At 34.8% G+C, this 55,503-nt stretch overlaps 1 pseudogene; it reads left to right on the top strand.

Moving 5' to 3' along the window:
• The first annotated feature begins 9,168 nt into the window (after positions 1-9,168).
• LOC138328252 (synaptotagmin-10-like) lies at positions 9,169-43,969 on the top strand (annotated as a pseudogene).
• The last annotated feature ends 11,534 nt before the right edge of the window (positions 43,970-55,503 follow it).

Consider the following 55,503-nt stretch of genomic DNA (forward strand, 5'->3'; position numbering starts at 1 on the left):
AAGAAATGATGTAGCTGCTAGGCAGACATTAATATTGCCAAAACGTTTCAAAAGGAAAACACTTATTACATTGAACAGGAGACGATATATTTAATACGAGACTTGAAACCATGGACACAATTGTATGGGCGCCTTAGTTTGTATAGTAAATATTGGTAAATCTCTTAGAAAATTTAAGGTACATTGTAATTCACAATATGTAATATTCATATTAATTTATAAAGTCAATTTGACTTTGGGTTTTTTCTTCAAAATATTACTCTTGATATATGTTTTTCAGATAATAGAACAGGTAAAATAGAAGGGTTTCGAGGTTGATTTCTACAACTCTGCCATGCGACAGGAAGAATAATTTGTAAGATATACCTGCACTGCATATAAAGAATTGACATTGAACCAAAGCATGTTAAACACCAAAAGAATTAATAATATTGGCTGAAAACTCCTATATGTTGACTTAACTGTTAAATAATGACATCCGCATGGATGTTTGCCTTAAGAAGCTGAGCAGATGGTCGTACTTGCGTCAGTCATGATGGGATTTCCTTAACACCGCGAAAGAGTTTCTTGCCCTCTCATGAAAATGGAATCCGCACGTTATTGTTAACTAGGTTATTCGGTCACCACTGCTAAACAGGTGACGCATTTACATATTATAACCCAAATTTTAATGAAAAAGAAGGCTAGTCTGTCTTCGGATTCTCTCGGTTTCTTTCCTCTTGTTGCAGTGTCTAGCAAAAAAAAAAAAAAAAAAAAAAGTTAGAAGAAGTAATTCACACCGTACCTTCGATGTAATCATACTTCCATCTCAAACGGTAGTGATTATCACCGTTAAGTAAACGTGACTAACTACCTGCGTGAACCATTTGTTTACAATTATCAGGGAGTGACCAGAGTTTACAATGGAATAAAGCTTCGCGTGGTATATATCGCAGAGTTGTGAATGAAAAAATGTTTCTATTTCAACCACAGTAATATGAGGAACAGCTTACTGTAAGCCAATAAGCCGTTTTGTCGAGACCCGCCTTTGTATTAAAAAGAGGTTATTTAGGCTGACTCTGGGAACGTTCTCCACGTTCCATAAAGTCCTTGGAATCGGGTAAAAGCAGCCCATAGATTTTATTGGCTTTTAGTACGTACCGATCATGACCTTTGGCGGTCGTGATAGAAACGCAATGCGGAGGGCATTTAAATGTAAACGCGTATTGGGGGTTGACTAATTAGCGTTACGTTGACGCAAAATCTCCACCACGAATAGTAGTTTTCATTTATTCAGATTTATGTTTGCTCATAAGAATCATTAGCACTAGCACTAAATGTACACCACCACGAATATTCTTTTTATTTATTTTATTGGAATATATACACATTGATATCAATGTCGACCAAATACTGTCAAATTGTCGAAGCGATTTGCCCATGAATCAAAACATCAGAAAAACAAAACAAGTTTACACCTTAAAGATGGTCACGTCACAAAAACAGACAAAACACAAAGGACCTACATAATTTAGGGATAATATCGTTGCTTCTTGTCCGGATGATCCATCTGATTGCTACAACCATAGTATTTCCCTATCCAAACCACGAAATAAACAGATGATGCGCCTTGTATATAGGAGAAATGTGATTATGATAAGTCTTGGATAATATGATACAGATGAGGAAGCACAAGTAAAAGAGACATTCCTGTATAGAAAAAAACAATTAAAAAAACCCAAATAGTCAATCACTGATAAATATTATTATGTAATTCACTCAGAAATCGAAAGTCGTTAAAATAGGTAACGTAACACCTTTTGACGGCAGACATATGAATGCATGTAGATATGACGTTTAAATGTTTTCTGCGTGAATGAGGTTTTTCTATATATATTGGTATTACCAATTGGTATGCGTCTTTTAACATGGTTATAACTGTTTACCTATGTTTAATAACTTTACACGCATTCATCACGCCGTTATTTGAAACGATGCAAAGATTTACATATTATATTCAGTTATAACTACTGTTTTATACATGGATTGGCAGCCTTCGTATCAGTGTTTATGTATTCATTCAAAAATTTCCACAGAACAGTTATATTCAGCCATGTCAACAAACGCATCACGTGACAAATAACCACGAATGACAATTAGTGTTACATGTCCCGAGGTTCTGAGGACAGTCGTGACGAGATACTATTTGTCATATACTCATAACGCGGACAATGTGGGCGAGAGAACAACAGAAACGAAGAATTCACGATAATCGATTTTCCTGCTATTTCTATCTTCGCAATAAATTAGAACGGATTAATTTTACTTAGGAGGGGATTTAAGCATGTCAGGCCACGCGTAAAAATGAAACCTGGTCGTCATAATGGACACACAACAATAGGCAAACAATATCCATGTTTACCTTTCTGTTCTAAGCGTAAGAAGGAAATACTGTTGAAATCGACTTAGGGAGTAGAGAACGCACGCGTAGCGATGTTGTCGGAGTAAAACTTGATGCATGTATGGTGTAAGAGAAGGCTAATAATTGGTGCAGCAAACACAAAACAATGTAAGAAAACATAATGAAGTAAAACAAAGTTGTAATTACCTAGTTAACTTACATTTCATCAATTACAGGAATACGCCTAAATCATTAAAGTAAAAAGAGTTGGAATTACCTAGTTAACTTACATTTCATCAATTACAGGAATACGCCTAAATCATTAAAAGTAAAAAGAGTTGGAATTACCTAGTTAACTTACATTTCATCAATTACAGGAATACGCCTAAATCATTAAAAGTAAAAAGAGTTGGAATTACCTAGTTAACTTACATTTCATCAATTACAGGAATACGCCTAAATCATTAAAAGTAAAAAGAGTTGGAATTACCTAGTTAACTTACATTTCATCAATTACAGGAATACGCCTAAATCATTAAAAGTAAAAAGAGTTGTAATTACCTAGTTAACTTACATTTCATCAATTACAGGAATACGCCTAAATCATTAAAAGTAAAAAGAGTTGTAATTACCTAGTTAACTTACATTTCATCAATTACAGGAATACGCCTAAATCATTAAAAGTAAAAAGAGTTGTAATTACCTAGTTAACTTACATTTCATCAATTACAGGAATACGCCTAAATCATTAAAAGTAAAAAGAGTTGTAATTACCTAGTTAACTTACATTTCATCAATTACAGGAATACGCCTAAATCATTAAAAGTAAAAAGAGTTGTAATTACCTAGTTTACTTACATTTCATCAATTACAGGAATACGCCTAAATCATTAAAAACTTGATTGAAACAGGACAAGAAATACCAAATGCATTGGAAACATTTCCCATAAAATTAAAGATTTTTACAACATTTAAAAGAAGTAAGATAAAAGTGGCAGTGGTCCAGGGGTATATATTTAGATTAGCCATTGCTGGTTCGCGATGAGCTTCATGTTAGATTTTATAAGTGAAAGTTTCCCTGCTAAATTCATCATTTATGGTAAAACACTAAATAAGATATATCTGTTCTCCACAGTTTCTTCACAGTGTTTCGAACTATCTTGTATTTCAATCCTGGTTTCATATCAACGTAGATATTAATTGTTTCGTCGTTTAATCATTAGCCAATATGCAGCTATATTGAATGCCTTGTCTGCGGTTGACAAATTTGCCCTCATCATAACAATAACAAATAAGAAAACGTCATTCTTGTAGCTAGTATTCTGTGTGTAATGAAACTGGAAAGCTATGTTGTCAGTTCACGAATTCGGTGAATTTTCTGCAATTTTACCTTGACTAGGTACGCAGCTGGTACGTAGAGCCAACCTATCAAACGCCCACGACTTCAACTTTATTTAGTTCCGTGTCAAATGGCTGGTGTTGAATGAATTATTTTCATGCTTTATATAAAATAGCCATAGCACATTGAAAATCTTACGTGGGAAACAAACAGAGTTATTGCCACTAAAATAACAAAATCTTATGACAGCTATATATTCTTGTGTGTCATTTATACCTTTATTCAAGCTTATGTGTAATAAGGAGACCAATCGACATAAATCACGATATAAAAAGTTGACAAATAAAATAAAAACATATTTTCTGTATTAGTTAGGTAATAAATCCTCAGATTATGCAACTCACAAATGTCGTAAGTAATCTAATTGAATCATTCTAAAGTTGCTTCCCAAGAGACCATTACCGTCTATAAATGACGATAAAGCCATTTAGTTAAGAATAGAATATAAATAACGATATAAATGGTATTATCTTGTATAAAGAGATTTCTTTTTGTTTGCATTGATCGATATACAGGGAAGATAGAAAAAAAAAAACGTTTGCGGTCTGAATTGAATTTCTTGCTCGATTGTGCTTTCCTTAAACAGTCTATTTTCTTCCAGATGTTTTTCTACTAAATTCCCTTGATATTATAAGTCTAAAATTGAATTAATGGTGTATTCAACTTTTTTTTAAATTTATTTTTTATTCTGCCATAGAGCACTGGTATTTATATAAGGTTGGTATACCTTTCACATAAGATATATCCACCATAAAGGTTAATGACTTATCTGTTTCTTAAGTCTGCGGTGACCAGTCAGTGTGCTGGACATCGATTTTGGGTTCATAAGGAACACAATTTTCTGACGTTCCAGACAATATTCCTCAAGGCTGAAATATTTGATACAAAACCTAGTTTGATCTAATCGACTGTTGTCTCGTACGTACTAAGGGAGTTGGCCTTCTGCCTCGTAGGTACTAAGTGATTGGCCTTTCGGCTCGTAGGTACTCAGGAATTGTCCTTTTGGCTTGTAGCTAATAAGAGATACAAAGAAGTAGGATTTCAGACATTTTCTTTGGCATATTTACCTTTGCACGACTAGAGTCCAAAATCTCAGAATCAAATGATGAAAATTATATACATGGATCGATATATTTTTATATTCATTTGCATGTCATTAAAACTAGATGGGTAAAATGAACCAGCATATTTGAGAAAAGAAATCAATAAAATAACGGTGTTCAGAACATAGCAACACCTCGAACAGTTGTTTTGAATAAAAATATTATAATACGCGTATTGTTGTGTGGTGCTGACAAACTGGATGCTGTAGTATATTGTAATCATGTTTCATATCAGTATGACGACAAGCAAGCACAAACTACACAACATAGAACCACGCTCATTATATATTAACACTAAAATCCTTATACATTCTTTTTGTCACCGGTAACCATGACATTCAGGATAACGCGTCGACATCAAGTTAAAGTTACATCTATAAAATAAATAACAAGACTAACTGCTTGTTTGTTACATATGTTATGGGTTACCATAGACGCTGATGACGTCAGTACTTTGTAACATAAACGTTATCGTCCGGTTCTTATCTCATTATTAGACACTAATAATTGTGATCACGACTCTTGGTGCAACTACCGGGAAACCAGTCACACGTCAGTTCTATTTATATATCTATACAAATGTCACAAATGTCACAATGTAATGGAAATAAGATTTAATCCAGTTAGAAAGGGGAATAAGGCTAACTAGATATTCATTAACCAGTAAAGGGATACAATATGTGAACTTATGCTAATGTATTGAGCACGTTTTATTTCATAAGAATAATGACACAGCATTACTCAAAGTGCTGCTGCTTTTTTTGTACGCTTGTGTGTTTTTGAAGACTGCGATATGCTCATATATTTTTTTTATGAAGCGAGAATTCTTGCCAGTTTTCTAGCAATGAAATATATTGTTGAATACATTAAAAACACCAGACCCATACAACGATAAAATGTCGCTTCAATCCAAAGATGCTAAGCGTTTAGAAGAGCTACCATTTTATAAACTATATAATGACTTGTCTGGTAAAGCGGATAGAACCCTGAAAGTCTTTTCCCACAGGGTTTCTCAGCTAAAGGTAAAAAGAAATGGTGTCTCAAGGGAGACAATAGGAAGAGTAGTTGTAGCAACCACTTTTGGGGACGAGTTTGTTCCGGTTACGAACGGGAGATAACATTTCCTTGCATAAAAATAAACAGACCTTAGGCACCAATCGGGAAAAAATCGTAAATGTGGAAAAGATAAGAAACAAAATATCCAAATTACATACATAATTTACAACCATGCTTGGTTACTGCGGTAACGACCGTCATATACGATATATTTAGCAGACATGTTCTTTCTCTCTTGCATAACCTTTGATTTGATATTAATTTGACTGCTACAGTGCGACATTTATAGATATTGCCATTGATTTGGGGCCGACAATGCACTCGCTACCAACCATTCATTATGTTGAAGCAGAATGACTACGTGGGCGTGCTCGGTTCGTGTTAGCTCTATCACCTGGGTACCTAACTAGATTTAATTGGCACAGTTTTCTATAATTAATTTATGTGATCGTAAGCATACCGATATTAAAAGCTCGATCAAAGGCCAAAATTTGTTTGATAAACATAAAACCTGCATTCATAAATTAATGTTGAGTGTAATTTTTGTAATGAGTATAGATTTAGTTAAGGCACAGAGGAATAGTCATAATGCTATCTAGGGTTACGTATACTCCGTAAATTACATACGTGTTGGTCATTATCTGTAGGTTGTACACTTGTTCTCCTATATAGATGTATATGCAACATGTTTTCTTTATACGCAGTTAAACCGCGAATGAAAAAAAAACCTGTCAAGAGTCTTAGAGAGGGATATTTCCAGTAATCAGATATATTGAACGTTAATTTAAATTAATTTTTTTGTGTGTGTTGTGTTTATAGGTAGATATTTATTATCATGAAGTCAATGTTGTGCTGAACCGCCCTGATAGACTAAAATAATCATTAATTAGCTCAAGTTAATTCTTACAGATATTTACCAGGGGAATGTAACACCTTATTTAACAAATAAAAAAGACTTCGATTTCAATATAAGATATATTTTATTTGTAAAATGTCAACATCATTTTTATATGCATTATAATTATTAGGATAACGATGGACCCGACTAAACTCATTGTATATTTCAAAACAAATTATCTCGATTTGGCTTTGTTTGTTTACGTCCTGTTGACAGGTAATGTAACGACGGCCTCCCGTAGATGTGGTGTGTTGCGTGTATGAAGTGCGAGGTGCGTGTTCTGCGAGATTGCAGTATATTCCTGTTGTGTCTTCTTGTAAAGTGGAACTCTTGTCCATTATATAGTGCTATATCACTGAACACACCCCATTCGGTCACATTACACTGACAACGGGCGAACCAGTCGTCCCACACCCTTAATGCTGAACGCAAAACAGAGTAAGAAAATACCATTTTTATAAAAAATGGAAGATGTTAAGAAGATGAAAGTACGTTAAAAAGGTAGAAAAGATAAGATACTAAATTTAGTCGCCTTTTACGATTATGCAATAGGGGCAGTAGTTACAATTCTTACGCCCTAACAGCAGAACAGTGAATACCCTGATAACTCGAAATGTTACCATGCTTTAATACTTTATTCTTGGTTAATTGTAACTGTATTAACAAAACACCATCTGAAAACACCTGTCTTTACAAGCATTTTCATATAAAGGTGAAAGAGTCTTTCCCCATGATTTGAGAAAATTGAATAAATCAAAGCGGAACCAGTTATTGTGAAAAATAATGCTAGCACTCCAAACTTCGGTAAACAGAAACATATATCTGTTATTGACAGTGGATCAATACCGTAACAACAAAGACACACTCCTCCATCAATACAAATAGAATAGTTGACGGCATATTAAGTTACTGTTCCGGAAGGTAATGTCCATAGCAGCTAATGAATCACAGAAAATCCACAACACAGCATCTCTTTAATGACGACCCATCGGCAATAAAGGAAGAGTAGAAAGGAAACAGATAGGGTTGCCTTAAAATGGGGCACAAAATGCAAATAGTAATACAATATTACGACCTTTTTGCTATTGGCACTAGTTGAAGATCTGAAATTGTTAATTGGTTACGGTTAAACTGACACTGACAATTTATTTTCATTAAATATCTAAATGTTTTTGAAATAATGAACTGTATTGTTTTTGGAATAGCAAATAATGGAGAGTCTGTTACCGGTTGTTACTAGGACGTTAATATAAAACATTAAACCAAACCAAGTAATTTTCCTCCAACCACTTTGTATCCAGGGAGTAGGACGACTGGTTCGCCCGTTGTCAGTATATTGTGACCGGGTGGGGTGTGTTGCTTTTTATCTTAGGCTGCATACTTTAATGATTTAGCACTATAAAAGGGCAACAGTTTCACTATACAAGAAGACACAACACGAACATACCACAGTCTCCCAAAACACGCACCTCGCACTTTACACACGCTATACACTGCATGACCATGGCTGTTAATATGAAGTTCAAATAATAATAATAAAAAGTATCGCCAACCCCGCATACCACCACAACTTTTTGGAACGGATTCCCGCATTATTTAAAACCCCGTTATCAATGCCAACAAACCCCGTATACAACCATCCGCCAGCCCTTTCCAAGTACAAAAAAAAAAAAAAAAAATCAGATGTCAACAAACACACAAATCTTTACTAACAAGAAAATTCAATAGAGAAACCATTGCAAAAACAGTAATGCTCAATTTGAGATGCAAATTACCAATCACGAATGGTATCATATTCAAGGGGATGCCGCGGTATTGCATGTCAACAGGTTATTGCGAAGAGTAACCAAATGCAATTAAATGCATTGAAATGTTTAAGTAGTCCATTAAGATATGGTACTGGCCAATCATTCTAATTTGAATTCCTTTTGTTTCGCCGTCAACACAATTAATCTAAAATAGATTTATCTACCGAATATCGGGCTACTTTTATTGGCAAACCATTAAATAGATAAAACGGGTTAAGTTATTGGGATAACGGTAGACTGTCGTCACCATACTCATCATGCATTCACGGTGTGTATCCGCTCTACGATAAACCCGCTACAGGGCGTCGTTTTGTATATTCCCCTTTCTATTAAGCTATCAGCACAGATAGACTTATCTATGTATACTTTGTCATTGTTGTCCTACGTAAATGCCTTTGACGCAAAGACACTTGTTAGCGTCTCATTTCAAACATGTCAGAATGGCTTTATCCGGAGATTCTTGCCGTAGGTCATTTTAATATTTCTACAATTAGATCGATTTTTCCACATCAAATAATGGGATGTTAGACGCTGATTTTCAGATTTGAGATGTTGCTGGCATTAAAGTGCGCCTCAATATAGTGATAATTATGCAGACAGAAAGTATTTGTTGTCACTAAGCAACCGTTCCCGCCTGTAGCGCGGATATTTTGAAGATCTCTTCCTTTGGACTCTGATTTTGACGTCACGTACTGTCATTTTCCTGTGATGTTCTATCTTATGGGCGCAGTGTGGTGTTTAAGGATGTAAAATCAGTTCAGTAAATACTAAATAACGACCATTTATAGACTTTCACGTGTGCGTTACTTGACCTGTTGATACTTTTACACACAGTATACCGTTGCATCTGCTACGTTTTGCGTCTGTGATGCCAGTAAAGGCAGTTTACGTTGGAAGCGAGAGATGAGAGATACTGTGTTAATCTGAAGGCGCTAACACAGCTGTCAGCACGGTATCCGCCGTCACGGAGGGGACACGCTAGTTTACTGTTGTGTCTTATCGATTGTAGATCAAACTCCGAGCAAAATATACTAGAGTCAAAACAATGAAACTCTAAACGATAAGGCGAGCTGGTCAGTCGGACTTCGCCAAGATACTGAGTGGACATTTTGTGTTTGGTACAGAACGAATTCTAACGGGAGTTGACCTGTGGTCATTATGGAGCAGAATGGTTGCGGGATATATCATAGGTGACTGATACAAGACAATGACAGCTTGATTATTTAATCACTGCGACCGGACATCTACTGGTGAGTATAATTGTTATGTTTAACATGTAAATATTTCGCCATGTTTTTTCCGCATATTCCCTTTCCGCTCCATCGCGTTTCAAATACTAAAACTATTCTAACCGAATTAACTAATGAAAGCTGACTTTTGTATGACTATATCTGATGTTTACAAATATATCTATTTTGTTTGTTGAATTAAATTATATATCTATATATATAAATGTATGTGTATAAGGTATATGTATAATGATTGATAAGAAGACGTTGCTAGAACGTCAGCTTGTAGTGATTAGATTGTTTACGTTATACGTTGATTTGTTTACATTTGATCAATCAAACTGTTTATGGACCCCGCTCCAAATAAGTCACATAGAAATATTCATACTTTGCCACCATATAAATGATGATATTAAATTTATTTGTTTGTGGTGGAATGATTTTACAGAGAAAATATAATCAGGATGATGCTATCGAAACACCGTCATGCTAATCATTAATCACTTGTTGACTTTTGTCAGACAAAAACTACCACTGCCCTGCAGGTAGGGCGTTAGAATTGTACCTGCTGCCCCTATCGCATGATCGTAAAAGGCGGCTTAATTTAGGATCTTATCTTTTCTTTTCTTCCTAACTGACTTTATCTTTTCTAATGCCTTCCTTGGCACCGCCTCACTTTTGGCTTTGCGTTGAGCGTTCGCCTCTGTGAGGAAGGCTCTGGGTTCTGTCCCCTGGCCGAGACACACCAAAGTCTATAAAAGTGGTAGTTTCTGCTCCTGCTTAGCGCTCAGCATACGGGGAGTGGGACGAATGATTCGCCCGTTGTCAGTGTAATGTGACCGGGTGGGGTGTGTTGCTTGGTGTCTTCGGCGGCAAGCTTCAGTGATATAGCACTATAAAAAGGGCAATAGTCTCACTATACAAGAAGACAAACATGAAAATACCGCAGTCTCCCAAAATACACAATTTGCACAACATACACGCAACACACCGCATACATGGGAAGCCGTCCTTATATGACCATAGCTGTTAATAGGACGTTAATTAATCAAACAAACAAACAAACAAACAAAAACTACCAAAGATAGGATTGATTGTTGGGTAATATCAGGAATACTTATTCAAGGTAAACATGAAGTTCTACTTAAAGTTATTATAACACATCTTTCAAGGTTTTAGCCGGTAGCTACTGACACTGTCGTCTGTTCAGGCGTTGACAATATTTTATTTGCTCTACGGGAACAGTCTTGTGAACAATATTCCTTGATGAATGAATACATTTTATATAAATTGTCGGCCGACAACACCAATTTTGCGGCTCGATATGAGATTTGCCTTCTAAGGTAGTCATCGATAATATGTCTGCAATTTCTACCATTCCCACTGATTGCTCTGTCCATTCAACTTCTTTATGTCATATGTTAACTATATTACGTACTCTTTCAGTTGTTAATGACATTTTAAAATTCACACAAAAGAACAAATATAAAAACCTTTTCACATTTCCAGATGTTTTGTAACAACAATAACAATGTAATGATATCTGTTACACGCAAGCTTTGAAATCTTTACACATGAAAGGAATAGTCACTGGTTTTATAACACATATCATTACATAAACTAAACGTTTAAAACCGAAAAAAACCCCGTTTAGAATCACTTATTTATCTTACATGGTATGCTATTAAAAAAATGCTGTAAAAGCTTATTTCTCGGAAATGAAATGTTATTGAGATAAATCTACTTTAAAGTATGTTGGATATTGGCATTTGACCAATATATCAATATCGATAGTTGAGTATTAGGGATTACACGAAGCCTAGCGATGTCGACCCAACGTAAGGCTTGTTTACTCGACAGTGTAGAAGGGTTTCATTTACAATCGTACTTAACCTTCTAACCATTGCGTCGTGGGTTTTGCGAAGCCGCATAGATCTTGCATGACTATTCTACCTATCACGATATAGCGTAACACATACATTCCATCGATTAAGATAATGCCATGCGTTTTGCTAATAATGAGATGATGCAGATTATGTCATCACGGTAGACAGCTCTGAATAATGTTCAAAATTGGATTCTATAGTAAAATCTAATTATTCTGTGGAATTTGACAGACTTAATTTTTAAACCAATGTTTTATTTAAGTATTTCTTAATTTCTAAGATTTCTATATTATGATAACAGAACCGATTACAATTGCTTCGAAAGTGGCAAATTCATCTCATAATCCAACATTACAAATTGATATTTCGTTTTCATTCTCCATGCGTCATACATCGACTATAGCTAAGACCTACTTATTGGTATAATAGTTGTGTTCCATCATGTTTGTGTTTCCGCTCACTCTTCAGGAACATGTGGCCTGTGGCATAGTATGCTTCTTTGAGTGTATCTACGTGAAGTGTAAACTTGTGTGGACGTTGTTTTGTTATGATTCATTTGATATCTATTTTTGTCTCGTAAGTAATTTACGATTGTCAATGCCAATAACGATACTGAATAAGCTTGAACCAAATGGACTGCTCCGTTCTAGATTTTTTTAGCATACCCAACTAATTTCGATTAACATGATATATTACATATCATATTTCCCTTTGCAAAACGAGCTGACAAAATATCCCCAATAAGCATATTTGAATAATTTTTTTTATAAATTTCCTCGTTTATATTAAAAAAAAATGACGATTACAGAAAAATAATATATACGTCTATTTCGTGGCACTTTGAAGGATATCTATGGCCATCAAGTCTGTGTTAGGAACGCCAGTTGTGCATATGTTAAAATAGTTTTATTATGACACGCCATCTTTCATGTAATCCGATTCCTAATTTCACATTGATATGTCTTTCACAGTCAGTGTCATGAACATAATAGCTGAGACAACAGACAGTTCTAGGTAATATTACATATCAGATTATCAACTACATCCTGTAAATGGCCAGTCGCACATTTTCACTTCCGGCAATCTTTAAAAAAACATGTTAAGCCATATATGATAGAGACGATTATTCCGTTTTAGCTTCCGGTTGTCTGGTAAAATATTTGCAGTAAATATGTATATATCCGTTTCTGATAGTGACGATTCATTTGATTTCACATTCAATTATTTGATGAAAGAAATGTATCATGTTGATGTGTATTGTTTCAATTCATTTATTTTTACTTCCGGTTGGATGTCAAAAAGAGAATTTGTTAATATATCTGAAGTCATTCCTGATAGCCTCCATTATGTTTTTTTCCATTTCTGATTGGTTTGTTAAGAGTTTGTCTATAACGCATGATATTAAGCCATTCCTGATAGTGACAATCACATTGTTCTAAATGCCGATGGTAAACCAATTGGAATATGGTTTCTGTTGGTGTAATATAATTAACGATTACTTTTTTATACTTATATCATTTCTGTTGTTTTACCGTGAGAAAATAATGTGACGCACTTAGAATCTGCGTCAGTAATTAAACGTTGTATTCAGTCGTGTAAATCCAATGACACTGAAAATGTAAAGTTACGGTTGACCTATAATCGTAAAGCATAATGCATGTGTTCATAGACATAATTAAAAGGGACCCAATGTTAACCCTCTAATAGTGTTTACTTGTGCGCGTTTATTTGATTTGCTCGACCACTTTTTGCCATTATTACAATTTTCACGATATATGTATTGTACGTTGTCTTTTGTCAGCTAATACTGCCCTATTTGATTGATATAGTATGTGCAAATCAAATACAGACATTGCATCAAGGTGCAATTAGATCCCAGGCACCAGTTACAGAAGGATTGTTTTTCGTTCTTTTATCAACGTCCGGGCTTCAGTGAGCTTTAAAATTTATTCATATTGGACAAATTGTTTACATGGTAATTTTTGTCGATGAAACAGAGCGTGCAAAGACATGTGCATATTGCTTATAATGTTTCAGTTGCTGTGTTTTCTGCTTGTCGTAGTCAACCTATTAATGTACGTATTAAGAGAGCTAATGTGTTTTGGTTTGAATTATCTTAAACTCATTTTTATAACTAAAACGTAATACTTCTTATAATAATGATGTTCATTTTACGCTCGATAAAGCAACATGTGTCTAGATTATGTCGAGTATTTATGAAACAAGCGGGTTATCTTTGTTAGGTAGATTTGTAGATACTACAAAGATCGATACAATTTTTTACCATCTGTCCTTGATAGTCACAGATTTACTTAAGGTTTGTTCAATATCTTGATACGGCCATGACCGATTTTAATTTCATATCAAGAGTACGATAAATGTTATGCAACATATTGCCCCGCTCTCGTTGTTTTCTTTATTTCGTATACGTGCGATTGTAAAACTCATTTGAAACTTAGGTTAACATTATAAATAGAATAATATTGACCATCAGGTGGTTCAATTATGATCATTAGAAAGACATCTGACTATTCTTATGTAAACACAACTCTCTGTATGTTCATGTATTAAAGAAAAAAACATAGATCTTCAGCTTCATTGGAGATGTTAATTTAAATGAAAAAGCAACAAGAAAAACAAACAAACTGAACTCTAGATAAACAGCTGAACTGGCTATGTATGTGTGATCAAACAAACAGAATATTTAGATATATAGTTTCATGGAATGTTAATTAAGGCAATTCAAAAACCATTCTATAGTCCAATGGATATTTCATCATGTTTAGGACATAATTCTATTTGTCATGTAAAAGTGAAGTTTTGCAATCGCAATATCTGGATGTAAGAAATTGTACTATAAATCTGAATTCTTAATATGTGCATTTACACTGTCAATTATAAGGTAAACCCTTCAGTTAATTAACTATCGTCTAACGCAGAAATGATGTGACACGAAATCAGATGAAGCCATATGCCCTTTGAACATCACATAACAAAGTGGCCTAATTTTTCGTAAATGTGCGTGATGCTAGCTCGTTGTCGAATGGCGAAATCCTGATGGTCAGGCGCGTCCTGTAAGTAGTCCCTTACACGCGCGATAAGTAGTCCTTAACACGCGCAGTAAGTAGTTCGACAATGGTCCGAATATAACATAATCTCGCGACGATCGGCCAATATCATGATTGCATAACTGATCGATAATTGTACAGTTCACGCGATAACCACATCGATCGATTTTTCACGATAAGATTACATCCCTTATAACCCTATTGTGATATCCTATTATTTCCATAAGATGATAAAATATCGATCTAAACCCGCCGAGTATTTAAACACATTGTCTATCGATTGTGTGTTTACCCTGAAACATAATTAATTTCCACCTTCGCGAATCGATACGTGTAATCAAATCAATTGATTTCTTCGCCATGTTATCAACCATGCAACTCTTTATATTTTAGATAATCGATTTGCATGCTTCATTGAATGCGTGATTAGCGTTCAGTAGTGGCAGATCCTTGGTCTAACAACTCGTTGTTATGATGTTGTTGGTGATTTTGGTAACGTTCCTGAACTGGTCTGATAACAAACGACCAATAATAGTTCCTGGCGTATGTAATCACCATGGAGCCGGATAATGACCTAGCAAGGCGATTCTGTCCAATAACATGACCATGAACTGTTTAACATTGTCATTACTGGACATAACGCTTTTTTCTATAAACGTATTTTAGGAGATTACCCCATCTGTGATATCCAGAAAGGGTTTTCACACGTGTAGAATTATTTTTGTTTCGTCTTAACTAGGTTATTATTTTTCAAGAATATACGGTTTACAATCTTCGTATGGCAACGTTAGTGAACACATTAACATTCTGGTTCCTTTTTTATTAGTTTAACGCCCTATTAACAGACAGTGTCATTTAAGTACATGGCAAATTGTTTGTTGAGGAAAGTCGGAGTATCCAGAGAAATTCCACCGACTAATGGTCAGTACCAAGCTACTGCCCAACATAGGATTCAAACTTGAAACACAGAGATGAAGGGCTTGTGGTAATATGTCGGGAAATCACAAAACCAGATAAGGTGGTTACGAATATCGTAAGACATCTCTACAGATCGTCTAATTTTGTCGATGCTCTGTCTCGTTTTAACATCAAGAAAATATCTGTCGCTGGTTTAAAATCAATAGGATTCAATAAGATGCTTATGTAAGAGCAGCGTCGCGTTGGTCGATAGGCCTCGACAGGGGGAATACGTTATCTATGTATGAAGAATAGTTTTTAGCCCTAGTAAGTGTTATGATTTAGTATATAATAATATAATATAAAATTTTATTATACTATAATATGATAAAATATAATATAATTTCCTAGTAAGTGTTGTTACATAATATGATATATAATGTTTGACCGTTTATCGTATGTAATTAAACATTTGACCTTGGGCAAGAATTCAAAATAGTAAACATTGCACTGCATGACCAGTTTTTACAACATAACTACCTAAAGTTAATACAATATATCGTTACTTATGTACTACAAATTGTAAAATAGGTATTTACAACCACAAGTAAGTAAGTATCATTATGTACGTAAATGTATGATCATTTTTGTAACATGCAAGACCTGCAGACCGCTTCAAATAAGAATCGTAATAAATAGTTTTTATCAATTCTACATCAGGCAAGAGATCCCGGGTGTCTTGTATCTATCCAAAGTATGAGTCGACATATTTTCTTCACCAGCCGTTATGTAGCTAAAATGAGTAGTATCAGCGGGAATTTTTCATATGAATTGTGAGATTTGAAACTACTATTTTATACTATCATATGGCAGAAGTTCTCCTTTCCATTGGTTGTTTCACGCTTTTGACGTAAGCGATAAAACGCGAAAACTGTTGTGTTCGAGTAGTGTGTGATACAAGCCTCACGTGGAGAATGTGTGAAAGACATTCTGATTTTAACGTCATCCTGTGTGCTCGTTTCTGTTAATTGATCAGCGATATTAAAAAAAATATTGATTGCAATGAAACTACGATTGTGTTTTAAAACGCTCTCATATACTATGTACGCTTGTATTGGTAGATGTCTGTTGGATTCTTTGCTCCCAAACAGTAAGTTTTCTTTGTTGATTTTTTACTCAGATTTTGAAACAAACTTTATTCTCATAAGTATGCCGTAGTAGCAAAGAGCTGAAACCTTTTTTTGTTTTGTTTTTATTGATTTTCAAACATTTATACGTTATATTCATGGCATAAATTCGCTGAAGTTCCATATTTAAAGCATCGCTCGTAACTTTGAACCTTTAATCAATTGAATGAAAAGATAATTTTCAAGGTTTCCTAATGACAACAATACCCTAAGAACGATATCATAAAGTATATATATTAAAATGATTTGTATTTTGATATTGCATTTTTCTCATCTGTTTTCTGCGCCTATAGATGCTACTATTTTGACTTTTTCCATCGAAATGATTAGCTTAGTGTTGAACTAGGGTTTCCCATATGATGTATAACGACATTACATGTACTTCAATAAAAATATATCCGCTACAGTAGATCTTTTAAATATAAGAACGCCTTGTACCAGTGCAAAAATTCAAATATTTCAAACACGATGACATTTTGATAGTTTGTAGGCATGATACATGTACGTCATATAACTGTCATATTATTTGTGATACAGGACTAATTAAAATATTAAACACGGCATTCACTGACACATATGTTACATTTTGTCGCTTAGTATTTAAGTCCTCGCCGTTACCGCAGATGCAGAAATGGGCATGGCATCTATATATTGTTTACTAATTGGCCGAATGGCAGGGCAACTATACCGTCTTTGCATGTAAAAGTCACTTGCCCTTGCGATTAGGTAATGATTGTGACGTCGTGTGTTTACGTTCGGTACGTTATAATTGTCAGAGAAAACGGCGTGAGTTCCGTTCACAAAACAATTGCGTTAAAACCGAAAAATTTCTGCAAGGGAGAAAGTTGTTATTTATAAGATTTCGGAAAATCATTAACTTGTATAGAGTAGAAAAGCATTGCAGAAATTAAAAAAATGGTCTTTTATTTAGATACATTCTAAAATTTCTGTTTCGTTTCAGTTTTGATGAAAATGAAAAGAAATAATGGAGTGAATACGATAGTTCAAACTAATATTAGTATTTATAATATATGTGTTTGTCGTGAGATTGGAGACGTCTTTTAGTGTTATAATGATGTTGGTTAGATCGCTGTCTGTGGATATTCCCAACATTACTTTAATGATACTGTCATTGTTGTAGATAAGAAACAGTGTTTTTCATTGTCTTTGTTTAAATCAATTGTCTACAATGCACTAGTTGATTGTTAATCAATTTGAGAGTTTCTGCCGCCCACATATTGTCACTTTACGGATGGTGCCAGGAAGATGGACCAACGGCACCTCAGATAATGGAGAGATACAAAGGCGCTAGTTACCATGGCGACAACGGGGCTTCCTGTTACATAAAACAGATAAATGGCGAAGAAAATTCTATTAGCATCTAGCACATTACAAATTGTTATGTCCGTGTGATATGCGATCAGAAAAATCTAATTGTAACATATCTGTGATCGATAAATCTATAGTGGTCGTTACATTGTCTTCTATAGAAATATTTCCAGATTAGTATTTGTCCGTTTTTGTTTGGACTCTAATATTCACTGTCCTTTCTGTTTGTTTTGTAAATGTATCAACGCCTGGTGTCACTTCCGATTTCCTATCGCTATTTTTTCACGACAGTGTGCGATTTATTGTGCGAGGTAGGAACTGTAATGAGGCAGTAGATCAGCGAAGCATCGATCTGCTATCTAAAGATAGATATCTAAAGACGCCATACATATCAACAACAGGTGATGGTGGTGTTGATGATAATGATGATGGTGATAATGATGATGATGATGTTGATGCTGATGATGTTGTTGATGATAATTTGGTACAGGGTTCGGGTCATTAGATTAATGTTCTATTAACAGCTAGGTTCATTTAAAGATGATGATGGTAACAGTATCTAGAGGAGTATTGTAATGATGGTAATGCTTGCAGTGGTGGTAATGATGACAACCGACCGTAATTGACAAAAGAAAGCAATAATGTTAACCTACGCGGTCTAAGATCAAGCATGTCTGAAATATGGTAGAAATATTTTGATGCTGGTTTGTCTGAACTACTCCAGCGGTTTCTGAACACGTATTCCTCTTTGAATGCATTATATCTAATTTTGATTATCACTCTATCTTCTGTAAAGTTTAGGGCTCGCAACTATGTCATAGTTCCAGGAAAATAGACATGAAACATACCAAATTATTAAGGACGTGCCACTTAAGGATGTAAGTATCCACATCAAATGCAGAATAAATCTGTTATGACCATGAGTGGCAAACAAAACCAATTATTTAGCCCATTGAGAAACCTGACGAGTAGAAATAACCAATGTGGAAGTAGACTCCAAGCTCTTATGAGGATTGTCATCTCAGTGTAATAATCTCGTTTGATCCTCTCGGTCGAGTTGTTATTGGGTATACTGGGATGAGTGTGCTAAGCTTTAATTAAAATTAGCTTCTATTGCCTATTCACCCAGGGAATTTGGTCGAGATATGTTGATGTTGATACGGGAATCTTCTATTTAAAATCAGATATCAGTTTACTGATTCTTGTAATACAAAGCTGAATGTAGAATGTTTCTTAAAAATATTATGCGACAGGTAAATATTGAAATTCGACGTTCAACTTATATCTTTAGTTATACACTTGTATATTGTATTCAATAATAGATTATTCTGCAGAATTCTGACGTTAATAGATATGCAGAACAAATATTTAGATTTTAGCTGCTTTTATACATAAACGATTATTACATGTGCAGCCGCATTCTAATGAAAATGAAATAATGTATATGATTAAAAAAGTAAGAAAATCGTCATTAGTAAGGTTTGCGATGGAAACAAAGCAAATAGGGAATAAGATAAGAGAAAAGGTCAAGCTAATGAGAACATAAGAAACAGTTTCAATATCTCAGTGGATTGCCTATATTTTTATTTGCAATAATTCACGTAAAGTGACTAGTTGGACTATTTTGACGAGTTTGATTGAGAAAGTGTTCAGAGATATATGTTCCTGGCGAGGGTATTTTACTCCAAGCGCATATTTTATAATCACGAAAACGAAAATAGAAATTCGATGCTTCGGTTATTTTATAGACTTTATCTCAATTCCTCTAAGACAGGTAAATTAAAGCTTAGATAGCTACTGTTTGGAAGCAGTATACAGGCAGCTATGGGGTGGTGGACGTGTGATGACGGACCTTACCTTAAGGCTATTGTTTGCTGTTACATGAGTAGTCAAAAGAGAGTTATTCACCTGGCGTTAATCAACAGGCGTTATTCACCACTGGCGTTATTCAACTGACATTTCTCACCATGCGTTATTCACCATGCGTTATTCACCATGCGTTATTCACAGGCGTTATTCACAAAGGGTTATGCACCTGGCGTTATTCACCAAGCGTTATTCACTTGGCGTTATTCATAAAGCGTTATTCACCTGGCGTTATTCGCCTAGAGTTATTCACCTGGCGTTATTCATAAAGCGTTATTCACCTAGAGTTATTCACGCGTTATTCTTCAGGCGTTATTCACCGTCGACCATTTTTGATTGGTTTAACGTCATATTAACAACCGTATCAGGCTTAAGAGGTAGAAGTAGGTCGGAGTAGCCGGCAAAATACTACCGACCAGTTGACAGCACCAGGGTGATCGGGTGGTGTAGTGGTTAAGCCGCTCGCCTTTCACCTATGACAGCACCTGTGGTCGTGACATATTCGAAGGAATTCCAGGTGGTTGGTTTTCTTTTAATGAAAACATGTAGTAAGAGATAGTTAACATAAGTCATAGAAATATGTAAGTTTTTACTTATCCTGATCTATTTTAGGATTGGTAGCAATAAAGCATAAGCAGAGTTTGATATCAACATTATTAATCCTTTAAGATGGCGACACACTTGCATAAACATAACCAATTTGTGCCTTCAGACCTGTTATAAAATACCTTTAAACTCCAACATCGGAGAACAGAGATTTATTCGTAGCTATTCTTACAACTGTATCTAATCTTATTAGCAATTTTCCCAATATAAATTGTACTGTTGTTGCCCTGGCAACAGTGACGACTGCGTGTGTATTGTGTTTGGTATGTAAGGTAGATGCTTATGGTGGCGACAGACAAAGAGTGGTCTTTTCTTGGACAGGCTTAACATATACGTAAACTAAGGCTCGAGTGGTCGACATGCTTAACATATACGTAAACTAAAGGCTCGAGTGGTCGACATGCTTAACATATACGTAAACTAAGGAAAGGCTCGAGTGGTCGACATCTTAACATATACGTAAACTAAGGCTCGAGTGGTCGACATGCTTAACATAACGTAAACATATACGTAACAAGGCTCGAGTGGTCGACATGCTTAACATATACGTAAACTAAGGCTCGAGTGGTCGCAATAGGCTCGAGTGGTCGACATCTAACATATACGTAAAAAAGGCTCGAGTGGTCGACATGCTTAACATATACGTAAACTAAAGGCTCGAGTGGTCGACATGCTTAACATATACGTAAACTAAAGGCTCGAGTGGTCGACATGACTCTTAACATATACGTAAACTAAAGGCTCGAGTGTCGACAGTGCTTAACATATACGTAACTAAGTCGAGTGTCGACATGCTTAACATATACGTAAACTAAGGCTCGAGTGGTCGACATGCTTAACATATACGTAAACAAAAGGCTCGAGTGGTCGACATGCTTAACATATACGTAAACTAAAGGCTCGAGTGGTCGACATGCTTAACATATACGTAAACTAAGGCTCGAGTGGTCGACATGCTTAACATATACGTAAACTAAGGCTCGAGTGGTCGACATGCTTAACATATACGTAAACTAAGGCTCGAGTGGTCGACATACTGGGCTATATTGTTACACAACACCACGTTCTCTAAAACCAACGTTGTTATTACTAATCCAGGATAAGCTTTATACCTAATTATTATAATCCACATACTGTACATTGTAACCAAGGAAACAAAAACAAAAGGCACATTAATTCATTCATTAAAGTGCTTGGTTATGTTCTCTATACAAAACGTTTCTTATTTTCATTTTTGAATGAAAATAAATCCATGTGCGAACTAACGTGACGCTACCCAAAATGGAACGTTTTTAAAACATGTTATACAGAATTATCAGTTTACAGTCTAAACTAACCAAAACTGTGCCGAACACTAATTAAGATGCCAAATAATAACTGTGACAATTTCTTTTTCTGTCCAGTTGCATATTATCTGTATTTAATAATGAAAATAATGGAATCGTAAAAATATTTATAAATATATAAACTGTTGACAAGTAACTATATCATTAAATTAAAACTGAAGGCATTTATTTGTGGAATAACAAGAAAGAAATCTGGATTCAAGCACACGCTAGAATTTTTTTACAATTATCTTCAAAAAGTGTTCCAATTTGGGTAGCGTCACGTTATATATGTATTAACATATTTTTAAAACACATTGAAACGTGGTTTCCTAAAACGACTTTTGTTGTTGAAGCAACTCAATGTACATTACAAAACATCACTAAGAGACAACACGTTGCGAAGAATCGTAACTAAATAGTAAATTTCAGTGTCACTGATCACATGGATGTGTTGGCCTATGAAGTAGATAATGAAATTGTCACCAACACTTCTGGTAAAGATTGGTCAATTAAAAAGCACAACACGATGTCGATGTATGACTCCACAAATGTTAGCTCTAATTTGTGGAGAACGTTTCAAGAGAATGTTTCCGTGTGTGATACAGATCAATAAGTTCGATTCCCAGGACAACCGCCCACCTTAAGCTATAGCAAATTACAGAGTATGGGAGGAGTAGTGTGCGACACAGCATCTCAACCTCACAGCAATATGTATATACAGGAAACAGTACAGTATTGAAAACATTTGTTGATTCTTGTAAACAGTGATATTCTCATGAGGATTTTTTTTTGTCAATATTTGACATTAAATGTTTTCTCGTAGAAACCAAAATGCGTTTCTGTCACTGTGACAGTATATTAGATATGATATAAAAACCTACATGCTACGCAGTAAAAATGAACTGGGGTTAATAACAAATTCAACTGAAACATTTTTCGCTTTGACTTCACCCTCAAATTTAGTCTGAAAATTATCACATTATTTATATTTAATGAATACCTGCTTTCAGTAAAATTAGTAGTGATGATTGAGTTTAAACCGAACATATTATAGTTTTGATCATTGCGCCATTTTAATATGCACAAATCACGCAGGGTGATAAACCTGTGAATATTATTTTCTGTTTTTAGTTAATAAATAAGGATTGACAATTACCGCTTAAGCATTTAATGCATTTTATTATCTGGATTTGACGTACAAATCAAAAGTAATTTTACGGTCACACCTAACTTCAAATAGAAAGATAAAACTACCTTCTGTTTTAACAATTAAGCCCTGTTATTGACATTTACAACCACGTGGAACTCGTAAAACGGTTTGCTTTTTCTTTTATAACTTTTCCTTGAAATTTCGAGTTCATGTTATTTGTTTAGTCGACATACAATCGGTGCATATTTGATTGTTATTTCCATCTGTTCGTGTGCAAAAGCAATTTGTTTTTTAATTAAAAAAGTAATTGTCTCACCGATCCTCCAAGGCATAGCTAGTTAATGGTATGATTAACGCTTGGTGGTGATCCTTCAGCCAGACACGGAGGACAAACCCAGTCGATAGCTTCCATAGGTATCACGACTATACGTAGTCCTATATTAAAAATGATCTCTCTCGTCCTAAAGGTTGATTCAGTTAGATAGGACATACACAATATAAACAAACGAAACAGACCATTTTTGCCAATTTTCCAATCCACGAAAACAAGAGAGATTAAAAAACCCCACCGATAACAGAACTGAAAACAAAAAATCCTTTATCGATAATTAAGGTAAAATATAACCAAATAATTTTGAACCTAAATCTCAATCTGAATTTCCGAATTCATATCATGGTTATCTAGGAATAATTACCTGTCAGAAACATTTTTTTTTTCGAAATTCATAATTAGCCAGCCAATCTACGGCCAGGTTAAAATTCTAACCTGGGCTCAATCTTGTATACACAGGGTCCATTTCGAAGGTCCTTTTTCAATTTAGTTAGTTGTTCCCCTTATTCCCTTTCAATATACCGAACAAATGGTTATTTATGCTGCTCAAAATGTTCGCGTTTATATGTAAGAACAAGAGAATTTTCGAAATAAAAAATTGATCAACGAAACTATGAAACTTATTGAAACAATATTTGAACGACGGATGATATCGCCGATGCTGAAAATGGTCATTTCTTGATCTTTTTATCAATTTGTAAACCATCCAAAGTAACAGGTTTCATCATTTGGCTCGAATTATATTAATGCTAATCTCAAAACACATTGTCTTTGACTCACTGGATGGTATTACCATGGGTTTAAGGACGATGCCTCAGATATTTATGCACGTTTGGTCTTAAATCATCCTAACGGCCTTGCATCACAAGTACTTTTTTCCAAGAACATGCAATATATTTTGATCCTGATCTTCTGCACAGTAATCAAGGCAATTAACCATGTGTTCTTGGGTCATTTGCAAGTCGTGTCTGTATTATGCATACAGTTCTTGAAATAACCTTCACAAAAAGTGTGTCAATGAAAAAATACCTTAAAGTGTTTTATGTTAAGATGGTGAGTTCACTGTGAATCCTAATATTTCCCATTGAAATAGGTATGTTATTATTTTTTATTGTGCTTTTGTTGTATATGATTGACCCCTTATCTATTTAATACATATAAATGATTAGTTAGTCGGATCGATTCCTTTAGGGGCGGCGGTGGCCGAGTGGCTTAGATGTCTCGACATATTACCACAAGCCCTCCACCTCTGTGTCGCGAGTTCGAATCGCAAGTGGGAAGTTGCCAGATACTAACGGCTGTTCGGTGGTTTTTCTCCTCGTACTCCGGCTTTCCTCCACCAACAAACCTAGTACGTTCTTACGCGACCCTAGCTGTTTATAGGACGTTAAACTAATAACACCCAAACCCAGATTCCTTTAGAAAACATCGCCATGACAGACTATCAATCTCCTATAGTCAATACTGATATAACAATATGGTGCTTCATCATTGTGATGACAATCCAATAAAGTCATATATCAATTGTGTTCCGATGCCATTTTTAATTGAAAGGTTTAATCTGAATGGTGAATGGAGTAAAGGTCATCGCCTACGTGTAATCAAAAGACAAAATGGAATGCTTTTTGAAAGGGTTGTTGTCCCCTCTTCTATTTAACGTTTTGTATTTTCTTTTCTTTTACGATATATAAGGTTTCAAGTAATCAAAAACAGCTCTTATATCACCATTACAACAAGGAAACCTTCAAATGATGATATCATTGTATTTTGATTCTCTCATAGCCAATGGATACTTATTGTCACAAAAAACATCATACCATATTTTGATATATCAGAAGCTACTTAATGACATGGACAAAAACCTCTTGCAAGCCTGTGCTATGTTTCATCGCAATTCAATGTTAAATTGTACGAAATAATTTTCTCGGTGGAGGGAGATTATATGTAAATACTATGATATATCTTACGTATAGGAAACTTAGGATAGAATTGGAAATGTTTGTGAAAATTTTCAACGTGCTCAAAGTCATTAAATTAACACCATTCAGTCTTCTCGTAGGATTCGTTGACTTGAAATCCACAACATTGGAATAAACTCATGATCAAAAGAGATGAAGAGACTTATTCTTGGTCGAAGCAATTACACTCTTCTAGATATAAAAAAATCCTTTGTTGTCTTAGGTTTAATGTATTACGAAGCCTAAACATCGATCTCCAAATAGATTAGATTGTGTTTTTCTTCGACCTGCTAATTTGATATAAAGGGAGGCGAGTTCGCAACTTATTGCAGATTTATAGCTAAATGTCTGGGATACAATATTAAATGGAATAATTTAATACATCCAATAGCTTAGAACGTAATTTGGCAATTATTTGATGTGACTATCATGATAAATTCGATTTAATTTTCTCGCTGCAACACCTCAGAAAAAGGTAGGATGCAAAACGAACATTTAAGAACTGAGTTGCTAACCTCTATTATTGCCTAATAGTTATTAGTATTCAAAGGTGGAATACACTAACAGTATATGTTTTATTCCTGATTGATCCAAACGGTGAACAGCTGTAAGTTTGATCTTATTTCATTTAAAGATACTCCATCGCTGACAGAGCATAAATGATATTCATTATTTGAACAATAATTGGTGTTCAATCGTGTATATATATGTCTAATTAGCACAGAAAATAATATACAATGATTTATTTTGCCTTTAGTGCATGCGCAATCAGTACTTCATTCCATATAGGATATAGTGCCACGGAATTTTTTCGGGATGCAATAAATTATTTTTCATACTTTTAAATTTAATTAAAATTAGAAGCTCAAACTTTTCAATTGTGGTAATGGTGTAAAGTAATTAACGTTTGTAACTTTTGAAAATGCTTAATCGTCCGCTCCTGTTTTTGATAGTGAAAAAATACCATTTGTCAGCGGTGGAGCATCTTTAAATAAGGTTCAATCTTAAATTTGCTCTATTTAAATGCAACCACTTACATCCTTCATTTTGCTAAACGAAGAACAACACAAGGATGACTACAAATTCAAATAAATGTCAAATCTCTGATTCTATTCTGTTTCCAATTATTTCAACAAAATGAAATATAAAGGAAAGGAAGTTATATATCGATTAAAAGTTTCATGGAGCAGTGGAAATATTTTTCTCCACAAAATTGTGTATATTATTGTTAAGCAGGATGTCCGCGATTACAGGTCACTTTCAATGCTACGCAGAATACATCTAATTACATATTACTAATCTTTAAGCACTTTTTCCCCTTTATATTTTATACCTTAATGAACTACCTGTAAGGGTGATACTGATCTTGAAGCCATTATATCCTCTTTTTTTCTTTTTTATATTGTTAATGCTGCAAGTTTGAAAAATATAGTTCCTTGTTACACTTCCTGTGACAAGCATAATTTTACACGGTAACGATCTTTGTAGACGAAACCTTGCAATTATATTTGACATTTGTGCTTGATTGAAAGATTTATGACTTTCTTTCAGAAACAAATACTGATCTTTGTTCCAGTATTTTAAAAATAGAAGTGATTATTTTCATTTTGCCTTTATTGTAGTTATTTTTTATCTGTCTTCGCCAAAAAAAAAAGATTGTTGAAATGTAATGTAATCACTTTTTGATTTTTTCCCTTTTTTTCCTTTTGAGTTCCTGAAATTTAGTCAATATCCAGTTTGTAACAGAGATTTTGAGATAATATAAAAACGGATTGCATGATTACCAAACGGGAGACGTTATGTAACATTTACAGGGAAGTTCCTGGAACGACTCACTGTCACAGAATCTCTCCAACCCATTATCAGGACGAGATACTCTTCGTATTGTAGTCAGATCAATTTCAAACTAAAGGGCGTCATTAATGTTGAATTTCCTCTGGTGTCTGTTTCATACTCACCGGTCCGTGATATGTGCATTTGTAATTATCAGATTAAATTTACCCATAGATAGTCGTCAATGGTTTGATCAAAGGATAGCTGTCGTCGAGGTGGCATTCTTAAGAGAGAATCTACGATTATCAACCTTTTAGTGATTCGAGCAGAACATGTAAACACATGCTACATCAACATGACCACCCTTGAACCAATGTTTATGTAATGTCCAACGATCTAGAACAGATATCGTGTATATAGTTTGTATCTTACTGATACTTATAGTATAGTAGAAGTGTATTTCTGTCATATATATCTGCGATTGTTTTATCTGATACCCGAGTTGAGATAGAGTTAAGTTAATAACTCAAAATGTTTAAATAACAACTAGAAACTAAGAAATCGAATGTCATAACAGAACAAAAAAAAAAAAAAAAAAAACTGAATCAAGTAAACTATTTACATTTTATTTCATCCATGCTGTTGTTTTAAAATATTTCTTTTTTTAAAACATTAAACTTTAATAGTTAAAATAAAACGTTTTTCAAAGTATGTTGTTGTGAAATGAATTGCTATTTTAATTCACTCAATAAAGCCAATTATAGCTAATTACGTCATTGCATTACCTTGGTTATGTTTTAGCGCTTCTTAGTTACGGATTATATCAGGTATATTAGAACTTTCTAATGACGTCACAGTGATTGTGTTTTAGCCTTCTGTTTAAAAGTATGATTGTTCGCTATAAATCAGACTGTTAATGACGTCATTCTGTTCTTCAGCGGTGTGTAGATGAAAAAAATGTATTAATTGTAATAAAATCTCATCTAATGACGTCATTTAATGTTCCAGCGGTCTGTAAATGCAGATTGTAATAAAATAAATATTACCAGCTGTGATAAAATAGCTTCTAATGACGTCACTTTATGTTTCAGCGGTCTGTAGATGAGGATGGTGTCAGCTGTCGTTCTGGGTATCATATGCGGGGTCACAGGGGTCGTTGTCGCCACTGTCATCGTCGTTATATGCCGTATGTACAAACGGAAGTATCGCCACCGGACATGTGTTCCACCCTGTGGCTATGACGCAGTGGGCGACTACAAGCCCCCTTCGCTAATGTCAATATCCTCAGGATCTCAGGTGAGACTGGTATAAATACAAAACCTATAATGTTCTGATACAGCCTACAGAAAAACGTAACAAAAACCCAAACAAACAAAAAGAAAGAAACGTGATTTTTATTGTTCAGTAATGAGACACTCAACAAACTGTACGTTCGTCGTGAACCGCGCGTTTTTGTAGTCAAATAACTATCATGATCTTCAGGTGAAATATTTGTTTATCGGAGAAAAGACTCAGATTAACATATATTATCATGACCCAATACTGAAAGATATATGCAGTTATACTAGAAACATATTGATTGTGCTAATATAATGAGAGGGCGGAGAGTGCAGGAATTGGTAACTACCGAAGGATGGAAAAAAATCTGATTTCAGCTGTTTTATAATGTATAATGATGACAGAAGTCACAGGTGCGTCCTCTAGCTGTTAGGTTAGGATAGCAATATTCCTTGGTGCGTGTATATCAAATAATCATGTTGGAGTCGGGGGATGAACTAACAAAAGTATGGCAAGCATATGGGTCTCCTATATGCTAGCGCTGAAGCCGATGGCATTCTATTTCAGAAGTAATCAACCGATCGTCTAGAGTCACATGTGCAATGTAAGACAATCTTATTTGTTTTGGAATTGAAATCCCTTTTTGATTGCTGTTTTGTTGGGGTTCATTGTAAATTGTTGCCCTTCGAAAAGGAAGATTGACACTTAACGATTGACTTTCAAAGTTGGATAGTTAACACCAAAGTGCAAGACTAACGAGACGGTCTGTGATAGATGATACATTTCATAGCAAGGGTTTGTCATTATTGTCTATTGTCAGGGATAATTATCTAGACGACAAACGCAATCTCCGACACAGTAGTTCATCAGCATCTTTACACCAAATACGACCCAGTAGTCTGATCCGGCTTGTTAGCGTGAAGCCAGGCAAGTTGCCCGGATTATTACCGACAGGAAATACACAAACAAAGCTGTTCTTCCATCCCTGAAAACCGTTATCCAAGAAGCTCTTCGTATTCCTGCACACGGACACACAAAGTCATAATATATAACGAGGAATCACCATCGAAAATGAAACTTTATAACATAAAAATATTATAAGTGATGGAAAATTTTCGATCTAACTTATCTAGGTCAACATATTCATTGCATATACAAAGATTGAATAAACGATCTCTAAAAGCATTTTTAGACTGAAAACAAACAAAGAGATTCTTCCTTTCTCGGCAAGCACAACGTAGGCGTTTCTTACACGGAAAAAACTATTTTTACTTAAATCAATATGTAAGGCTTAAATACTGAAAACAAAACTGTCAAATCAAAATCACTATTGTATGTCTGACACAGAAATCATTAAACTGTACACATAGAAGCTTATCTATGGAAGGTTGCGAATTGATTAAAAGACATTGCACGAACTTCGTTAAACGTCGCTGCACTATACGACCGTCTTCCTTGTCATGTTGGCATTGTATTGTTCTTGCCTTGTACTTGATTGTGGTTTTCTGGTCCTTGCTCATACAACATAAAAAATACCGCCTTTTGAGTATGCTTCTTTCAAGTATGTTACAGTAGCGCAATAAAATATGCCAATGAATTTTAGGAAGATGTAATGTTAATATTCTCTCAATGCAAGACATATTGGTTTTGCATTCGTGTCTGGAATACTTCCGCCAGTATATTACGGAGATAAAATAGACCATGTGTCAGCATGTACAAATTAATTCGGTCAAGGTCTCTATATTTTCATCCTAATACACATTTCAAATCTTTTCCCCGCAAGTAATTCCACGCCTAAGCTCTCCAATAAACGCTATATATAAAATCAGTCTGATACAGTGTTAAATGATGAGATCCGGAAAAATCCATAAAGCCATAATCCCCCTTTTGTTTGATAATCTTGTTAATCCCTACCAAAGCCTTTAGATAAATGGTTACTGCCCTTACTTTGGATATATTCTCCGGCACATACGTACCTAATGGGATACGTGGTCATGGCAAATACATAATAATGTCCATCCATATATTCGTTTTAGTAAGAATGCTTTCATTGTACATTATCTAGAAACATGTTCTTGGAATCAATAGCATAATTGACTTGAATAACCACAACTTTATCTAAAAAAGGAAATACGCTTAATGTATCTGGTGAAAAACTATTTTTACACTGCTAAAATAAAATGAATAACGACTGCGTATTGCTACAGAAGCTGCCTTGGTACGTTGCATTATAGAAGTGTTATAATAAGCATAGATTTGTTTTCTTTTCTCGTGTCTTTATTAGTAGCCTATACATCTGTTGCCTCCATTCAACACTCCTTAGGTAAAGTGGTATATATCAGCTCGGTATATGGGGAGTAGGATTTATTTCTAGGCGACAAAACAGCTACACTAAAAACCGTAGTGCGGATAAACCGCCTATACACACCAGCGGTGTGCGCTAGGGCCAAATGACGTCACGGTATTAATCCTAGAAGATATGTCTGTGATCTGTCTGTGATGGTCATGGGGGTGTGTCTCAACAGACTCCTGTATGGTATAACTGAGGAGGATGTTCATGTCCTAACGGACCACAGGGTCCTCGTGAATTACACGCGACAGGAGGTAAGGACAACCCCCAAAAAAGGTCACCGCTGTGCGGGGTATACCTGATCTGGTTCAACATATATGATGATGTAGACGTGGCATGAATTCGTATTGGAAACAGATTAGGTATTCTAAGCTGTCTGTGTTATAAACATGTTCAGGATTTAGTCCGGGCCACAGACGGCGGTGTACAATCTAGGAAACAATAATCAGAAAAGTCTATTCGTGCTGAAACGTACGGCGGAGATAATTAGCCGAAACACCTTAGGAAGATAGTAAAGCAAATGCAAGTTCGTTATAAGTAAAGTATAATTCTCTGTTAGACAGTTGTTCGGTATCAATTATTATCATTCACATGTTTAAAGGGTAGATATGACATATTGTTATCTCGATATCGAAATAGACAATTATTGAAATAATATTTCAATATTTGAACTTGCATATCGTTATGGTTTCCAGGACGTGCAGCTGACAAAAGAACACCGTGCCATCCAGCCCAGGTCAACCTCCATCACCTCTCGGGCCAGTATCTCTACCATTCGCGCGGAAGCATACGGAGTGACACCCTGACCGAAGAAACAAGCAGTATCAGTGCGCGGAGCGATACAAGTGTAGATAGCTGCATATTTGATCCTTCATTTGGTAAGCCTAAATACTCTGTGATGATTAATGATAGTTTTGATTAGTTGATTAAGCTTAGCATCCCCTTTACAGCTAAAGTTGTTTAGGGACGACCTGGCCCCGATTTCTCGAAACAACCTCAAGTCATAAAGTGACTTAAACTTCAGTCGTAAACTGACTTAAACAACATTCATAACCTGACTTAAACTTAAGTCATACAAAGACTTAAAATTAAGTCATACATTGACTTCAGTTTAAGTCATAAACTGACTTTAACTTAAGTCATACACTGACTTAAGTCATATATTTTCAGATAAGTTACATCAGGTGAAAATCTTAAGTTTTGACTTAAGTCTGCACTTTGGTTTCGAGAAATCGAAAAAGCCGTACAAAATGTGATGTATGTATGAATATCCGTATGTTTCGGGAGGCTGTAGTATATTAGTACTGTGACGCCTTGTACTAGGGGGTATCTGGCTCTTTTTATAGTGCTATATCACTGAAGCATGCGTAGAAGACGCCGAACAGCATCGTGATTTTTGTGTATTTCTGTTGAGAATGCGTTGTCTTTTACCGCTTCAAAGTTCCAAAGTTTATTCATCAGACTTATCACCTCGATGAAGCTTTCTTGTTTTTCACAAATGTTCTATTTTCCATTGTTCAGTTTGAAGAAGCAAACGCAACGAACATCTTATCTTTCATGTGATTCTATCGAGAAGTCACCTTGCTGGTCTATTAGCACTCTGGTCAGGAATTTCGGTTAGGATAACATCTTTGCCGTGTCAGATATAGTTTTTTGAAAAAAGTATGTACGGTTATAAACAGAAGATGCCTTTGGGCTCAATTAAAATAATACTTTAAACAATGCCAGATTTAAGTACCGATTGTATCAAATTAAAAATCGTCGATTCGCTATCAACAGAACCATTGCTAAACACAAAGTACTGGAGTAAAGGGATCTTTGAAACAGACAAAACATGGTTGGACCAACAAAGCACGTGCGATTAAACGTGATGATTTACTATATTTATTGAAAACTGCTACCAGCTAATTTGCACACGCTTAGCAACATAACTTGGTACAGAATGTGATAATTGCCATGTTTTTGTTACGAAATGTGGCTGACCCCGCTAACAGCCTTTCCATATATAAACATACAGACCAGGTGCGACAGATTATTCTTGTTTGAACTTTCGTGTGTGATGCTGGTGTTGTTCAAAGTCTGTGATGCATTCTGCTCTAGGTGCGATCCGTCCCGACCTGTATCCGCGGAAGGATGCCGTTCTTCAACAGTCGTCGGTGGACCAAAATCTTGGAAGGCTTCATATCCGTCTTAAGTACGACTTCCGGACATCTGACGTCATCATTCACCTCATTGAAGGTAACTTGTAGTATTTTACATTACTTACAGTGTCTGTGACGTTAGCTTTTCCACATAGCCACAAAGTGCAATATAAGATGAAACTATAGTTCTACGTCCATTATTCGCTATTTTGTCGAAAAGAAATATATTGACTAGTTTGATTACAAAGGTATATTATAACCTCCGTATGAAAATATTAATTTATGTGAAAACCAGAGAGAGAGACATACAATGAGAATGGTACTTTTAGGAGTATAGTTCTAAAAACAATTCAGTAAGCACGCATGGTGATAGCATTTTAATCAAGGCGTGGACTTTAAAAAAAAATATAATTCAAATAAAATGTAAGTTTAAGGTTTATACCACTTTACCGACTAATAATGGTGCTCTTTGGCATTGTTTCCAGCTCAAGACTTAATATCTACCGATCAAAAGGACCTAGAAGGTGGAAGTTTTGGTGATCCTTATGTCCGATTAGCGATTTTACCGGAAGTGGACGAACGCATCCGCCAATCTTCTGTGAAACGGAAAACGTGTAATCCGTTTTATAATGAATATTTTAAGTTCCCACTAACAATAGATGACGTGAGGGATAAGACGTTAGTGTTTCACATTTATGACTACGATAAGTTTTCACGACACAAGATCATCGGGGAAGTACAAGTAGACTTGAGGAAGGTGGATGTCACTAACAGCGTGGAAATGTGGTGTGATATCAACAGGCATCATAAGGTAAATAATTCTCATTTTTGTCATTGGAATAATATGATATGTTTTAATCTAAATGGTTTATATCATGACATTGTAATGTATGGACAATTATTGAGAAAGCGTTCGCCATCAGTAAATAGGCGTGAAATAGGTGTGGGATCCTTAATATGCATGTTCTTTGGATATGACGATTTATGAAATAAATCATTAAAGTTATTTTACTAAAACTGATCAGCAAACATATTAATTCGAAATGGGTGCAATCCAATCGCTGACATAGAATATTTAATGAACATTTTAAGATGTTTCCTATTCTGTATTTGCATATTACAGAGTTATCTGCCAAACAGGTAGGTATTGATTGTGACATCATGTATTTGCTAGCGTAACGTCATACTTTTCGTAGAAAACGACGTGAATTGTGCCTACAAAATAATGACGTCACAATAGATACCTACCCACAAGGGAGCTAACTCCGTAACATGTAAAGACGGAATTACATGCATGTGTTTATAAACATAAATGGACATAATTCAATGTCAAAACAGAATACGTATAATCTCCGCCATCAGTCATGAACATCCTTACCATATCAATAATAAAATACGGCAGTTGCTGTGTAGTTTCTGTCTTTCTTAGTAAATCGAGAAAATTTATGAAAAGAATAGCCACTACCTACCTACCTATACCTTCAAAATACGTGACTCTATAAGGATATCTGTGTAAGCGTAATTATTTTCAGTTAGACTTTAAGCAGATGCTGATTTCTATAGAATATGGAAAGAAAGAAATAGTTGAAGACAAAGAGAGTCGGGACAACTTAACCTGACGAATGTATTTGTTTATTCCATGTCTCTGTTTATTACCATATAATTGACAGTAGAAAAAAAATGACGAGTGAGGCGGTAACAGGAATAAACAATATCTGTCTTATTCCTGGAAAATAAGTAATGTGACCCACATGACAGCTGCCGGCATTCTGTCGGCACATTCGTTTGTTATGTCCTGACCGATTTTAGCTTGGCCATAATTGCGACGATACGCCCTGTGTCGGACTGTCGTGCGCTTCCGGTTTGGCTTGTGTCCTCTGTCAAATGACCGTGTGATTACTGGTGTTGGCTTGAATCTAGTTGTTACCTGTCAGTCTTATAGGCTTGAAAAGGTTAGAGGATCTGTACAGAAAGCAAAGCAGAGGAAAATCAATGATGATCACATAGACCGGCTTTTTATACCGCATTGCTTTATTGTAACGAGAAAACCGTACATCGCTTAGAGCAGATGACATCCACAACGATCAATACCGTTATCATAAGCAATGCATTGACCTTTTTACAGAATATAGGCAAAGGTAGTTTCCATTACAGCTGGGTTTTCAATATCTTGAAAATTATATAATCGCTGGTATTCATATTCTAGTATCCATACGCAAAAAAGAACACATAATTTTAGTCTTTGACACATATTTAATGTGTTTAATTTTGGCGTTTTCATGACAAGCGCAAAATGAGCCAAATGTGACCACATCTAAAATATCCCAATTTACGGTAATAAGATATTTTCTTCAAAATATAACTAATCCATTTCAAAGTATAAACAGTGGCGAAAGGATAACGAGAAGTAGCACAATATTATATATATGATTAAGTATGGTAAATTTCAAATATCAAAAAAATCAAAAGGCGCAATGTCCTTATTTACCTTATTAACAAATAGAATATAAGCTTTGTATTGCTCAAAGGGACACAACACCTCATTGCAAATACATAGAAATGAAAATAGGCCCACTAAGTTTTATAATTATACATAACATTATACGTCTAATCATTATTAGTTACCTGGTTAAGATTAAAAACTAAGTTTGAAGCACCAATGCTTAAATGACGGTCTACTCGCATAAAAATGCCAAGCAGATTCATCTTTGTTATCACGGAAACCGTACTGCAAACATTTTTGATTGACATATTTCTCAATGTGTTATGACGATGCGCGAGACAGCTACGTCGACAGCAATGCAGTTTAGTCGAAAGAGAACTATTTCACGTACCGCGTAATACCTGATATATTGGTGATGGAACGACCTCAAAAGATGATATCCCATGCTAACGTCATTTCAGCGGGAATATTACAAAGAGATACGTTCCATCGCTACTTGAGATACTAGGTCCGCACAAGCGTTATCGGGTATATCACGTGGTACGTGAATTTAGTCTCATTGTCAATTACAATGCAATTGCTCGTAAAAACGAAACATAATTGTACTTACGAGCACAAACTAGTTATAAGAGTTTGATCTAACCAAACGATCAGGTTATTATTGGTACGGTTAGGTAATTGACGGTGCGGTTAGGTAATTAGCTGTTGGTAATTTACTGACAATCCATGTTTGATATGTTCTAACAGAGTGTTGTGTTATTTTTCAGTGTACAGGTGGTGACTATGGCGAGGTTCTGCTATCACTGAGTTATCTACCGACAGCAGAGCGGCTCACTGTTGTTGTTATGAAAGCCAAAGAGCTCCGCATGACGAACGTGGGAGGTTCCTCTGGTAGGTCTATCTCTCAGCTTATATCGAGATATAGATATCCTTATATACTGAAGAGATTTGTAAAAAATGCCGCATATTAGTTTGTCATTGGGGAAGTACGGCGGCGTAATAGGGCCACTACAAAATTTTATTTTATCTTGTACATTTAAGTTATTATCTTGTACGTACAAGTTAGTATATTGTACGTACAACTTAGTATATTGTACGTACAACTTAGTATCTTGTACGTACAACTTAGTATCTTGTACGTACAAGATAGTATCTTGTACGTACAACTTAGTATCTTGTGCGTACAAGATAGTATCTTGTACGTACAAGATAGTATCTTGTACGTACAACTTAGTATCTTGTACGTACAACTTAGTATCTTGTACGTACAAGTTAGTATCTTGTACGTACAACTTAGTATCTTGTACGTACAAGTTAGTATCTTGTACGTACAAGTTAGTATCTTGTACGTACAACTTAGTATCTTGTACGTACAAGATAGTATCTTGTACGTACAAGTTACTATCTTGTACGTACAAGTTACTATCTTGTACGTACAAGTTACTATCTTGTACGTACAACTTATAGTATCGTGTACGTACAAGATAGTATCTTGTACGTACAAGTTAGTATCTTGTACGTACAACTTAGTATCTTGTACGTACAAGTTATTATCTTGTACGTACAACTTAGTATCTTGTACGTACAAGTTAGTATCTTGTACGTACAAGTTATTATCTTGTACGTACACTTTAGTATCTTGCACGTACAAGATACTACAAGATAGTATCTTGTACGTACAAGTTATTATCTTGTACTACAAGTTACTATCTTGTACGTACAAGTTACTATCTTGTACGTACAAGTTACTATCTTGTACGTACAACTTATAGTATCTTGTACGTACAAGATAGTATCTTGTACGTACAACTTAGTATCTTGAACATACAAGTTTAGTTGAACTGCTGTTCATCACCGCAGAATTGAGTCACCCGCCTGATATTTTTTCGTAATTAAAGATAATCGGTCTACTTTGCATTGCTTCAAGCACGATCACAGGTTTATTAACTTATTTGACAATATTAAAAATATAAATATATATTAATGAGAACAATATCTTTTTCACAATCGTAATTTGAAATTGCCGGATTACGAGTTGAAACTGTATAGTCACTTGCATTATTTTGAAACTGACACTGTATAGTTCCTTTCGAGAAAAATGTATAGTCGTTTGTTTTTATAGATAAGATATATTTACTGATAAATTGGATATGATACATCTCCGATGAATGATAAGTTTTATCTATTAAAAAGAGGAGCAAACAAATTCGTAATTTTCTTCAGTAATAAAAGTTAAATACTTCACAATGGTGCCATTATTGGAAATGTTTGAGCATTTATTTTACTTAATTCGAATGAGTTACTGATTGCACAGACAACAAAAGCAAAACAAATTATTTCATATGTGTTTTTGTGTTTATAGACATATATACACACATCAATTAGTGTCCAAATGATGATCATAGTAAATACTTTGTTATAAACATTTACATATATGTGTTCGGAAACTTATCACAGCATTACAACTCCACAACATGTCGCAAGGTATTCTTTTCTCCCTTTGGCTTAAACAAAGTTAACATAATATACGTATAGCTTCATGCGATGCCATTGTGACAGTAAACCAGCCACAGCCTTTAATACCGAGAGTTTCAACATTATACTAATAAATCTTTATGTAAAATCGAGATGTTATCTCCTGCGAGTGAGTTTTTTTCTCGCGCCTCTAAGATATAACAAAACCCATCTATACGAGTTCAGAGTGTAAAATTACCCCGTCTTGGGCCTCCTGGTTCAAAGCCGATTAACCATTTCATCTGCGCTTCGATTTCAGTCATTCCGCGTAAAACTATAGTTCGGTTATATCAAAGAAAAACGATGATCAATCGGTACATATTGTTTTCATAATTAAAAACAACAACCAAACAATGCATGGTAAACGACTGAATGCATCATATTTCTAAATAGTATGGCGACCATTTCTCCACGACCCGGCTGCGGTATTCGTAAGATATGACTTGGTTAGCGCTGAAGTAGTTCTCTGCATAACTCATGGCCGCAGAACTCTATCTTAACCAACTTATATTTTTGTATGATCAGTTCGGTTTTACGAATACATAGTACTCTACGATTTGCTGTATCCGGAATGATTACAGAGTATTATAAAATAGACTCCAAGCCGTAAATAATAGTATAAAGAATTTTTTTATTAAACTGAGGACTAGTCATCATACATGGAGTTAAAATATGTTTGATAAGATACTGCTCCATATATTCATGTATGCTCTCAGAGGATAAGAGCGTAACTCTTGAAACTATGAGTCTTTTCCTGGAGATTCTCGAAATACCTGGACTCATCTCCTCCAGAGGCTAAGATGACGCACAATCGGTTGAAACTTATGAGAGAGAGTCTTTTCATAAGATGGTCTGTCATAAAATAAATATATACCAATGAGATAACTTTCAGATGAGATCTAGAGAGAAAAGCGCGCACATCCTGGAACTTGTTGAGTATTCGCATTTTACCTTTATAGACCATAATTATCCAGAGAAATAAATACAATTAGTCAATCACGATAGTGGTCTTATCACTTTTACCAGAACTCTCATTCCATAGTAAATATTATACTTAGTCAAAATATAGAGGGACTACGAAGAGCCGTACTCTGTATATTAGTGGTTAGTGTCTTAATCACCTGTTTAGAGAGTAATTAAAACGTATACCAACATATTAGTTCTGGGCGCTTATTATCGATTCGGACGAGAGTTGTGAAACCGCTTCAGAGCAAGGAGTAACCGCTAGGTACGGTGAAACAGAAGTGGCGAGGCCCTGTGCTCAACCCTATTTATAACCTTTGGGCCTCGGGCGAGGCTAGGCCGCCCGCTGATTGGCTGAAAAGCCTCGGTTGGCACTGTCTCACCACCCGAGACCTTACGCAAAGGAACTATAATATAATCCCTCCGATACTATCTTGTACGTACAAGATACTAAGTTGTACATACAAGATACTAAGTTGTACGTACAAGATACTATCTTGTACGTACAAGATACTAACTTGTACGTACAAGATACTAAGTTGTACGTACAAGATACTATCTTGTACGTACAAGATACTAAGTTGTACGTACAAGATACTAACTTCTACGTACAAGATAATAACTTGTACGTTTCTACGTACAAGATAATAACTTGTACGTACAAGATACTAACTTGTACTTACAAGATACTATCTTGTACGTACAATATACTAACTTGTACGTACATGATAATAACTTGTACGTACAAGATAAATACAACTTTGTAGTGGACTTAATACGCCGCCGTAGGGAAGGGTTAGGTGTCTTACATTGTATTTATTACTCTGGGGTTTCAAAGGGATTGACATTCATGCTGACAATTTACAGTTTGCATATTCATTCTATTTATGGTCAATCAACAATTATTACCACACGGCGTTGAGCGCAGCATAAGGGTATGTTTGCGTGGTATGTTTATTTATTAATGTTTACACAATATGCCTAGCTTTAGCCAACTGTAAACAACTACTAGGCATCTCCAGGAGATCACCCACATGGTCAGATGAAATAGTTACATAGAGTTGTATAATTAGTTTAATTTTTCGGAAAATCTTTGATCCATGAATGCCCAAATTCATTATTGCGCTCATCGTTTTTCAAATTTATGATTAATAATAATTCATAACTCTTTATCTATGGAAATCGTGGTCAAGATACTGTACAAACACCAAGTTCAAAAAGTCATTGTGAATGCAGGGTTTAGTGGAAGAACAATCAGATGGAAACTTTCTCTTATATTTAGTATACCACAGTAACCAGAATCATCAAAAGGCCAGAAAACGTGCGAATAAGCTTAAAAATGAAATGACCATTGCTATGTACCAGTAGTTTAGCATAATAATGTTACATAATTGTAGCAATGTCTATGAGTCGTTTCATCACGATTAAAATGTCTTTTGTGTTTGATCAAAACTAACCGAATTGTTAGTACACTGTATAAGGGGACTAATCCATGTACCCTGTGATTCCCGATAACGTGTGTGCGGGACTAGTTTCTCCAGTGGTGATGGAATGCAACTCTTTGTAATTTTTCCCGCTGAAATGGCGTTTGCGCGGGATACTAACTCTAAAAGATGCTTCACCGCTGACAAATGGTAATTTTTCACTATCAAAAACAGGAGCAAATTATTTAGTATTTTTCTTCATTTACAAAACTTACTTACTTTACACCATTTCCACCATTGAAAAGTTTGAGCTTCTAATTTTACTTTAAGTTAAATATATAAGAAATGATTGATTGCATCCCGAAAAAATTCCGTGACACTGTATCTTATATGGAATGAAGTAAAGATTGCGCATACACCAAAAGCAAAAAAAAAAAAAATCATATTATGTTATTTTTGTGTTAATTAGGCATGTATATACACGATTAAACACCAATTATTGTTCAAATGATGAATATCATTTATGCTCTGTCGGCGATGGAGCATCTTTAACGTCATTCCATCACCTATAAAAACAATTGTCCGACACAAACGCTTTCAGGTATCACGTTGTACGTGGTACATGGATTAGTCTCATTTGCTTCGAAAAATGAATAATGAAAAATAAAAGTCATACTTTAGTTCTTTATTAAATAATGGTAGGACAACTTGTTTAAAGTTGTACGAGACATAATTATGATTTTTAAAAACTTATACGCCATAATGCGCTGTCGTGTAATCATCGCTGCCACAGAATGACTTGCGGCAACACAAATTGCATAAATAGAGGATTTGGTAATTTTATATACTGTCCGAAATAAGTACATGTAACTTAGAGTAAAGTGCATGGAAGTTATGGAAACACGGTTAATGATTTTCTTTGTCGAGGTCGATTTCACTGTTGTTGTCATAGACACTTACCAAGTACTTCCGGTATCATTTATCGAACGAGATAACATGGTTGTTTTTTTTATTGATATTTCATAAAATTATTTGCAAACTACCTTGGTTACTTTAATTTAATATAAAAGGATATCGCCTTTCATTTTATGTTGCTGCACCGAAGTACATTAATATTTGTGGTAAATATAGAATTTTACACCTCAAGCAGATAATTCCAAATTTCCCTTAAATATTATATTATAAGACTCTTTCATACGTGGATATGAAGGATAGGGATATTCTACCCGAGGGTCACAAAATGTTGTTAAAGCCGAGGCTCGCCGAGGATTGTACAACAGGTTGTGATCCCGAAGGTAGAATATCCCTACCCTTCATATCCACATATGAAAGAGTATTTTTCTCTCATACCTAGACGTTTTATTGCAATGCAGTAACTTCTATCACTTTCCGCCGTTTTGAAATAAATTCCAGAAAACACGCGACTGCAAGTAAATTCTCCATACATGAAAATTGTGTGATATTTTAAACTCAAAATCAAATGCGTTGTTTGTATCTTTTACAGTAAATGTAGCCTACTTTCTGAAAAGAATTGTCAAAATTGCACCTAGAAAATAGTAATTTTGTTGACGCTGTGACGTCAAGAGGCTTTATTGCATGGGTAGCCATGCAATACAGCCGCAGGCGGCATGAATACACGTGTAGGTATGAGAGAAATATACATATATGTATAAGGTGCAAAAGTAGTTATCCTGGTAGTAAATGATAAGACAATATTTGAAACGACAGCTACATATTATATGCCATAGCAAAATATGTAAATAAGGATTTGTTTTTCACGACACTTTCAGAACAGATCCTGAAAGCAACACCTTAATTGTAGTTTCCAATGACCTACAATGATAATATCAAACATCGTCACCGGAACGGTCTTATAACGCCTGTCCTTTATACCGAGTATTATATTCCCTAACGGTCGATTACGGCCAATTTTCACGTTATTGTATACGCCTTTTTACGTCTCCAGCCGAGAATAGTTAGCCCATTATATATTTAAATATCAGAAATACCTCTGAATTGCCCGTCAACTGGCTTTAATGACAGTGGCAAATATTAACGGCTTGTTTGGGATAAATGCACGTTGTACCTGTGCACGACAGAATCACACACCGTGGTTTGATTTTATGTTCCTTAGTTTTTGTTTAACGGCATTCTAACTACTGCAATCACGTAGGGCATGTCTGTTCGTATCGGAAGTCGAGGGTTACAATGGAAAAAACCTGTTAACTATATACGTGTGTATGGCTGTTATCAAAGCTCGGACGCATAGCCTAGTAAGCTCCTGCTAACCAATCAAAGCGAAAGGAAGGATTATAAATTGAAATGATCAAATGTATATTAGAACACACAAGTAAGGTCCAGGGGCAGTTGAAGAATCTCACACACTCATTATTCAAGAATAGTGTAGCCTCTAAAATCTTTTTTTGGCTTTGATGGGGGAGGAAAATCGGAGTACTTAGAGAAAACCCTCAAAAGAATAGCTTACAAACTTTTTACAAAGTTTTCTGGAGATAATCTTTTTGGGGATCATTTACATACTGTTAACATATACTAATTGCACTGTTGTACTACTACACTATGTTATTTTCCAATACTGTACTAATGCTTCATTGTTTTGAATATTGACAGATGCGTACATCCGTGTGAGTCTGACAGTTGAAGGAAAGAAAGTAAAGAGAAAGAAGACCACCGTCAAGCGTAACACCACATGTCCTGTCTGGAATGAGGCTCTCGCCTTTAATGTTCCCGCCGAATTACTGCCGAAAGTGAGTCTAGAGGTCGCTGTTATGGACCACCATGACCTTATAGGCCATGGCGATATCGTGGGAAGGTGCATCATAGGTCCTGATAAGGATGGCCAAGAGGGCAAACATTGGAACGACATGATGCAAAATCACCGCAAGTCAATGGCGATGTGGCATCATCTCCACAAAAGATGAACGGGAGACGCCATAAGATGTTGCTCCTGCGTTTTGCAAAAACCCTTTTCGGTCAAACGATACAGATTTAGCTCATTTATTTGTGTTGTGGCTGTATAAACATGAAAATAATGCACAATGAATGTCAACGTTGTGTGTCGATATTTGTGTTAACACGCAATATGAACATTCGGTGTAACTTACGCAAACGTATGCGATCATATATGGTCATAAATCCCGCAACAGTTCCTTTGTTGACTAAGAATTATACCATTGTGACTTGCCTTGAATATCACTTAAAATCGGATTTAATAACAGGGGATTACTTCCGTTACTTCCTGTATCACTGAAAGTATTTAATTCAATGACTGAAAGAGGACACTCAGACTTTAGACGGGACGCGATATTTCATCTACGATGTATACTGACGATCGAGGTAGCATACATACTACATCATGGGTTACCATTTCAGAATATTGATGATCAGCTCATTTTTATAAGAGACGGTTTGTAATATAAAAAGCTGTTTGTGGACAATATAGGGCAATACATGATTCCATTTATGACATCTATGAAAGCTTCACTTTAATGGCATAAATATATTTTCAATAAATATTAACAAATTATTTCCTGTTGGTGTTTAATGATGAATGAGTTTAACGGAAATAAAGTATGACTTCGCCAAATAGTCTCTTTGTTTCTTTTAAAGGTAAACATTTTTCAAATCACTGAACGAATAGTTTTTTCACGGTATCCTTACATATATGGTTTATTCTAATTGCAATAATAATACATGTGACGTTTTCGGACACAAATTAGCACTTAGTCAAACGATGAAAAATATCCACAAACAATTATGTATTTGTCCTTATAAGAATATATTTAACATAGATTAGTTTGATTTCTAGTATTATCTTAATCAATATTGTGGGATATGTTTGTACCTAAAACATTATGATGCGAACTCCAAAAAGGAAGACATTTATTATGATGGTTATTATTTATATTTGGGGAGTGTGGAGAAAATTAGAAAAGATATTATCTACTTATGGGGACATGATTGAAACAGTTGTAACATGGAGAAACTGAGAAGAAAAAATACTAAATATAGACATACAAAAACGTTTCATGTATTTTTTTTTATAAAACTTGTTGTATAAGGTGTTTCGAGAAAGTACGCGTTGTTAGCTTTATCGAATACAACATAAAATGTAGATCAAATCAAAGTAAAGTCATTCCCTTGGCGGAAACGATGAAATGATATTGAACATTTACATAATCATCCTTAATAATTAACATTGTCTTACACTAGCCTTTAATTTGACCTTTTATATGGACGCCAAATTATATTACGTAATAACAGAGCCACTCATATCAAACCAGCTAGGACATGGATTAGTAAATATCTCAAGTCTAATGAAATGTGTCTGTTACTCAGAACAATGACTATCCTTCAGATATTTTTTCAGTAAGATAAATATGTCAAAATCAAATAATCTCGACAGTTATTATTCAGGTTTCAGGTGATCGTTACAGGTTTTACATGTAATAACGCCGTTAACGCATGTAACTGTTTCCCTGCTAATCAATGCGTATTGTTCTTTCTTTGTCTTAGTCACGATTTTACGTTTGACATTACAGTGGCATTTCCTTAGCGCATGCGCATGGACACTTTTATGTAGATAAAACGTTTATCATATCTGGTGATGACGCATGGGAATAATGTCGACTATTTTTTGTCTATTTTTAGGAATACTTAATGTTCATATAAAGTTGTTCAATGCAAATCCTGCATTCGTTTTCATCTATCATTTGTCCTTTTGTTACAGATAACCATAGACAATTTATAAACAGAAAAAGTTCTTTCTCCTGTAATATCTTATTTATATTTATTTATTTATTCATATTGTGTTTTCTAAGATAAATTTCTTTATATCTTTTGACATGATAATCCGTAGTTGAGATCACTATTGTCAAACAGATATACCATTTTGTTCCTAAAAAACATGCATTCTAAAGGTTATTGCCATCAACGTGGAAACATTCGAACCAGCAGTCTTAGAATGCTAAATAATAAGTAAATAATAAACTTAATTTGATCTATTGATACACTAACAATATACATGAATAATACTCGTAATTCGTTTGCAAGTCTTTCATCATGAATGACAAACTTATTAAATGCCATTTACATTATCCGATTCAACCGTCCATACCTAGACGAGCATTGAGGCATGAGATGCACGAAACAGTAATTTAAAGGCCAGTCTAATTCAGTGTTTCAATGATACAACATTTTGTTATCCTTTATTTGAAGTGAAACATTCCATTGATCATTGATTAACAAGACAGGCCGGCAAAACTATGTTATGTATTCATGTACATCCTTGCTCGGATTAACCGTATATAAGGCCCGATCCTAATTTACCTTGCGTACGTGACATTATATTAGAGAAACCCACAGTTTACTGAAAGCATTTCTCGATTCAGATTCTGTAATTATTCGCAGGAATATCAAAAGCGTTACTCTCTTATTTGTGAGGTATGGCCCGCCTATCTGGTCGTTAGCACAAATCCGGCGCTAATAATGCTAATTAGTGATCGTTCTATTACCAAGGGGTTGATCGAACGTGTGAACAGCGTATTTAGAAATAATATGCGGTTCGCGTTACGGGTAAACGTGATAATACAACGTAAACCTACATTGAAGATTATGTTAGTTGTACATTAACACTCAAACAAGATACAACGGCATTCGTTCATACAACCATTGACGTTATTCATGGGAACAGGATCTAGATGTACCTCCTGCGATCTCCTGGAATAGAAAAGGCGAGTTTTATATCATATTCCAGAAAACTTCATCGTTACCAGTGTGAACAAATTATATCTAAATGAGGGTTGGGCGAAGATAATTCATCAGTTAGATCGTCAGTTGAATAATTATCTGTTTTATTGTCAATGTATATGAAGTCCATACAAACCATTACATATCGTAGTCCATTAAATTCCTAAAAAGCAAGTCGATCTGACTGTTGCGAGGCTTATCCAACATGCCCATAATATCATGATATTTGGAATACAGGGTTGTAGTGTTCAGACACCAAACAGAAAACGCAAGGTAGCTTATACAAATGGATAATTTACAAAGCAAAATAGGTTTGAACTGTTCAAAGGTACTTTTATTAGTAAATTAGAATACTGTATCAATTTCAACGTAAGATAAATCCGAATAACAATATGCTACAGGTTTATTAGCTTTGGTTTCTCTAATCAGTAGATGTCAGGTAGATATCTTAACAATAACTTTTCTTCAAAGAACATTGCTTTTATCGCAGAATCCATTCATATACCAATTCCAATTTCCGTCTTCCGACAACCAAAACAAGGGAAGAAAGGTAGTGGCCTTGATACCAGAGAAAGAGAAGGTAATCTCTTATCAGAATCTTTTCATGTTTACAAAAACGCCCTTACACTGACTTATGTGTCATTAGATACCATATGATTTAACAAAAGGCGGTGACTTATTGACTTATCTCGTGAAATATCTTTGCATATGTCACTAGTGTAACATAACCCGGAGTGTTTTGCATTGGCTGGAAGTTCATTGTGACATCATGACCTCACGTCAGTAAACAATAATGTGACGTCAGGATGTCGTGACAAAAGGGCGGCTCCATGTCTTGACCTTGCGATTCTACAGAATATAGGGCATTGTAGTTATGCGACAAAAGGTACCTTAGAATTTAGTTTATTTCAAATTAAATATTATGAAACGAGTTTTCATTTTTGCGAGCCTTTAAAGAGCTAAAAATAAAACTTCGAGAAAAGCTTTAACACTCATTTAAGAGCCCATAATCAAGAATACGCCATACTCCCGACAATGATACAACAAATTTTCATTTTCATCTCGTAAGCACAATAATTTTGCTATCAAAACAACATCATATGCATATATATTGTTTAAGTTTAACATCGTCCCTTATATACCTAATGCATTAATGGCGGAAATCGTCATCTGTGTAGCATTTTCAAACAATATGCTTATCATTTGCACCAAATATATACCTACATTTATATATTACCTCATTCGTCTTGGCTCTGAAACCAAATATGTACCCTAATTAAACATATCAACAAATCAATTTACATTGGCGATGAAACTGAAACTAGTTTGGAAAACTACCAAGACGATATTGATTTTCCTATTAATTATAGTTTTTAAATAATATATTTGTTTAAATCAATGGTTTAAGTATGATTTCGATACACGTTATCATTTTCATTGAATTTCTCTAACCAGTAGATGTCATGTAGATATCTTAACAATAAAATTTTTCTTCAAAGAACATTGCTTTTATCGCAGAATTCATTGATATACCAATTCCAATTTCCGTCTTCCGACAACCAAAACAAGGAAAGAAAGGTAGTGGCCTTGATACCAGAGAAAGAGAAGGTAATCTCTTATCAGAATCTTTTCATGTTTACTAAAACGCCCCTACACTGACTTATGTGTTATTAGATACCATATGATTTAACAAAAGGCGGTGTTCGTTTCTCCTTCCTGGTCTACTGGGCGGTATTCGTTTCTCCTTCCTGGTCTAGTGTTTGGAAAAAATGCGCATGGTATTTAGTGACTTATCCCGTGAAATATCTTTGCACATGTCACTAGTGTAACATAACCCGGAGTGTTTTTCATTGGCTGGAAGTTCATTGTGACATCATGACCTCACGTCAAGTAAACAATATGAGACGTCAGGATGTCGTGACAAAAGGGCGGCTCCATGTCTTGACCTTGCGATTCTACAGAATATTTGGCATTGTAGTTATGCGACAAAAGGTACCTTAGAATTTAGTTTATATCAAATCAAATAATATGAAACGAGAGCTTTCATTTTTTTGCGAGCCTTGAAAGAGCTAAAATAAAAGCTTTAACAAACTCATTTTAATAAGCCCATAATCAAGAATACGCCAATACTCCCGTCAATGATACAACAAATTGTTTCATTTTTCATCTCGTAAGCACATATAATTTTGCTATCAAAACAACATCATATGCATATATCATTGTTTAAGTTTTAAACATCCGTCCCCTTATATACCTAATGCATTAATGGCGGAAATCGTCATCTGTGTAGCATTTTCAAACAATATGCTTATCATTTGCACCAAAATATATACCTACATTTATATATTACCTCATTCGTCTTGGCTCTGAAACCAAATATGTACCCTAATTAAACATATCAACAAATCAATTTACATTGGCGATGAAACTGAAACTAGTTTGGAAAACTACCAAGACGATATTGATTTTCCTATTAATTATAGTTTTTAAATAATATATTTGTTTAAATCAATGGTTTAAGTATGATTTCGATACACGTTATCATTTTCATTGAATTTCTCTAACCAGTAGATGTCATGTAGATATCTTAACAATAAAATTTTTCTTCAAAGAACATTGCTTTTATCGCAGAATTCATTGATATACCAATTCCAATTTCCGTCTTCCGACAACCAAAACAAGGAAAGAAAGGTAGTGGCCTTGATACCAGAGAAAGAGAAGGTAATCTCTTATCAGAATCTTTTCATGTTTACTAAAACGCCCCTACACTGACTTATGTGTCATTAGATACCATATGATTTAACAAAAGGCGGTGTTCGTTTCTCCTTCCTGGTCTACTGGGCGGTATTCGTTTCTCCTTCCTGGTCTAGTGTTTGGAAAAAATGCGCATGGTATTTAGTGACTTATCCCGTGAAATATCTTTGCACATGTCACTAGTGTAACATAACCCGGAGTGTTTTTCATTGGCTGGAAGTTCATTGTGACATCATGACCTCACGTCAGTAAACAATAATGTGACGTCAGGATGTCGTGACAAAAGGGCGGCTCCATGTCTTGACCTTGCGATTCTACAGAATATAGGGCATTGTAGTTATGCGACAAAAGGTACCTTAGAATTTAGTTTATTTCAAATTAAATATTATGAAACGAGTTTTCATTTTTGCGAGCCTTTAAAGAGCTAAAAATAAAAAGCTTTAACACTCATTTAAGAGCCCATAATCAAGAATACGCCATACTCCCGACAATGATACAACAATTTTTTCATTTTCATCTCGTAAGCACAATAATTTTGTTATCAAAACAACATCATATGTATATATATTGTTTAAGTTTAACATCGTCCCTTATATACCTAATGCATTAATGGCGGAAATCGTCATCTGTGTAGCATTTTCAAACAATATGCTTATCATTTGCACCAAATATATACCTACATTTATATATTACCTCATTCGTCTTGGCTCTGAAACCAAATATGTACCCTAATTAAACATATCAACAAATCAATTTACATTGGCGATGAAACTGAAACTAGTTTGGAAAACTACCAAGACGATATTGATTTTCCTATTAATTATAGTTTTTGAATAATATATTTGTTTAAATCAATGGTTTAAGTATGATTTCGATACACGTTATCATTTTCATTTGTTTCAGATTGTACCGGCTTGATCAGCATGCAGATATTTCCATAAGCGTTGGAAAGGAAACATCAAGATATATTTCATTTTTAAATTTCTTGTTATTTTTGGAAAACATGGAGGTGTCGTTATCACGCAGGTTCTATACGTATGATCTTAAAGATGTAGTGTCTGTGACATGTTGTATTTTTGGCATAGAAAAAGTATGTAAAGTGTTCTACACATTTTTATCCGCCTCTCTATAAGTTTTAAACTTTCGATATTTACCGACTTTTGTAAAATTCGTATTAGCATAATTAAAATATTGATATTAGCGTGTACACGTTTAAAATAGCTCGGAAGTATCCGAACTGATCCGATCTATTCCTATCTGTACGGGTTTTGCCGATATTGACCACGTGATACGGCTCGGGAGGTTCTAATCTATACGGATATCGCCGATGTCGGTCACGTGATGCAACTAGGTTTTCCGATATTTCCCGAACATTTGAAACATGGCGTTGACTGTTCTTTCAAAATGTTTGATATTTCATGCGACATTTACCGCTATGTCAATAGTATATTGGTGCTTTCATGGATTTGAACCATCATATATAAGCATCCATATTCACAAATTGCGTGTTTTATGAGAGTTTGTGATGGTGAAAATTACATGACATACGATTTTAATAACTGTTCGTTTTATGAAATCAGTCAGCGGCTTAAATATTGGTGCCCTTAACGACAAAAATAAAACTTTGAGACTCGTATCATGTGTTTATCACATATCTACAACTACCTACGTTTTTGTATACGTAATTTCAAAGACAAAATCGTAGCGGAAGCCGTCATTTTGTCATGATGCCATCAAATCCGTCGAAACATGACGTAAAAATGCAGTTTCCCCCATGAAAAAATCGCCCCATGGTATATTACACTAGTGACCTAGGCAACAATATCACTGGGCCTTAATACTTTGGACTTTTTATAACTTATTATTTATTCAATTTTTTCATATGCAATACGCATTACATAATTATTTCCTTATTATCATTCTCACTGTTACCTTCCTCGCCTCATCTAAACTATCAACCATACATTATGTACGTACAAAATACTATCTCCATCATTATCATTCCATACATCCTCAAGTCATTATCACACCTTCAAACCCCATTCATTCACTTAGTACAAAACTTATAGCTTCACCCATTTATTAAAAACTGCACTAGCTATGATCTTCACATTCAATCATCATTTCATTTCACATATCTTTCATTTCCAAACATTTGCTATTATTATCATTATTTTTGTAAGGCTTAAGTAAATGGAAGAAAAATCATTGAATTTTCTTAATTTTATTTATTTATATGCATCTCTCGTGCTAATACATGTATGTTTATTCTTCGTATGGTGTACCATACAAAGTAAACCTTGACAAGGCCAAAAGAGAAAAAAAAAACATGGCTAGCCTCCCCTCCCCTCATTGTTTTTTCTCTATTGTTATCTCTTTTCTACTTATCTCCTTTTGTTTTGCTTCTTTTCCTTCCTACTAATAAGTGTAATACACATGTATTTATCTTAATATCAATTTTTCAACAATAAGTTATAAGAAATATGAATCAAAACTTGCAATGCGCATGAATGTTGACAAAATTACATCTAGTAAAGATTATGGAAGAAATTTGTAATACACATGTTCGGCGATTTTGGAGGTAGATGAAAAAAGTAAAATGGCATACACACCGGCATCGCACTTACAGTCGGCGGTTGATGTGCCATTATTGACCTCAGAAGTGATTACCAATAAGATACCAGCAATTATCCTAATTTAGAACCAAACGGTAACTCGAATATACCATCGACAAAAAAAATCAACAACAAAAAACAGGTACCTTTTTTAAATAATTAAAGATGGTTGCATGATTCTTATATTGGTTCACTTATCCGCTCTTCTAAGTTTTTTTTGTCTTTTTAGATACTTCTTACCTTTTAACCTCATTTGTATGACAGACATAATGCAAGATGGGATAGTCTGATGGCAACATCATTATCGATACAGCAAGAGTTTACAGGCACATTACAAAGATATGACGGTTCGCATACATAAAGCGATTGGACAAAAACTGCCTCAGTTTCTGATAAACAAAGGGATTTTGATTATTGTAACTAATTGCTTATTGCCATTTTATATATGCCAATGCCAGGGTGTCTGAAAAAACAAAGAGATTTTGATAATCTGATTTCTTATTGTCATTTCATGTATGCCACTTTTTTATGTATTTGTCTTTAGACGATTATGCAAACGACTTACATTGAAAAAAAACATCAGCTGATTTAGTGAATACATAAAGCACCTTAACTGAACTATATTAAGTATTTGAAAGGTAGGAAAATAACTGAGAGAATTACTGATAGATTTCAGTGTCACCATCACAACAATAGGCTCATGATACAGAAAACGTTAATCATGCTGTTGGTATGGACGCTGTGGGGAAAGTAAAGCTCTGGAGACAGAGCCATAAACACAACCTCTGCTGGATATCACCGATATTACTACACCCACGTCCTCTACGTTCTATACAGCTCAAACATATATCTCTCCTGTGAGCATTGAGGTATGAACGGACTCTCCGGCAACACAGTACACGGAAACACCTACACAGTTAAAATAATTACATTCTTATTATTTGTTTGTCATTTAGGTATTTATTAGCGGTATTGCAACTACTACATCACAACAGAGTAACACGTTATGAAGCACTTTTCCGACAATTTTATTAATCTCAATAAGTCACTAAATGATCCATCCTAACAGAAGAATCAGGTCTAAGAATTCGAAAATTCGTTGAGTTTTTCCAGTTCTGCGGAAATTCCACTACTTCCATTACCCCTAAATGAGCGAACAAAACCAACATTACCAGATACCTTTATAAGAAAAGTAAACTACTGTTAAAATATATTTTTGTACGATTCTATTTTATGAGTGCCCGAGCCACGCCTATGGAGATACTTTGTCCGCATATCTATATCCGGCAGCTATAGGTCATTAATGGATTGCTCCGCTTAATCAGACATCATCTCAGACAAGATATTAGTGAATGGATCCAGGGAGGCGTGGGAATGGGTACAATTTGTCCTGTCTTCTAGGTAAGTATCATTAGAATTCTTCGTGTGTCGACAAATCACTAACTTCATTAAGGGCTTCATTAAACTTAAAATATATAAAATAAATCAAATGTTGTAAAACTACTATCGGTAGTATGTGTTAAGTATCATCCACACAAAATAATTGAATCATCAAACAATTCTATTACATGTAGTAAAATTCATTATCTTATTCCATTGGCATGCATTCACAACATTCCTTGAATTTAAAACATTCATTATTTACCATGTTACAGTTCATTAATTTGGCTTGTTTTAGCTGTATCTCGTTGCGTGTCTTATTGACAACTAGAACCATTATTTGTTGTTACAATATAAAACAGATCTTATCTGTAAATGTCAAACTGTCAATCGAACACCGATACATTGTACATACATATATATACATGTATACATATATATATATATATTGTATCAATCTGTAAAACTGAAGACAGACGACGAATGAAGAAGGACAACTGCTATACATTATCGTCTATTTGTTTCTCCTGTACTGCTTGTATCAATATCCATACATCAATCATTGTCATGATATCTTATGTTTATAAACAATAGGATATCTGGATAATCAGAAAAGTCATAGATGAACAGCCGTCATTAATAAACCTATATCCGAGATTTTTTTATAGCGTAGATTAATCCTATTTATAATCTGAATTAAAAATAGACATTTGCCTGTATGCATCTTACCATTCGATTACGGAATTAATTGTTAGGTTGAGAAAAGTGTAGCGAGATTCATATTAAATATATTGGTAAGGCTAAAACTGATATGCAAAACACTATTTACATTTTTTACTAAACATGACAACATTAATTAACAAAATGAACATCCATGTTTGAATAATGCAGATAATTATTTATAACCTGAATTAAAAATAGACATTTGCCTGTATGCATCTTACCATTCGATTACGGAATTAATTGTTAGGTTGACAAAAGTGTAGCGAGATTCATATTAAATATATTGGTAAGGCTCAAACTGATATGCAAAACACTATTTACATTTTTTACTAAACATGACAACATTAATTAACAAAATGAACATCCATGTTTGAATAATGCAGATAATTATAGAAATTCAAAGCTTTTCAACATTTTGCAGATTTCCCATCCACTTTAACCATATATGACAATAGCTCTTCGAGGGAAAAATAGAGAGGTAGTAATAAAACGTCATGTTCTTTGATAACGCGGCCATTGCGACCCTAAGGCGAAACATTTGTCCTGCTAAAACCCCCCCCCCCCCCCCCCCCCCCCCCCCCCAAAAAAAAAGGCAGTATGAAAAATACATATACATGTATTCAATGATGTAACCATCAATAAACGTTGAAACTATAGTGGACCTGCTATAATACGGTTGCCGATAGTCCGGAGAACTGGCAATTTGGACGGAAATGTCGGGGAATATATTTGATTATTAACTATGTAAACTTAATCCGACAGTCCGGATAATTAGTAATTCGGATTGTTTGGGCTTGGAACACAAATGCTCGATGGCCTCACTGTATATTCTTGATTTCTAAACGCCCTGTATCAGTTCCTATCAGTAGTAGATATTAATGGTTACTAACATCAGGACATTTATGTCACAGACGGTGTGTCTAACGGCGATACTGTTATATTACGGCAGGATCACGATTTCAGAAGAATCAAGGTCATGTCAGTTTGTTCATAGATAAAAGTGGGTCTTCAACACCTACATATATCTACATTATTTTGCTGTTTACAAATGGTTTATGAATATTTTATACCATAATATTATCCAATTCGATTAAACGCTTGATTAGCCTAGTTTTACACAGCTATTAAATGATTTGTCATTAACGCACGGGGTGACTTTCTGATGAACATTTTAGCTTTTCTTTTTATTTAAATTTCATATGTTTGAATAGAACCTGTTCTAACACATTGTCACATTATCTACAAAGAATACGGAAATCAAATTAACCCCTATCCTGGTCCAGCAATCATAAAATACTTTCCATTTCCATGGTAAGTCTACAGACCATTGCATTGCTGTTTGCAATAAAGAAAGCACTCAATAAATCATTCTATTCAAACATAAAAATTGAGTTATTTCTTCACTACTAAAACTACTTTATTTTCACGTTTTTTTGGACACAACGACTTCGACACAATCGCTTTTCATCAGCATTTTGCACGTCAAGTTGCGATCACAATAGTGTATGACGTCCCTCGATTCTTGATGATATTAACAAATGATGGCATGGCACTGAGGAATAAGTAGTTCACGGTGTCAGTCAATCAGAATACGTTTACACGTTTGGTATAACAAATTGTTAATCAACAGCAGCTTTGTTTATTGGATACACTGAGAGGTGATTTACACCACTTATTATGGTAGAAATATAGGTTATACAACGAGTGGTTGTTAGATATGGCATTTATTACACACGAGAGTTATTTTTCAAAAGTTACAAAAGACACGAGCTTTAGCGTGGAATACATTCCATATCCAACAAATATGAGTAGTGTGATCTGTTTCTACCACATTAATATCAGCTTTTAACCGATGGAAATACGATGGATGTAAGGTAATGTGTATTTGTTGATATATACA

Source organism: Argopecten irradians, chromosome 1 (assembly GCF_041381155.1).
Source record: "Argopecten irradians isolate NY chromosome 1, Ai_NY, whole genome shotgun sequence".
NCBI lineage: Eukaryota > Metazoa > Mollusca > Bivalvia > Pectinida > Pectinidae > Argopecten > Argopecten irradians.